Source organism: Megalops cyprinoides, chromosome 4 (genome assembly GCF_013368585.1).
Source record: "Megalops cyprinoides isolate fMegCyp1 chromosome 4, fMegCyp1.pri, whole genome shotgun sequence".
NCBI classification, from domain to species: Eukaryota; Metazoa; Chordata; class Actinopteri; order Elopiformes; family Megalopidae; genus Megalops; species Megalops cyprinoides.
Window position 1 is genome coordinate 29237565 of NC_050586.1, and position 72089 is coordinate 29309653.

Consider the following 72089-nt stretch of genomic DNA (forward strand, 5'->3'; position numbering starts at 1 on the left):
TTGATACCACCCCCTTCACAAACGCACACCCCCACATACGCGCGCTCTCACACAGGAGTAATGAATTACAGCATCACATGGTGATGATGATGATGATGATGGAGAACATGATGAGCATTTTCACTGTAGTTATTTTCAACTTACATATTTTACAACTCCTGCAAAGGCTTCACTGGTGAGTTGTACTTCGAATCTGGAAGTTAAAGAGATGGATTCACACGTTGCTTGGAATGAAAGGCCTCAGGCCTTACAAGATATCCCCCTTGTATGTGCACCATTACACCTTTGAAGTGTATTGATATGGTAGTCCTCAGTTTCACCACTGAAGTTGAAGGCCAAAGCACTTGTCGGTGGGATACGTTTTAAAAGAAATAGGTACAATAAAATCACTGTGCAATAACTGATACAAAACGGAAAATCAATGAAATACCTACTGTAAAAAAATGATGTTTCATTAACTGTAGTTAATGATGAAGCGCCTTCAACTTTGCACCTTTCCGATTGGGAAATAAGCAACCATAATACTTTGTTTGTGATGTCGCGCTACTTCCTGTGTGTCAGAGAGAGAGAAAGAAAGAGAGAGACGGAGACATCGCGTTCTCGTTCTACACATTTTCTTCATCATTACATCTTATGAGTATACCCTTACTCGACGAACGAAAATGTCAAAAGTGCCACGCATTTTACTTCAACTGTTTCTTCTGAGTCTGGCTCAGTGTAAGTGTTTTTTTTAAATATAATATATATATATATATATATTGTACAGCACAGGTTAACATGAATTAATATTGCTACGTTTTCCTGTGTTGGTGACTATATGTGTTTACTTTAATCTATCATCCATTCTTGGCGCCAGAAAAATAAAATTCACAACTTCTTCATATTTAGATATAACTATTTCACGTTGGTTGGTCCATAAGAGGCCGCTTTGCTTTACCTCGCGCGATACTTTCTTATATTACTTTTTGCTCGATTTATGTATCACATGTGTAACTATATATTATGGAACATGACAAAAATAGGTTGATGCATATTTTTAAAGGCCGAATTCCATTGCGGACAAAAGCAATAAAACTTAACATAAACATAAGGTTATTTAAAAATGTAATTGTATAAATTAGTGTTTGTGGTAAAATCTATTGTACATTTCCAGTCTGTTAAATGTTTTCAAGGTCATGTACACTTGCCTTATTTTGTAGCAGCTAAATGACCGATTTATTACATTTAGTTTGATATTCCACACGTGTATTAATACATTACGTTTTTTTTTTTCAACTATTTAGGCTAAGCACAATTAGAAAAATAGTCTTAACCCAACAAGCATGATTTCTTTCTAGACTGTGTGGGCTATATTCGGTGGGCTTTTTGTTAAAGAAAAAGCGCTTCGTGAAAAATAAAAAGGGTGATGATGACATCAGAGAAAAATCGAGTGAATAGAGATAATTATTGAAAGCGGACCTCTCTTAAATTAGGCTAACGGTCGTGGGATCCATTCCCCAATTCAGTTTGATCCAGGAAACGCTGAACGGAGCTTTCGGTCATTGCAATAATTTAAAATAAACAAAGCTAAAACTATTATATTGCTACAGTCCTTCTGATAGCTCTGGCATTTGTAATCATTGGCATTATTACGCAATTCGGCGCATTGACAGTAATTTCGATCCGCAGAGATAAATAAATGATTGGGTTTTTTTTTTTTACTTTTTTGTTTATTTCTTTTTATTCAATGTATTGTCACTCTCTTTTCAGATGCCTTTCAAGAGCCTAAAACGTTTGAGGATGGTATGCCGGTGTCAATCACTTGCGAGTTGGAAAAGCAGTCCCAGGTTCTTTGGTTTCGCGTCACGGAGAGCGGGATGGAGGTCATTGCATCTGTCGGCAGTAAAGGAGAGGTAAAGCATTTGCACAAAGGCATGACGTTCAGAGATGGAGACAAGAAAAGGATGGGTATTACAAACTTTAATAAGACCCAGGACAGCGGGGTTTACGGCTGCACACACATTCAGAGCACTGCAATGACCTTCGGGAAAACCACAACCCTCCAGGGACTACCTGGTAAGTCTTCAGAATCAGTTTATTTGTGGTAGACATAATCGTTTTGAAGTGTCTTATATTACTGCCACAGCTACTAATTATTTCTAGAATGTACTGTGTGTATGTATGACTACATTATTATGTACTACTAGTACTCCTACTACATTACTATGACGGTGACTACTATAAGCAGGAATCAATGACCTAGTAGACCTGCTGCTACTACTGCTACAACTGTTACTACCTTAGAATTATTATTATTGTTGCAGTTGTCATTGTCGTGATTTTGTTTTGAAAAAAAAATGTTTTTGCTTTTGTTTCATATCTCCAGATCCGACCACTAGGCCGGCTCCACCTGTAACAACTCCCATGCCCAACATCACAACAGGAACGCCCTGTACATGCAAAACAGGTGTGTGTGAACCAATTTCTGTGTGTCAGCATGCGGACTGGGCTGTTCTCAACGGACAGCACAGCTTGCTTTATTTTAAGGTGGCTCTGAGTTTAGGATTAGAGGAGGCCAGCTTTAAATTGCCAATGGGATGGCATGTGTTTCCACTTTGGTGTGTTCTTTGCACCTTTGCTGTGCTAATCCACACTATTGTTAACCGGGCTGTATTACAATTAAACATAAGAACAGAAAAGGCTGTAGGATTATCTGGACCCCCCACCCCCCCCCACCCCTGGAGAATTGATTTAAAAACATCTCTTTAGGATGCTGAAATAATCAATGCAAGACCAGTCAAACAAACTAACAGACTGGTTAAAACAACTCTGTAGGTATGTTATTATACTGTAGGAGGAAAGACTTCTACATCAAAACCCTCAATTCTCTCTGCAGTGACCAGGAAAGCTGACTCAGCAGGCAACTGTAATACGGCGATTTGGGCCCCGCTGGCAGGCGGCTGCTTCCTCCTCCTCCTCGTCCTCATCTTCACCATCCGTCACTGCAGCCGTGAGTACTGCCTTCCATCTACCACGCCTGTCTCTGCCCTGCTGCTACACCCAGAGACCCACGCCTTCTTCTCACCTTGCCCCACCTCAGGAGACACAGGTGTACCTGACAGGAGGAGCCGTCACCTGGTTTAGAGGGTGGCTGCTGCCATCCTCGGCCCCGAATGTCACATCGACAGTCCTGGATTTGGACAGCTTTTTTATTAGTAGAGAAGAGCACGGTTCAGCCAAATTGGGCCACCTTTGATGAGTATCCATGGAAACTTTGCTTGTTCCCCACAAACAAGCAGCCATTATCAATACCTCAGTGGTGGTCCATCACGAAGCCCCAATTCCCAATCATGCCCACTGTCTTACAGTCCAATTTTTTCATTGTTTTTAGGAATCCGAACGAGGGGGTGCCCACACCACTACAAAAGAAGGTGAGTTTTTCTCCTGTCCTTGTACGACTAGCTTTATAAGCGCAATGTTAGATGAATTGATGACAATTGTGCCTTTTTGCTAATCGCGCCCCTCCCGGTGCAGGCCTCGGAAGGGTCCCCAGGCCCACAGTGCTGCGCTAGCCAGATACAACTAGACAGCCAACGGCAACGTCATTCCCAAAGACATGCAGAGTGAGTGTGAGTCTATGTGTGTGAGCAGAGAAATACACACATCGTTTAGAATGTTGACACCTACATTATACAATACATTAATAATAATAATAATAATAATAATAATAATAATTTGTTTAGGTCAAGAGAAGACCTTCCCAGATATATTTTTATTTGGACTCCTGGATTGCTGTGAGCATGTTTAGTAGCTAAAACCTGTTATAAGTTCATGACTCCAGTTTACATTTTACACAATAAATTAAATACAAAACATAAATCAAACTATGCTGGAAAAAGATAACAAGATAGCAGATAGCAAGAACATAGCAGCAGCTCTTAGCATTGTGTTGATATTTTTTTTCCTTTTACACCGCAGTGATTTTGTCATTCAGAGGCTTGCAAAAAGGCTTGTGTCATTTCTTGATTGTATTGAATTTCTTTGAGAAGCTATGATGGACTGTATTGCTGTGATGTTAGCAGTGACTTAGGTGTCTAAAAACGGGCCATAGATGTAGTTCAGAAAACTGATTTATTCACTTTGATTTACTGCTAAAAGACAGTGTTAGCACGCAACTCCAGCAACACATTAGTATGACATTTGTATGAATTCATTTTGCACTCTGTAATATAACACATCACATTTTAATTGTGCTATATTATCAGTTATGTTTCATGAACAATAAAGACATTGCCTTCATGTTAGACATTCACTGCGCAGGGACTCTGTAAGGTGGTGTTTCTCCTTGAACTGATGCAAAGTAAAAATGCTAGAAGTAACTCATCACTTGATACAGTTGTGTAAGCTTGATGTCGACATTTATTAGCTCTTTGTAAAACGTGTGTTTAGGCATTTGTCAGGTGTTGTCTGGAGACTTATTTGGAGCAATCAGAGGAAAATTGCTGAATGCAAGAAATGACAGATAAGAGTTTATGTTGCCTGTTTGGAAATGTGAACACTTCATCAAATTACTTTAAAAATATGAATTGCTAAAAATATTCAATTGAATACAGTTTAAACTCACTGCAACTGGAATTAATGTTAACCATTAGGGAGGAATACACCCTGAAATCTTTTGGAAGGTTGCCTCTGAAATCATTGCTTCTAATTTGCTTCAAGTAATACGGATAAAACCGTAGGAAGGGCACTTGAAGTTAAGCGGATAATTACTAAACCAATGAGCTGTTCATTAATGTGGTTATGTAGTTTTTTAAAATGGTGCTGCAGTGCTAGTCATTTTATTTGAGATCTTTTATCTCAACAACAATCAGTTCAGGTTTGTTCATAGAAATACTCAGTGCAGCATAATTGGCAGTCTACATTGTAGCTATTTTCTGCACACAGTGAGGTAACTTTCAAAGTAATGCAAATATTTATGCTGTTGTGTAATAGGTTCTTCCATCCTTCTGGTATGCACTGAAATGTGTATATTCAAGAGAATTTTGAAGTGCTGTTGTGTTAGTAGGGCTTGAATGTGTGTACTGATTTTAAAATTTAAATATGAACTATGTAAGCTGTTATTTTTGTTTTAGCTAGACAACATGTTACACACACACACATACAAACATTTCTGAACAACTTTTCTGAATTCAGTTAAGGCTCTCAGTAATCTGAAAGTAACCTGAAAATTAAAGTGAAAATGGGTTCCATATTGCACTTTTGTTCAAAAAGACTTGTCTCAAATCTCTGTTTTTGCCTTTGAATTTGAAGTAATGAACTTGTATTTACTTTATTTTGGTGTGTACACCTCATAGTACTGATCTCTTAAAATGCCAATTTATTGCAACCTTTTTTCTAGAAAATCTAGAGGTTACTCTACTGAATGTGAAAAAACAAATAGTTTCAAATCAATTAAATGTATATGTATACGTTTTTTAAATGTTACTCGTGGATATTTGTGTTTGTTTAATTCTCAACTATTCTCTCTAGTGGTGCAAACCCGAGCAGCAATGAACTATTTCCTTGGTGAAACGTTTAGTTGCCCTGTATGTACAAACAAACAGACAAACACAATAAAATGATCTTCCTTTTTTATTATTTTTTTTTCTATTTTTATAAAACATTTTGAAATTCATTTGTTTCATAAACACCACCATTACAGCAAACATACCCACAACCATTTGGCAAAACAATGCAATTTCTAAAATGTTTTTTTTTTCCTCACAAAATGTAGATTAGCACTTTTTATCAAAGCACCTGCCTAACCCTCATCTTTCAGCAGTGTCCATATAGAGATTTCTACTGACTAAACTAAGGTGTGTTTTCTAAGGAAAAAAATCTACATACATGAAAAAACAACCTACATACATGAAAGTAACAAAATGCAAGTCATACACACTCATTCCATGACGTATTCCAAACCTAAGATTTTACTAAGACAAAGGAAAAATAACCAATAAATGAAAGCGAATCAAAAAGTACTACAGCACAGCCGAAGGTGAGAGAGACAGAGAAGGCTTGCATGATAAAACACAAGAATCACAACGCTTTTTAAAAAGACACAGATGAAGGGAAGCTCAGACAAAAGAGTTCCATAAGAAGTGAGATTAAAAGCACTGTCAATAATGATGGCGGGAAAAGTAACTAAAAGTTTCATGAGACTTCCCTGTTGCCGACACACACCACACACATATGTGCACACACACACACACACACACACTCATGTCAACACAGCACACACACACACATACACACACACACACACACACGCACTCATACCAACATAGCAGACACACACACACATACACACATACATATGCATGCATGCATGCATACACACACACTGGATCTACCTTTCATCACATTTCCCTTGTCATTTTCTTTTACATTCTGTCATTTTAATGGTAAACCTTAACCACTTTAAAAAACAGTAAACAGTACAATTCATGATGGTGGAATTTTTAACTAATGTCTTGCCTGACCATGACACGCGACTCACCATTAATTTCAAAAAGGAGGATTCCACAAGAGAATTTCATTTTCTATGCATAAAATTGATTCTGGTATTTTGAAGTTTTTTCTGTGACGCGGCTCTTCTTCCGCATCGGGTATTTGAAAATACACAATTAATTGGGTAATGCTTTGCATCATCATTTCCAGAGGATGAGCAGGGATAGCAGGCATGGCCCATAGAATCTGCTGTATATTGTCACAACTCAGTACAAGTCCTATAATCCTAGCTGAGGCCACAAATTCAGGGAGAAACATCACAAAAGTTATTGGTGTGTTAGACCCAGAACCCCTCATTCAAACTTGTAGTATCTTGTACAGACTTTTGTACTAAATGTTAGTTTGTCATGGAACTGTTTAACATTCATCTGTGCTTTTGTGCTGGGCACCGACATCCCATGTTTCGGGTCATGCTGATTGCTCTGAAGCGCTGCTGCTACAGTCCTCAGTAGATATTATTATTACTGCCATCTCCCTTCATATAGCGTATCAGGGGGTTAAGTCAGAACTAGAAGACTAGAAAGAAAGCAGAGGAATTGGGAAAAAAAGCACGGTACACTCTTCCCTCATAGAACACATGTTGAAATATGAACTAAAAAATACAAGAATTGTATCCTTTCACATAAAGTACATATCAAACACTTAAATGCATAAATCATTGCCAGCATACATGACGTTTTGGTGTGGGATATGTTACAAAGGCACAAAGTTGGTGTGTGTGTTTGTTTGTTTGTTTTTTTCAATCTTCAATATGTGTCCTTTCCCGCCATTTAAAAGAAAACCGTTTATCTGCTCAGCTCCCTGGAACTCTGGTCACCCAGTGAGAGACATGAATCAAGTCACCTGCACAGAGACAGAAGGAAAAAAAAAAGGTGACAGATATGGGTATCCAGCAGATTCCCTTTTCCGAGGCAATTTGTTTCACTCACTATCCAATTATGCAGCCTTGTGAAATGAAGGTTTGTCGGCTGTGCCCCACCTGAGTGTCAAACCTGCAGCTCTACAGCACAACTTTACTCTGCAAACACCATGCTGCTCAGTGAGAATGTAACCCATTAACAGGACACTGAGGTCTGATATGAAACACTGTACGGGTCTATAAAAACACCAAAAGGGTGACGCGCAGGCAAAGCTAGACTCGCTCGGTTATGACGCCGCACAGCTCCAATTGGGGGTCTCCGTCTCCACTTCCTGTTGCGCTACTCGTTTGATTCCTTCCTGCCTGTGTGCCCCGGTTTAGATTCTTACCTCTACAATTTAGCTTTGAGCAGGGACCATGTCTGATGCATCTTCCCCCAAGGCCTTCTGCAAAGAAAGACACAAGATCTCACTGGATATGTCAAAGGCTATTTATTTTCTGTAATATAGCTCTCAGATCTACACTTTCTGTCAGAGTAAAGTACAGATAGTAAGATATCTCGATAGTGATTAAACTATCTCTGGATGTGCGCTTTGCATTCAACAGAGACTGAGCACAAAAATAGCAATGGACAATTCATACTGAAGCTAGAAGTAAAAATTTACACTGCCATGCAGCATTTGCACACTGATTTTGTAAAGGCGGTATATATTTCAAAACATCCTGAAAGATTTACACATTATTATTCAAGAAATTGTATACAGATATTATTAGGTCTTGTATCTGCAAATATCAAGATGTTTTTTGTTAACAGAAAGTGACCGCTGCTGAAGACTACAATATATTTTTATTTGAAGTAAAGGATATGTGACACTTGCAATAAAATTTCATCAATGAGAACTTTGTACAAACATATTATTAGGGCTATATGCAATACAAACATTAGCACTTCCATTTGTCTCTTTGAACAAATGCTGTGCAGTAAATACTGAATACTGCATATTGAATATTTATAAATATTGAAGGCAGTTGCGGTTAATGTACCACTGGGACAGCAGCCGAGCCAAAATCACAGGACACAGCTTCGTAGGCAGAGGTGTCATCCATGGCCGTCTGCAGAAACAGGAAGAGGAAGTGGTACGATGACATCTTCAGGGTAAACCCAAGTGTAATACAGACAGTGTACAGTCCCAGAATAACACTGTTCCTCCAGGTGCACTTAGTTTACCTTCTTGAGTTTAACATCTGTCTCGTTCTCATCCTGTGCAGGGAAAAAATGAAAGAAAACAGACATCAATATAAACAAGTGACCAAAAAAAACAACTGGTCCTTCTGAGAGACTTAGTAAAAAGTATAACTTAAACAAGATACTAAAACACTGTCCAATTAGCGTAACAAATGATGACGCATCAGAGGGGTGTCCCAAAGCCGTACCCCGACTATATCTTCGACGAGGAGGGCCGGCTCAATGGCAGTCTGGACATCGGGCACGACTGCAGGGGCGTCAAAATCCCCAGACAGCATGCCGAGAGCTTCCATGGGGGGCTGAGAGAAGGGAGAAGGAGAGAGAGAGAGATGGACAGATGAGGAGAGAGGGAAACAGATAGGAAGTGGGGGGGGGGGGTACTAGGAGATTTTTTTTATGTACCTGTGTAGGGGAGTCTTATCTCAGCATACCTTTTTAGGAGAGCACTCAAGGTGTGTGGTCACTTTACCTGGTTAGCGGGCGCTGTTGGTGTGATGACAGAGGTGTGAACAACAGCAGGGGATGAGAAATCTCCAGACAGGGCATCCAGGGCTGCTGCAGGGTCCATGGGAGGCTAGACGAGGGGGGGGGCAGGATGAAAATATTGGCCCCATTCCATCAATTCACATTGGGCACTCCTCTCAAGAGATAAACTTTTATTACATTGATAATATGATTATTATATTGTCAGATTTCATTGAAAATTCAGAATAATGTATGCTTATAGAGGCACAGCAAGGCATTCAGACTTTGTCAGGTTTGAAAAGATGTGCATAATGAAACTTTTCATCGTTCAGGGCTGTGGAGAGCTAGAACAGCTGCTGTTAGACAGTAAAACGCAGAGAACAGGAGATGCAGGCCCACCTCGTCCTCTTTAGGTGGGGGCAGGTCTGTCCCATTCTCCTCTGTGAATCTGTACTCTGGTGGCAGGGTATCCTCTCTCTCGCCCACTCGCACCCCCTCCTCAGATGTCAGTCCACCCTCCTGCAGGAAATACACACACACACAAACACACACAAATATGCACACACACACACACACAAATACACACATGCACACCAGGAAAGGGTCTATGAGTTGCAAAATGGTTTATAAATAAACAGGCATTTGCCACAAAAGCTCCTTCAAGACTGAGATGTCATCAGTGATGTTAGAATACACAGCTCTATTCATAAGCAAGATAGTGATGAATGAGCTCTGACACACTTCAAGTTGCTATTCCTTCACAAAGAGTATAAATGTGCACATAACTGATTCAGTAAGCTTTCTAAGCATGACAGTGATGAATTTTGTTCACTCAGAGACAGAGCTGAGTGACAGACAGAGAGTGCCGCGGACAGGGCTGGTGTCAGTACCGTGACGATATCTTCAGGGCGGATCTTGGGGGGTTCGGGCTCTGGTTCTGGGGCTCCTAGGGTGTCGCTCAGAGCACTCAGGGCATCCAGTGGCACTGAGGCCTCCTAGGGGGACAGAGAGGGGGGCAGATACTGTCACAAAAGGGGCAGTTCAGCCAGAGCATACCCACTGTACCTGAACACAGGGGTACAGTGTTTTAAACGGAATTAGGGTATGTTATGAGGGAGCAGTACTGCACAGCCCTAGGTTACATGCGGAACCAGAAGGTTGTGGGGTCACTGCTGCAGCAAATAATCATTCATAATAATTCCTAGTGTTATTAACATTATTATTATTGATATTAGTATTTCCCTCTCGTTGATTGTTTTTAATTGTTCATATGGTTTGGCAATACATACCTTGTGTTAGCCATGGTAATTTAAATTATTTCAATCTGAATAAAAACGATATTAATATAAATATCTATGAACAGGGTATTTGTCATTGTTATTATGAAACTGGCCACTAATCTTTAAACAAGCTTCTATGGAGTAAATAAGGTTGTTTGAGCCTGAAGATGCAGATAGCCTGATGTGTTAGCATAGCCTCCTGCATCATCCATGCCAGAGTCCTGCTTCGCCCCCACCCACCTCCTCCATCCTGGTCTTCTTATCTGCTGGTGGATAGGCAGAGCTCAGTGTGGCCTTCAGGGAGAAGTCATTTGCGGAAAGAAGGAGGGAGGAAGGTTGAAACGGAGAAAGAGGGAGAGGAGGAGGGAGAGGGAGATAGACAATGATTGAGTGAATATGACCCCATATGCTTACTGATTCTACTTCCTGCATGAATATGACCAGGCTGATTTACTGAGATCACTTCCAGAAAAGGTTTTAGGTTCTGTACCTGGGTGCAGGGAGCAGTGGAGCTGGTGAATCCAGCAGAGAGAGAGTCCAGAGCACTGTCAGTGCTAAGGGGCTCCTGGGAAGGTTAAAAAGAGACATATTTACTAGTGGGCAGACAGTCTAATGGAGAGACATACAGGCATTGACAAACAGTCAGCTCCCATAATACTCAGTCGCATTTCTGTCCATCACTCAAAGGAGAGAAATAGTCTGTGCACACTGCTATATATTTGGATTAACACACCCAGCCTGATTAATATACTCTCCTCTGACATCCCAATTTTAATGGAATTTAAAATTTTTCATTTATGTGAGCGCCATTGTTTTCTGCTAAGCCTATGAAGAATGAAAAATTCTTCTCACCAGTGAATTGTGTAATTATAAGTGACCACTGGAGGGCGCCATACAATGTCAGATCATCCGAATCATTGAAATGCATGAGTTCTGACAGATGAGAAGTACCAAAGTGCCACCAAAGAGAAGTACCAAAGACTCCACAAAGGAGTAAGTTACATCCCCTTCTCTCTTTGAAAGTACATTTCTCAGTGTTAAAAGGGCTGAAGCTGTCATATGAAGGCACACTGGTGTCTTCAACAGTTCTGAGCTACAGAAATGGGGAGGGAAGGAACTTGTGCTTACGCAGATGGATTGTCCTAAACCTGTTTCTCATGAATAACAAGTTTACTGATATTGCAAAGTTTCACTCACCAGCAGCTAATTCCTTTTTGCATTTGCATCTCGTGCGGGAGCATTATATCTGTGCTTTTCACGTGATCTTTCATGCAGTGCACGTAGACACACAGTCACCAGTAACACGCCATCCTTAATTTTTAATGACTGCATGATTGAAGGAATTATGCTTTTTAATCATGCAAAAAATCAAAAGAAGGTTTAAGATAAGGTTCACAAGAACGTTCATGACACTACAACTACAGACAAGTTTTCTGCCTCCATTGTGTGTGACCAACACTGTTCAGCACAGATATTTAGGGTTTAATCAATTATAGAATGTTTTAGAACATGTGTCTCTGCTTGTGTGTGTGTGTGTGTGTGTGTGTGTGTGTGTGTGTTTGTGAGACAGAGCACATGTATGTCTGCATGTGTGTCTGTGCTTGTGTGTACATGTATGTGTGTGTATGTCTGCAGGCGGGTGTGTGTGTGTGTGTGTGTGTGTGTGTGTGTGTGCGCACGTGGGTGTGTGTGTCTATGCTTGTGTGTCTGACTGTGTGTGCGTATGTGTGCGTTTGTGTGCCTGCACGTGGGCACTTGTTTGTTCAGGCGTGTCCTCCACAGCGCTTGTGTATTTGGGCATGTTCTGTCTGTAACACCATTGTGAGCTGCTGCAGACTGAAAGGAGCCCTTTGGCTGAGTATTAATGCCGCATGGCAGCAGCTGGTGCTGTGCCAGGGCCAGAGTAAACACACGCTGCATGGAGGACCACGGTGATGCAACTACCTGCACCGGCTGTGCAACAAACACGTGCTGAGTAGCAACAGCACACAGGTCACCGTAGAGACCGCAGCTTACGGCGCTCTTACCGTGGGAACCTCCTCTGGCTTCTCTTCCACTTTTCCATCGGGGACATTCTTGTTCTATCCAAATAAACCCCCAACCCCAAAAAACTTCAGTTGAAAAAGACATTCTTTTTTCCCCATTCATCAATGTCAAGAACAAAAGTAAAGCAGTCAGGTATTTCTGACAGCTCTGGCTGCCGAACCTGCACACCCCAGCAGAGATGCAGTCACGCAAGAGAGAGACAGCACAGAGCGGTGCCGCAAAAGGGTCCAACAAAAGCCCCAGCGTGCAGCCTGTTAGACACCGTTAATGATGGAAGACTGACATCTCGTGAACCCTAAAATGGGTGATCCTGTGTTACCAGTGGCTCCTGGGTTCAAAAGATTTTTTTGCTGTGGACAGCACGGTCTTTTGATTGGTTCTTCCCAGTAAGCAACTGATAGCACATGGAAGCTCCACCCATTATAGGGTTCGTGAAGCCTCACCATCCCCTCACTAGATGCCATGGCCTGCTATTATCAGGGCAGCTGTGAAGGGGAGGAAGAAGATGAAGGTGAGGAGGAGAAGGAGGAGGAGACGTGGGGAGCTAAGACTGACCATCTTTTCAAACCTGTATCCTGGAGGAAGGGTGCTGTCTCTCTCCCCACACAACATGGCTTTCTTTGCAGTGAAACTATGCTGGGACATGCAACACACACACACACTTTCCTATCAAACAACACTGTCAACATGCGCTGTTCACATGCCTGAAGAACGCTCGAAGAAACACCATTACACACGTTCAACACGCTCACTCTTTCAGAACTACACACACTAAACCGTGCGGGAATCTCTGCAATTTAGCACGAAAGATTACTTTTTAGACACTCAAAGTACATTAGTGTGATATACAGTTGTTTTAAGGTTCGTTGTTAGGCGGTACATCTATGTGTGGAGGCAATGTTTTCCTTTTTGACTATTTTTGAAAACTGAGTATACCCTTACAATGGCTATAGTTGTATGCTGTGTTTTTTTCCTCAGCTTGGCAGTGCAACAACAGTTATGTTTCCACTGGAGAATCTGTGTAACTTTAAAAAAGTCGATTCAGAATTTTGCACAATTTGTAAACAGCAAAATTAGCCCACCTTACCATTTTTAGTAAGTCAAATATTTGGAAAAACGTTACATAACCAGCCTGCACGCTTATTAAATGTAATGAAAACAATTCACATAAAACATAAACATAAAATTCTGCAATTAATATAAAACCCCATACTGTAAAAAAAACTCAGTTTCTCACACCAAGATGTGAGATTGTTTAAATCACCTAAGTCCACTTTTGTCCCAACAAATCAATTTCTGTGGAAAGTCCTGACTTTGGATGTTGCACAGGAGGAGAGACTATTGTTTTTCACTGTTCTACCACATCTTTGCCACATTTTCTAACAGAATCAGTACTACTTGTTACTTGCTACTAGTGTTACTTGCTATTCTGCACCTATGCACTGTTACACACACATATATACACACACACATACATACACACACACACACATAGGATATGGGTTATGAGGTACCTCCTGGATCATGCTGCCGGTGAAATTTGAGTGTGAAGAAACGGGGGGTTCTGAGGGGGTCAGACTGTTGGCTAGAGCCTCCAGGGGGTCAGCCACATGCTTCTACTCATGCAAGACACCCACAGGGTCAGTGTCACATGCACGTCACTTTAGATTGTTACCAAAATCAGACACAGATAGAGAAAAAAGGAACACTACACATACATATGTTTGACACAGATATGCATAGTTAGTGTGTATAGGTAATGTATGAATTTATGTAGTACACAAACACAGTTGGGCGAGGGGGGGGGGGGGGGGGGTTAGTTTACTAACCGTTGTGACAGCAGTTGAACTCTTGGTGTCTTCTACCTTCACCTGAGAGACACATGGGAGAGAAGCTTTAGCACAAGTCAATTAGACGAATTGAACAGTACTGCTCACAAACACAACAGCTTAATCCACATCTGTAGGAGGACGCTCATAGACACACCTCCTCAAGAAGGAGGCCAGTCCAGCACAGCCACATTAAAATCACACCACTGTGCCACTGGACAGGGCTGCTATTGTGGTGGTTTAGTGGCGACACTGTACACTGGTGTGATTGTTAATACACAGCATTTACTGGGCCCCAGAGCTTGTCGTGCGAGGGACAGCTTTGCTGAAAAATGAGCTCATGCTTCCCTGGTTTAATAAACCTGAGCACTGGGCAGAGCAGGTACAGGGATATAAAAAGCCCTGCTGTGCTTACATCACTGCGGGGTGTTTGTATTACACTTTACTCCCGAGTCTGGGCAGGAGGGGCTCTGCAAGCTGTGGCTGCACCTCATAAAAAACGCAGGAGAGGGAATGACCCCTCAGCACACACACACACATATACACACACACATACACACACAAACACACACATATATATATACACACACACACACACACACACACACACACACACACATAGACACACACAAACACACACACACACATATATACACACACACATACACAAACACACACACACACACGCATGCATGCACACACATGCATGCACACATACACACACACACACACACACACACACACACACACACATGCACACGCACACACACACACATGCACACACGCATGCACACACGCACACATACAAGCACATACGCACACGCACAGAGACACCAAAAAAGTCTCTCTTCACTAGAAACACTAAAATTCTGATCATGTTCTTAGTTTTTGCAGTGTTAGCAGTTTAATTCCTCCACGTACACGCTGTAAAGCTCCTCCTAAAAGAAGTCATAAATATCAACCGACTAGACAAAGAGAACAAAGGACTTTTCACTGCCCAGTCTAAAACTTCCCTGAGAGCAGAGGAGGAGGAGGAGGAGGAGGACACATTTCATTGGTCAAAATGAAACAGATTTTTTTCCCCCACAAGCTTGGACACACTACAATTGTCTAGAGGCAGATTCCATTCCCTTGCTGAGCTCCTGTAGTAGACAGAACTCAGTGTGCTAACCCACGTTTTGCATAAGATACAAATCCTTCACTCACAAAGCCCTCATGGTTCCACAATCTCTCAGCTACCTGCAGGGAATTTTCATGTGGAACAAATACTTAGCACTGCAATGATTTTCCTGACTGCTTCAGCTGCAGCTGCTCCTCTGACTGCTTCAGCTGCAACTGCTGCTCTGACTGCTTCCGCTGCAACTGCTGCTCTGACTGCTTCAGCTGCAAGTGCTGCTCTGACTGCTTCAGCTGCAGCTGCTGCTCTGACTGCTTCAGCTGCAACTGCTGCTCTGACTGCTTCAGCTGCAACTGCTGCTCTGACTGCTTCAGCTGCAAGTGGCTGAAGTTTTGCAAGGGCTGATTTTGCTGCAAGGGCTGATTTTGCATTAAAGTTGTTGCATAAGTTCACAGGAAAAGGAACAAAGACAGGAACAAATTCACAAATAAGCAAGCAAATTGCTCACTTTTTTTACATGTTAAGCTTTCTGATACTGAGAAACCCCCATTCCGTTCATACATAACAGACAAAATGAGTAAAACTGCAGTGGGCGATAAAGACACGTGACCCTTTCCATAGTAAGCCGTATATCATTACTGATGTCACACCTTTAGCAGCCAGCAGCATGTAATCACAGGAATATCATTCTTTAGGCACACTGCGATATATCACCACTGACATGACACTCAGTATAAAGCCAGCGGCATATCACACACATTGCTGATGTTTCATAAGCCAGAGCCTTGTACATCAGATGTAACAGGTTCCAGAAAAAATGCATCCTTTAATAAAGTATGTTCACTGCTTTTAAAACCACACTTGGGCCCTTAACCTGTTCACTGACACCTGTGTCAGCACTGGGTACCTCAATTTTTGCAGGTTTGAAGGTGCACACCTGCACAGCTGGGGTGGGATAGATCTGTTGGGGCTGAGACTGCAGAGAGGAAGAGAGGGAGACAGAGAGGGAGAGAGAGCAAGAGAGAGAGAAAGAGAATGAGAGAGAGAGAGGGAGAGAGAGAGAGAGAGAGAGAGAGAGAGAGAGAGAGAGAGAGAGAGAGAGAGAGAGAGATATAGAGAGAGAGAAAGGTTCCATTACTGGAAGCTCTTTTACAGGTATGTTTCCCCCCACCCATCAGCATTACTGTGGGGAGGGGGAGACACCCCTCCCAGACAGGGAGCACCCTCCCCTCGCCTCCAGACAGGCAGGGAAGCTCAGTTTTTAGTGTTTAGTTACCATATCGGGATGGTACCCTTTAGGCCCTGCTGAAGCAGACTCACACTCAGCCCCCCAGTGGGGACGGTTATGTAACGGGCTGCAGTAACACACAGGGTACAGCCGGGCTGCCATCAGCACACCCCCCAGCCCCAATGACATAACACCCTGTCAGGAGGCACGCCCCTCGGTCGCTCCCCTCCAGCGGCACCGCCCCTCTCACGTGGCCCCTGGAGGCAGAGCACGTGCCAGACCACAGGAAGGGAGGCCCCCTGGGCTTTCCGCGATTGGAGGAGAGCAGAGGCATGGACAGGAAGTGGGCGGGTACAGCCCCACTGCTGACCCCTGCTGGCGTGCTCACCTGATCAGCTTACCTGAGTGCAGAGCGCTGTTGCTCTCTCTGTCTCCTTTAAGTCACAAACTATCACAATGTCACACAGCTTATTTCAGAATTCATTTCTCCTTTCTCTAGCTTCTTAAACCTTTAAAGTCTTAAAATATTCAGTCTTAAACGTTCTCTCACTGCATTGTACTTTCCGTCTTAAAATCATGGTGCTTGACTAGATATTGTATCATAATAATGTTCAGGTAAAACATGCCTTGTGCTGTTGCAGCAGATTTCAGAGATTTTAACAGCTAGACAGTACACACACATATATACAGTATATATGCACACATATAAAAAATGATCGTGTCCCTGTGTGGCAAGTCTCTTTTCCTCTGCCTCACATGTATCTGCTGAATGTAGCGTTTTTCTCTTTTTCTCTTTCTCTCTCTCTATCCAACTTTTGTCCATTAGGTGAACATACAACTGGATTGTTCATGGTATTAAACCAGGCCATGGATACATGAAACACACACACATATAACTGTGTTGACACACCACCAGATACATGCTGTACATGTGTGCTTGAATTCTGTCTGTTGCATGTGCATACTGCAGCAGAGACACAGCTGGACAGAAACAGTGTCAGTCAGAACAGACTAAAACCACAGCAGTCCACACAACAGCCTTATCCCTGTAGAGACCTTTCAAAGAGCGAGATCTCCATTCCCTCTTCCCTGCACAGAAACGCCGCTCTCTCACGGATGTACTGTAATGTTTACACAGTTTTGTACATATTTACTTAGCTGTGGTTTGAAACTAGAAGTATGAGGAGGGACCAGGTCTACTCCCATAATTCCTTCTGTCAGGTCATGTGACCAGGTCTGCAAATGGAGAGGATGAAGAGGGGACTCTCACACAAACAGATACACACACACACACACACACACAAACACACACACAAACTATCCTTCTAAAACAGCCTATAAATGACCACATTAGATTTTTTTGTTTCCAGGCAGGAATCAGAGCAGCGCTTCATCTAAGTGTCACTGCCAAGTGCTGTAACTCTCCGGGTCTCATTTTTCTGCCTCTGTGGTGTGTTGTTGCTGCCAGAGAATGCTCGGAAGTCACAGAATGCCTCTGCTGCCATTGGTGCCGTGATGTTACTTTGGCACCTCATTGCGGGTCGCTGCGGACAGACAACCGACCACCCAAGCCCATCACCGCTGCCTCTGCCAGCCAGCCGGGCAAGCGGCAAACCGCCCGAGGAGAGGTATGCGAGTAGGACAGCGCCCATATGAGGTATTTATAGAGACAAACACTGTGAATGAAAGGGTGACAAAGGGTATTTCCTGGTGGCGTGGATGAAGGATTACATCGCTGAGCCCTGACTCCAAAATTCTGTCTCTGTATGTGAGGTGCCGGTGGCACAGTATAGTGGCTATGGGTCCTAGTCGACAACTCAAAAGTCACAAGTTCATTTGCTGCGTGGGGAATTTTAGCTGTACCCTCGGGAACTATAACTGCTTCAAACAGGCTGTCCCAGCCAAGCCTGTTCCTTCAGTCCTTGCGACAGCTCCAATTGCTAAACAGGTAATCAGCTATCAACGGAGCCAGGCCAGGAGTGTTCCGATAGTGCTCAGACTGAGCAACTATGCAGGGTGGTGGGTGTTGAGAATTGCCTACACAAAAATGCACTAGCATCAGTAATGATGTAGTTGAACGTGTGCCAAATATGGACCCATTACATAACGCACTGTACTATACAGTCAATTACTGATGGGTGGGGCATTGAGATCAATGAGAAGAATGACAGAGCACATTCAAAAATCTAAATGTGCAAGGTAGTGTTACGTGGTATTGCGTGACATTGCACTCTTCTGTTAATCTGCTTGCTGCTTACTGTACACCTGCATAGGTATCTTTGGGCCTTGTGTTCAATTGTTCATGTGTACTATGTATGTGTGAGTGTGTGTATGCATGTTTGCGTGTGTGTGTGTGTGTGTGTGTGTGTATGTGTATGTGTATGAGTGCACATGCCTATGCACGTGTGGCTGTATGCGTGTGTGTGCGTATGTGCACATGTGCATGTCTGCACGTGTGCATGTGTGTGTGTATGTGCGGGTGTCTGCATGCGTGTGAGTATTTTTCCACTGGGGTCCAATTGTTCAGCTGTCTGACAAGAATCCCAGCTCCCTAAGATTTAAAACCCAAGATATCAACATCCTCCCACATCCAGAACTACAACAGTAGTAACATTCAAACCCCTCCCTCATATCCCACAAGGCTATGCACCAAGAAACGGCCTTTTTTTCATGCTTAGGGGCACAACACAGGAGAGATATACGAGGGAGACAGCATATGGTTTTTCACAGAGCCATGTGAATACTTAGAGAGAGGGGGTGAATGAGTAAATGTGTGTGTGTGTGTGTGTGTGTATGTGTGTGTGTGTATGTGTTTGTGAAGGGGCAGTAGAAAGGGGAGAGTGGCTGGACTTTAGCCAACACTGCTAACATGAAGAAAACATGCTGTGGATATAATTATATACTGACCGCCACATGCTGTTCTCAGCAATTTCAGTAACATTGTGAGCATTGGCTACTGTCCAGCCACAAGAGGATTATTCTTTGCCATATATTAAAGTCAGAGGGTTAACCTTAAAAACCAACTACATGATGTCATAACAAATTATGAACAAAAAAAATACAAGCCTGTTGATCTGCCAGTAAGACAGTTCATGGATAAACAAATGACAACACTTCAGAACAAATCTGCTGGCTCTGCTTTTGTCCATATCTTCAGCCAAATCAGTTCTCTCTTTACAACAAATGCATGAGAAAAAAAGAGCTCTCACCTCTGGGTTAGTCAATGAGAGAAAAAATGATCATACTGGAGTTTGTAATTATTAACAGAGCAACCAGGCACATCTAATCAGAGAAAGATCTGGAACTAACTCTGTTTATGGTCACTGTAACCCCAATCATGCACTCTGAAATACCTGTGACTCCCTCCCTCTGAATCCTTCAATGCCACATCATACAAAGAAAAACATTTCCAACAAGAAAAGCCAGTAAAGCAAGCACAGTCAAAATACTGACAATTCTCTTAAGAGCTGGATGGCTAAAGTGGCAGCAGTACCTGCTGCTATCACATGCTTATTTACTGTTTGCCAGGATACAGCGCGCCTACCAAAAAGTGCTTCTGATCTGAGAGAGTAACACACTTCCTGATCCACCGCACAGTCTCTCACAGAGCGCACAGAACAGAGTGTGCCGAGAGAGGGGGGGCGTGTCGGCTGCGGTGGGGGGAATAGAGTCTGCAACCTCAGTCACTGGGCAGCCTTCTCTCTGCCGACAAATCACACCAGATCCCGGGGCTATCCCGGCCACACCCCCTTTCCAGAGGGGCAGAGCGAGCGGAGCAGTCTCTCCGAGCTAACTTTTACCAAATGCCTTTGAGAAGAAGGCATCTGTGATCGTGACATAAGAGAGGCTCTTACAAAATAACCCCACACACACACACAAGCACACACGCACACCACCAACCTTAGCCCCCAGTTTGTTAACATTTGCTAACATGGCTGGTTTTGCTGACTTGGCAACTTTGTAGACAGATTTAGACTTTTTATGGCATTCCTTGTGGTGTTTGCACATTGAAGTTGCTAGGTTTGACTTTTTTTGTTAACAAGTAAAAAAAAAAACCAAATGTTCTATGCTGTGAATTTACATGCTAGACTGCCCAACAATGATTGTGAACGAAGCGATTTGGCAACTTTTTGCTCTGAAAGTTGGAAACACTGTAGGAATCAGAACACAGAAATAGAATGTAGAATGTGGAAACTGAAAATTATGAGAATTACACAGGTAAACATTGCCACACCTCAGTACATCTATGCTAAGCAAATACACAGATTCCACAGTGACAACGTGCTGGCAGGAACTGTTCTGAAATAATTCAGAAGTTCCGGCTCTCCTGCTGTTGAGGTCCAACCCAGTGTGCGTAGGTCTCCAGGCTTTCTCAGGACAAGGCAAGCCTTGTTGGATGAGTGGAGCTACTGAGAGAGCCGTGTGAGTCATGGTGTGCTTTAGCTGCAGTGGTCTCATGCGCCTGTCTGAAGCAGCTGTCGGGAAGGCAACTCAGTGGGTAACAAACTGTTCAGGAGGGGTTTTTTTCTGCTGTAGTTCGATTCATCGTTTGAAGTCTCATGGTGCAAAAAAGGGCTTTGTTTCTGTTCTGTGACAGCAATACAGAGGGTTGACACTGCTTCACGCCATGATAATAACAAAAGATTTAGTGAAGGAAGATTCCCCGCAATCTTTCTGATTCTTTACGCTCTCAAAAATATTCAGTGTCAACGTCACTGTGTACAACAGAGCTGTAGTTCGTAGTGTGGGAGTGTGGGAGTTCGCGTGGTCGAGTGCTCTGGCCGGTAGGCCTGCACAGCAGTGCAATAGGCAGAACACAAGAGCACACATATGCACGACTGCACCAGCACAAATCATCTCTCTAAACGTCTGTTCATTTTGTAGTTTTTGCTCTTCCAAACACCTACAGTGAGCTGTGTAAGACATGGCCAGGAGACCAATGACAGCTCTGTCAGCTGCGGTTGATCGCGGTTGGGGTCACTACAACCCTGCCACTCGCTGGGATACACAAGGAATGAGAGGTCAAATCCGTTTAAAATTCTCCCCTGACACCTCTTGAACAACCACCCGAGAGCTGACAACTGCGTCCCGAGCGGGATATAAAAGGGGGGAAGAAAACAGGACCTCTGAGACCAGGAAAAGAAAGGCTAAACGCAGGGTGTGAAGCCCTTGTGGGCAGTGGGCCTGTCACAGCTATGACTCAAGACACATCAGCAGATAAAGAAGCCTGCTCTGTCTTGAGAAACTCCAGCAGCTGCTGCACTGACTCTACCAGACTGATCTGAGTACAGCCTTTGCTTGACAGACGGCTTTGATCTTTCCGATTACATGCCGTCCCCCTAAAAACCCAGCAGTCACGATGCTAGGATTCAGTTGGGTGCACCATCACGTGGCCAAAACCCTCAGAATTCGAAATACAATCCCAGAGCACATGCATCTATTTAAATGCCTGACATCTATCAGTATCAGTATCACCTGAATCTCATTATTCAAATATATGGGGTTTGTTTGTCACAACACACTACAGGCAAAACCCAGCCAGTCTGCAGATATAACACTGCCCCAATGTCATTGTGTCATCAACTCAACGCTTTCCAAAACTCTCATCCCTAGCCTATTTCCTGTTCAGTCTGACGACAACAAGCAATGCAAAACAGAGACAAGGCTGAACTTTCAGCTGGCCTGCCGCAAAGAGGAAACGACAGACACAGGCCCAAGAGCCAAGGAACAAACTTTTAAAGCAAGAAAAGAAAAACTTTCCCTTGAATTTCTCCCTGAGCCACTGACAGCTTTAGCACCACTGCTCTCTTCTTTTCCTACAACACAACTTTCTCTCGTTCCCTCTCTGTGTCTGTCTGCCTCTTTCTCTGCCCTTTTCCTGTGCACATTCTTGACCCCTTGACACATACACACACAGCCCCCCCACCACCTCCCACCCCCACTCTCCACCCTTTTGCCAAGCTATCTGGATCGCACTGACTTGCCTACAGCTGAGCTCCGCTGCTGCTACAGCGAAAGCAAACCCAGTGCCACTCAGAGGACAACAAAAGGAAAAAAAAAACAGAACATCCTGGGACTGACCCCCCCCCCCACCCCCCCACCCAAGGAGGTCCCACCCCCTGCCTCCTCCCTGAGGCCCCCCCATTCACCTGCTGTTCCACAGTGACATCCTGCAAGGCCTGGTGGTCCTTGGGGCCTCTAAACCAGCTGAAGATCAGCCCCATGGCTGCTGGCTGTCTGCCTCTCTGCCTCTGCGACTCTCACTCTCTCTCCCTCTCTCTGTGTATGCGTGTGTGTGTTTGCGCACGGCGTGTCTGCCGACACTCAGAGCAGCAACGTGCTCCAGCCACAGGGAGGGGAGGAGGAGGAGGTGGAGGAGGGGCCAGGAAGACAGCCACAGAAATAGCCCTGGGGAGGGAGGGCCGAAGACGGGAATAGCAGCTGACATAAACATATCAGGCACACATCACAGGAGCTCGCGCCCCGCTGCCTTTCGGCTTCCTCAGAGCTCCCCTGCGCTACTGCACAGTGAGTGCGCTCAGCTCCCAGGAATGTGTTAGGATGCCCATGGGCACCAACACTCTCAGTGCACACTACCCAGCTCTCTTCATTCGCCTGCTGTATTTAACTTTGTGTTTGCTAACTTGCACCAACAACCAACCAATGGGAAAAAAGGGTTATTTTGATGATGGTTCATGCGAAGAAAAGCAAAATAACCCATGACTGAGGCTTTCCAGTCTTCCTGCCTTCCACTGGTATACTGTATGCACCTCACAGTAATCAAATATTTTGTCTAAATAAAAATAAATACAATGTAAATACTTTGTTAAATCAAGTGTTGGCAATTTAAGAAAACGACGTACAGAGATCATGCATAGAGAGATTATGCATACAACAGAGGACCTTATATAGACATGAACCACAAGTTGGGAAAAAAGTGTCTTCTGCAATGAAGGGAGCAAAAACAGTCCATAAATCATTGACTGCCAGACTGCCAGACTGGCATTTCAACATTTTACCAGGGAGCTGCTATTCAGCTCCGCTATTTCTAACAACGGGTATTAGAGCAGGCAGCCAGGGAGTCATTCGGATAAGCATGCATTCTTGCCTTCATGGGATAAGCGCATTCCTGCCTCCTGACCTGCAGTCTGGCCCAGAGAGCTCTGTGAGCCCCTGGACCCAGTACAGCTTTGGGGGGTATGTGGATTGGTGTGGAGGGAGGGGGGGCAGTGTTTTTTGTTAAACTCCCACCAAACCATCCACACAGATCAAAGGTGGAGGCTCTGCAGAGCACTGATGATAAAAGGGTTAGGGGTTATCTCTACAACATTACTCGCTGTGCTGCCAGCTGTGAGCAAGACTGCAGACCCTGACAGGAGTATAATATTAACTGAGCTATCATATCAGGACTTCACTGTGATTGGTGCCCTAAATCAATCCAGCCTACAATGTGATACATGCATCTATATTGTGAGTCCTATAGTATAATACGGGCTACTGTGTGATAAAGGATAAAGACTATATTATAAATGCTAAAATATAATCAGGGCTACAATATGATGAATGTTACATTATTATACGCACTATAATGCAATCAGGATTACAATGTGATGAATATTACAATAATGTGATTTTTTTTAATATAATCAGGGCTTCCAAGTGTTACATTATAATCAGGGCTACAATTTGATACAGGGTACTACATTATGAGTGCTATGATCTATAGGGCTACAATATCTTACATGGAACTATATAATAAGTGCTATGATGCAATCATGACTACTATGTGCTGAAAGCTGCTATAGTCTAAATGCCATGATACAATCAGTCCCCACACTCTGAGGCCAGAGATCTGCTGTCTCTCGCAGTCTCCTACTCTCATTGTCACAGCCGGAGATTTCAGCTGGGAGCTCACCCGACCTGTCAGACAGGAGGCCCACTTCACTGTCAGCTCTGTACATTCTGACCGCCTCTTTTTCCACCTCCCAAAAACTGACAAAAAAAAAACCCATCCAATAGGCTGGCCACAGGTTCCCCCGGGGTTATATTTAGCCTTGCACATGACTTTCGTGTAAAACCTGCTTCTATTACTGTCAGTGCCTTGTGTTTGTGAAAAAAAAAAATAAAAAAGGCCTATAATCCATAAGAGAAGAATTTGAAGAATATTAATGAAACTATATTGAAAAATCTCCAGGTACATGATCTGTTACTTCTTCTCACATTGCAGCAAAGAAGTTTACAATTAGACGCACTGAATAAGCCCTGGATCCCTGGGCAAACTGCATGGGCTGTGCGGTTGTCGGACTGTAATAATACCCTGTTGTCCATTTTCAACAGAATTGTGAGGTGCAGGCCCCCTTTTTGAAGCCAATAGTGAGCTAGCTAGCAAGTAAAGAAAATGCACGCTATTGCTCTGGGTCCACAGTTCATGGTTCCGTAATGCGAAGTGAATAAATTACACATCTATCATAGTTTAATGCTGGCAGGCAAAACTTTATCTTTGGAAAAGTGCCACTGCTGGACTAAGTTGTGCAAGAGCCTCCCCAGGGACCCCTAGGCCCGGAGTGGGACCAGGGACTACAGTTACACCTCCAGCCACACCCAGCAGACATAAGAGGGGTGGGCGCTGCCAGGCCTGTCCAGTTCTTCAGTGTTCCTGACTGGGAGGCCTGTAACCCAATCCTCATGTAGGAGAGGAGACCCTCTCTATATTTAGATGGCCATCAATCCTATACAGTATCCCTATCATCACCTCACGCACAGAAGCTGAGGGTGGTGCCAAAATGCTGTTATATTCTGATAGTGAGCCAAGACTGGGGATTCCCCCCCCCCCCCCTCCCCTTCTCTCTTTCTCTCTGCCTCTCTCTTTTTTCTCTGTCTCTTCCTCCTCCCCTTTCTGTCTAATTTCTACTATAGTTAAAATAATGTCCTTCCTCTCTCTCCCTCTCTCCCTTATGGAGCTGTGACTGTCTTTACACTCAAAATTCTATCCCCCACCAGCGGAACTTCTCAGAACCTCTCCTGAAGTGGGAGGAAGTGCAGTGCATGTAGTCTCCATGGAGATTAATGGTCTGTCACACTGTGCTCCATGTGTTTCTGAATTCTGATGTAGAGTTTTCCAGAGTTCTACATTCTTTAAATATTAGACATTTATACACACACAGTACCAGTCAAAAGTCTGGACACACCTACTCATAGAAGGGTTTTCCTTTATTTTTACTATTTTCCATATTTTAGAATAGTAGTAAAGACATCAAAACTATGAAATAACACAGATGGAATTATGCAGTGACCAAAAACTGTTAAATAAAAATCTTATATTTTAGATTCTTCAAAGTAGCCAAAAAATATATATATATTTTTTTGGAAAGAAATTCATACATAGGCATACACTTCGCTATTTATGTTTGTCTAAGAAACAAATTTCAAGCATTTATGCATAAATCTTCAGCTCAAAATGTAATTGAATGCATGTTTCCCATTATCTTAATCAAGTGTGTCCAAACCTTTGACTGGTACTGTATATAGTATGGGAGACTACTTGTGGTGACTTTATTTTTATTCCTTTGTTTTATATTTTGGGTCTCTCCCCACCCCTCTTCATCTGCAAACACACAGCTGGGGTTAGTTACTGTTTTCAACAGAACTGCCAGCATTTCTTTCAGTGCTTGACAATGTTACTCTGTAGTATTAATTGTCTTAAGATCACTTTGGAAGTTTATCTTGTGTCTGACTAAATCAGAACAATTCTTTTTGGGGACACTGGGACCTGGAGAGTTCCTACAGCTGGAAACTCTAGCTTGAAATATTTAGCTCTACAGGAAAAACCTCCATTATGAAAACATGTATATAGGATGTTATTTGAATATGAAATATTTGCCAGTATAATTCAAGTTTTTACATAGTTATTCTAAAAGGCACACAGGTAAATTAACCGGAGTAGTTAATTATGTATGCCTTCTGTAACATGTATTCATATTATTACACTGACAATAATCATGTATAATTTTGTTTATATTAACACATTTTAAAAAGCAACCTTCTAACATTTCATTGAACGGTCCTGGTACAACAAGAACTTAACTTTATGTACCACTAGGGGGTGCAATATCTCACAACAAAACAATATTGACAAGGACTAATTGTGTTCAGGTTTTGCAGTTTATTTTTTCATTTCTATTTCCAGTCTGAGAGAAAAAGAAAGAGAAAGAGAGAGAGAGAGAGAGAGAGAGAGAGGGAGACTGCCCTCTCAAAATTTAATACTGTGTTTAAACAAGACCAGCTGAAAGAATGATAATAATAATGTGTCATAGTAATCAAGATGTTAGTAGCATAGTACCAACATCAAAGTCAGAGCTATAATATCTCTATCTATACAAATTGCCCTATACATAATTTACCAAATACTCATCCTAATTTTGGATGGAAAGACAGTTGTCCTGGTTATAGTTTTCACTACTGCCTGAGTAGGTAGTGCCTTTTTACTCATTCAGCAAAGCAACAGAAATTTAATGGGGAGAGGTGATACCTGACACTTCCAGTGGACTTCTTAACAGAGCAGAGAGTGACCATCATTATGTGACCTTTTAAAGGGTATGAGGTTACAGCCATCTGCTGGTTATCAATGCAACCATATATTTTTAAAAAATCCGCTGCATGGCTGGAATACATAGATCAACATTCTTGCTCACTGACTCAGATTACCAACATATATTACCTATATCAGAGTAAGAATGAGAATAAGAATAAGAATGGACCCACTTGCTGAAAGTGGACCCAGATCTCTTTTCCATGAGAAACACACACAGACAAACACATGTGCACACGCACGTGCACACACACACACACACACACACACACACACACACACACACACACACACAAACACACACAGACAAACACACACACACACACACACACACACACACACACACACACACACACACACACACACACACACACACACACACACACACACACACACACACGCACACAGGCATGCACAGAGGAGCCAGGCCTTACCGGAACAAGGGGAGTCACAGTCGCTGGGGCGGGGCTGCCGTTTTGCACCGGAGCCACAGCAGGGGGCGCTGCAGGGGTGCCTCCCTGGGCAGCCTGGGCAGCTGCTGCAGCTTGGGCCGCAGCGGCCTTCTTCTGCGCCTGCTGTAGTACAGAGAGAGCACACACACGCAAACACACACGTGAACACGCTGTGCCACGCCTCAGCCCTCAAAACCCCCCACAGACTTTCCAGACCACCTCTACACCGCTAACGCTCGCAGAGCCGGGGTTATTTCAGCCGGCAGCGCGTTATGTAACATTTCACAGAGGTGCTGTTTGGAGGCGAAATCTAGGCCATTAATCATCCCCAAGTTTCCCTGGCTAAAGAAATCTTTGTCTCTCTGCCTCAGCGGTGCGGCAAGCACTCCGGTGCAAAATGGATGCCAGATGGTGGCCAGAGTTAGGTTAGGTACAGTTAGGTTACAGTAAGTCACCCCTAAATTGCAAAACATTGTGAGATCCAGGAGAGGAATGAAACATGCTGAATAAACCCAATTTGCTTATTCATTCTAATGCAGAGCTAGACTAAAAGCACTCGATGGAGCGAGCCTGTGGACTCCACCTCCCATGTTATGAAAAGCATTGCGTAACATTTGCCTCCAGAGCATGGCTGTGGGGTAAAGTAAAACCGGTGTATGTGTGATGGTAATTATTTGGATCGTGTACATACAGGTGTGCTTAGCGCAGGACTAGGCTCCCACAGCAGGAACACATCATGATTCTCTACTAACCCGTCGGGGCAGAATGAATGTCTGCTATCGAGGTTTAGATAGGTCTTGAATGATTATTTGATCTAGCGTGTCATCTGCGCATGTAACAGCTTGTACCGTCTCACTCTTTCTGTGCCTAACGACTTTGTCTTTACTCTCAGTCTCCGCCCCAAGCCTTATTTGTTCAGTTGGTTGTAAATGAACATGAAGAGAAAGTCTTGCGGAAAGATTTATGGATTTTTACGGAAAGCACAGGGCTTAAAGGCATAAACATTTTTATACAATGTTCATTGGTTAAAGCTAATGTTGATCAGTGTTAATGGATAACAATGACTTTTGAGACAGAGTAACAGAAGTATGTAGAGACTATATGAAGTACAAGTAGAGTACAATCTCCTGACATTTTATAATTTGTGTTCATTTTTTTCACCATGCACTTGTGGTACCTACAGCTGTGTGTAGGTACAACTTCTTCATCAGTGAACCTGGAAGTGAATGGATCTTATGATGGACTCCAAGAGAAGTCAAGGTGCATAGATATTCTTCGTAGCTTTGCCTTACAACTTGCTGAACTCGAGTTTGTGAGCCCATTTCAGGGAATTCATTTACAAAGGTGAAACTCAGCCCTGCTTTGAATTTGGTCTGAAGTAATCTGCACCCATTATCACCAAAAACATCCTGCCAACCAAAACACCTTCTGTCCCAGACGCTATTCATCCATTAAAACACCCTGTCCTGCCTGACAGAAATGCAGCTAATGATAAAAATGACAGATGACAAGATATCTAAAACACCCTCAGAATCCCGACACTAGCATGCTAGAGGAGAAACCTGTTTATGGGTGTGCACCCCCATCTATTCACAGATCACTGAACCCACCCTGATTCTATGAATCAGAGCAGGGGGCATATTTAGACAGATTTACACACACAGGCAGCTCTTCCTCAAGTTGTGGAAAGTATGAAGCTCTGAACAATGTATTACTGTAATGGGTGTTAAGATTATGTGGACAAGGCAATGAGTCAAGGCAACCCTGGCCTACCTACCAATCCCTACCCCAGGCAAAAAAAAAGGCAAGTTTGGCTGTTGTGGGATACCAGTCATTGTTGGCTGGTGACATGGCCAGCTTCACACCTATGCCATGGAATTCAGCCTGCATTTTAGATGAGTGCTTTCGCAACTCAGCCACTCAGGAGGCCCTTAAATAACCCTATTAAAACAACAGAACTCAGATACGGCCATAATTATTACATACTTGCATAAATTACTATACTATAAATCATGTTTTGACCTGTTTAAGCAGTGCCTTTCTAAAAGTCTTTGAGAAAATAATGGGTGTGATGCATACTTTTTGACAGACATTGCAATAAATGCTGCTACCTTCTCAATAATGTATTAGTTAATGATTATTATTGGGATGTTAGTATACAGTGGTACCAATATTAATTGATTATTTCTATTATTACTTATCATTAGCTGGTATGTGGAAAGACATTATGTAATTGCCCCTGTGTATTTGTCTGTCTGTTAACAGTAGGTGAAAAGATTAGAGATGGGGCTGAGTGACTTTTTGGGATGAGGGACAATGATTACATTTTAGGGCAACTGGACATTGATAAACAAGAGGTCTGATTTCACCACAAAAAAAGGGGTCTTTTCTTTTGAAACAGGCACACAAAAAGAAAGTTACAGGAGGCAGATGTAAACAACACGTTTAAGTAAGAGGTCACCCCTCCTGACCAGGCTTTTCAATTGTCCTTTAATATTGTTGCTTTGTATCGAAACAAATTAATTTAACTTTAATGGTCCACTATGTTTGGTAACGTGCAGATTAGCACCAAGCCTGGCAAATTCTTGCCTTCTTTCCTCACACTGCTGTGAGTCGTTTTGGAGCTCAGGCTCTGTGAGGTCATTTTGTGCGATAACCTCTGCTCCACACCTTGGGCCATGAAGGGGAGCAAGGCTGTGAAATATGCACTGTGAAAACAGTGTATAGGCAGCAAGGCCCCCCCGGACAAACGCCCTTCTAACAGGACGCACCAGACTAAACTCCATTATGAGTCTGGTGCCAAATGCCAACAGATCAAGAATAGAGAACATGAAATCCATCACTTCAGCAGAGACCCCAGGTTCATTTCATCCAGCCTCATTGTGTTGTGTTATCTTTTACACTACCATGTTTTAGCTGAGGGGTGTGGACACATTAGTGAATGGCTACCGTGTCCCATGTCTGATAGCCTATTGTGTAACAGAGGTCACTCTACTCTTGATAGCTGAAATGTTTGCTATCTCTGTTACAAGCGCAAATGTTTGCTTTCACATTATAGTCCAGAGGTGCAAAACCTTTTCCTAACCTTTCCTGAATCCCTTACATTTCCATTTATAGTATAAAACGGGCATGGTCACTTTTAGTCTTAATTACAGACAAAATTCTTAGCTTTGATTTCTGTGATGTTAGTCCTCCCAAAGTATGTGCTAGGCATGCATAACTCCACCCTACAATGTATGACCATTATGCTTCCTTAACCCTGCGTAAACACACAGTGCCCCAACCTAAGACTGTACAAAAAGCATTATTCCACACAGACACACACCAAAGGTGTACATTACTCTAACTGTTGGCAGTGTCCATTACTCCACACTAACCTTGTGTAAGCATAAATTACTTCACTCTAAGTCTATACAAGACATGCATTATTCTATCTGAAGGTGCGCATTACTCAACTCTCAACCCTAAACCTGTGCCAGGAACTAAGTACTCCAATTCAAAGTATGCATTACTCTGCAACAACTCTGTACACAGTGCACATTATTATACCCTCACCATAAGCAGCACAGAGCACTCCACCCTAAACCTGTACAGGCATGCATTACATCACCAGCGTATATATTACTCCTCTTGCTATTCATCCAAACCCCAGCCCTGTATCAGAGGCTGTATCAGCCCTGTATCATGTGTAGCATTTTCATTCACAAAAGTGTCCCTCATAACAGGCTTTCCCTTTTGACCATTTAATCCCTTAGCAAAGACATTGTAGTTCTCATACCCTTCTTCTGCATAGATAACAGCGTCCAAGCTGTCACCTTTGCAACAAACACAATGGAATGCAACACCCGAAAAACCAGAAGATTTACAATAACACAACAATGAGGCATTCCAAACATCGCCTGGATTCTGAACCACCTAAAGACTTATGTAAATAATTCTTAAAAATTAACTCTAGCACAGGCATGTGTTGACATTTTTGTCACAACTGGAAATTTGACTGGACAGTTCTCACTTTAATGGACTGGAGAAGCAGTGACACAAGAACCACTGAACCCGCTGAGCAGGTCAAAAAGGGACCACCTCTGGCATGCTTTTCTTGGCCCTTGTCAAAAGCTCAGAGATTTCTGCACTCACAAGTCCTGTTTCAATAAGAGAAAACAGAGCTTGACCATGTAAGGGAATTTTGTCAACTGAGAGAGAGGATACAGCTACATATACAACTCAAAAGGAGAAAGAGCCGAAGCATATGCCTTACATGTCTCTCCTCTTTTCAGATAAATTGTCATCAGAGAAAAATATCCCCCGGGATCTTATTAGAAGCCCTGAATAAGCAGAGCTTCCCATGATGTTGTGTTTATCTGAGGAGAAACGGGTGGGAAAACTGTTGACAGTGATTCGACGGAAACGAGGGCCTTTGTGGGTTTCACAGGGAACAGTCCTAAAACTGTCAAGGCTGTGTAAACATCAATATTCAGATATTCTGGGTCATTCCAATGCTGCAAATATCAACTCAGCTTGGAGAAGAGTTTCTTTAGTTATCCAACTCAGCTGTTTTAATATATGTCATGATGTGGATGTATTACTGTATTGTTTCAGTGACACTGGATATTAACTTCTCATGTGCAGTACTGCAAATTGTGGCGTTTCATAACCGGGTTTACTGCTTCCTACGTCTTGCAGAGGCTATAGCAACACGGGTTTAAGTAAGAAAGTGAAAGCAACGATCACCTTTTTTCTGTTTTTCACCACTGCTAAATCAAACAAATGCTCTCTAATTCTCACGGATAGTAAGAGCAGTAGGTTACTTGGATATGGCAAACCAAACACAACAGCTGCCAAACATTCTTCTGACACGCCCATTTTAAAGCGCTGAGAGCATTTCCAAATGACTTTAATAAGCTTACAGTAAGCCTATTTCTTTATTCTTGTGGTAAGACGAAACTGGTGTTTGGACGACTGCGGCCACAGCGTTATCACAGATATTGGTGCCAACTGCCCAGCTGTACCAAATAAACCTTGGTTAATAGATTTGTTCGAGTCCCGACCTAAGATTAATTGGTTTCCTGCTAAACCTGTCAACATTGCTACTACAACCGAAGACACATCACGGGAAGAAGCATTCCTGACCCCAGGGAAACATACGGAGAGTACATGTCAAAACCATACCGTAGGTGCCACTCTTAATTTACGTTAGTACTTACGAGTCTCGTCCAATAAACTGCGTAAGCCATCGGGAAATCTGCAATTAATTGTATATAAAACTAATAAAAACCAAAAAAAAAAAAGTGCGAAAAACTTCCTTCACGTCCTTTCCTTTCTGCTGCGTTCCCTCGTGCACATGAAAGGTAGAACCACCCTCAGAGGTAGTGACACACCGAAGAAGTTATTATTGCTGGCAAAAACTTCCAGGGCGGATACGGCGATGATGTAAGAAAATAGACAAGACATGTTTGTACTTTGCAGCCCATCCCTTCTCTGTTGTCGCATTTTTCATATCTACTCCGCCTTCCACACAATAAAACATGAGACAACTGTAAACACATGCAAGCATGTTTCAGACCTAACAAAGGATGAGTACGTGCATGCTTTAAGTAATGGGGCACAACCACTCTTGGGGTACACGTCTGACCAAATAATACTCTCCTACAGTGCCGGAGAAAAAAAGTTAGTGCAGATCAAGAAAGATCTGCCAATTATCATAGGCGTGGCTTTCTAACCACATAAAACCATTAATACAAGAGGGATAACGCCCTCACCGTACTAAATTTCTCATTATCTTTGGGTCATGATAACGCCTGCAGTGCTACGGCTGTGACATTGACAATTTATTATTATTATTATTATTATTATTATTATTATTATTATTGTAGCACACGTTAATTTCTGTACTTTTTTGCGCTTACGTACCGATGGTACAATAAAGCTCGATGCAACATTGTAAAACGCTGTGGAAAACATCGCGTTGGAGGAAAAACGGTTCAAATGAAGCTGCGCTAGAAAAACACTTTCGGTCCGAAACTCACCCTCTTCCTCTGGCGGGTGTGCTTTCGTCCCCTCCTGGGCATCGCTGGGCTGGAAAGAGATCGGCTAGGACGACTAGTCTCTCAAGGCTGCTCGCGGGTGAAAGGGGAGATGCGGTGGAGTACCCTGGCCCTTATAACCAGATGTTACAGGTTTCTCTGACAATATGGTTCTATTTAAGGCGCTCGGTACTTTTTTCCCTGCTTCCAAAACCTGTTGGGGGCGGGGGTACGGGGATCTGTACAAGGAATCGGGGGGCGTGCGCTCATGTCCCCCGTGGGCAACCGCTTGCTGATTAACAAGGAGCGGGTCAACACTGCCCGCTTCGTTGTGTTACGTAAGTCAACGGAGTGATATTGGCTGTGCACTGTGTCGCTGCCACCTCCTTTTTCTGCAGCACAAATGTATTACTTCAGTGAGAACACAGTGGTCCGAACCGATGCTGCAGGGAATTCTCCTGGGGATTATGTAACAGTGCGATATGCCTTTTCCTGCAAATTTTAATTCGTTCGTGCTCGTGCCTGTTCTCTCACCAGAAAAGGATTCGTGCTTTTACGGTGAAAACGACTGCCGGTTGTAATGAACCCTCCACATAAAAAATGACAAATTACTTCTTAGAAATTCCTCAACTGCATTAAAAGCGCCGACACTCGTTGAGTTGATTTGTCCGCGTCCGCGTTCCCCTGTAGCTCTCCGCCGTCTAGTCTGGTTTAATTCTTAGCGTTCTCTACTTTGAGCCCACAGAGGGGTTTTATAAATGTTTTCCTAACGAATCACCTGGTCTCCAACGACAGCACACCCTCTCACCCTCACGCTTGGTTTAGAAAAAAGCGATCTTCAACAGTTAAAAGCGGGTGGGAAGGGGTCAGATACTGGGTACGAGTAACCAACTCTTATGTTTAAGTTGTAATGTACTGTATGCCGCATAGGGACGAAGATATTCTGAGAAAATGGTTGCGGCATTAATGAATAAATAAAGACACCATAAGCATAGGCTTTGGCTGAGCTGGTGTCTGTGGGTAGGACTGGGAGATGCAGGATCCTGGAAGATTACCCAGGCCATAGTGAAGAGTGATAGGGACAGTCAAACATTCCTGATCTGAATTACTGGTGGAGTAGGGTGTGGGGGGCCTCTTTGAAAACAAACTGCAGCTCCACCAGCCAATGGCCTTCCTACACCATCAGAGCAACACGCACATGCACATGCACGCACACACACATACACACACACACACACACACACACACACACACACACATCAAAGTATCCTGGAAAACAGTACATACTGATTATTTTCACTGAGCATTGTTGATTTGCTAACAGTTCAACAGCCCCACATTCTTAACCAAACACATTGATGCAGCCTATGTTTTTACTGGGGTAGTTTGGTTGTACTGTAAATACACTGTCTCAGTACTCGTAGATACAACAGTGTCTGGCTTGAACCTGTGACCTTTAGAGTCTAGAGTCCACTGTCCTGCTCATTGGCCTGCATGCTTACTTTTATGCCTGTTACAGAATCCTTCTACGTCCACAATGAACTGTGACATTTTTATCACTTGAAGCTGAGTCACGTGTTTTCTTGTGCACGGTCCAAGGAGAGTGGGTCTGGAGGTTATATAACAGCCAGAAAAAGAACAGTTTAAAAAAAGGAAAAAGAGAGAATCGACTTCCAGTGCTGCATGAACAAAGGGGCATTTTTTTCCCAGAACACACTCAACTTCAAGAAGGATGTTTTTAATCACAGATATGAGCAATTCTCTTCCCCCTGTGTGTATATGTGGGTGTGTACATGTGTGCATGCATAGATGTATGTGTTTGTGTGCACTTGTGTATGAGTGTGTGTGCATGTGCGTGTGTATGTGCATGTGTGTATGTTTGTACAGGCATGCTTGTGTGAGTTTGTTTTTGCATGTATGTATGTATTTGTCATCCATACACAGCATGTGTGTGTTGTATGTGTGGGTGTATTTGTGTATGTACTGTGCGCACATGTGCGTGTGTGTGTGCATATGTGTATAGAATAGATGTGTCTGCAGTGAACCAATCTTTTCAACGGAGGCATCACTGAAAAACTAGTAATATATGCAACAGGTCAGACAGGCTGCACTTTACTGCAGTCCTGAGACTACCATTTGATTCTTATCGGTGTCTGGCTGCTTTCCACTTTGGAAGACAAGTATCTTTGCTAGCTTACTGCATGCAACCAAATACCATATTCCTGCTTTCTACTCTCCTCCTACTCTCCTTTACCATGATTAGATCAGCTCGTTTCCACCATTATAGGTCTCTTTTTCAAGAGGGTGTGGGGCAGGGGTGCACTTGGAGAGTGCCCCAGACCATTAATACTCAGTTTAAATTTTTTTGTACAAATCATTTATTTATGAATTGGGGTTGGATTACCTGAGTTTGTGGGCGCAATTGAGCCAGTGTCTGCCAGAGAAGGGTTTACTGCCATTACCTTGTAAACACGTGTGCCTGCAGCATTGAAGCTTGACGTTCTTAATTCTATAAGACCAGCAGCCCTGTCCTTCCTACACATCAGTACACCTGCTGAATAAATACTAAAGGCAATACTCTTCCACAGTGAACCGTAATAAGATTCAGTAGAATGTGGTGGGTATGTGGCGGGAGAGCTTACTGGAGTCCCATGGAAATTATGACGGTGATGTCGCAGTTATCGTGGAACTGCGACTTCACTACTGCAGCACCGTAAAGTAACCTGAATGGCACTTCATCTAAAAAATGCAAATAACAAGTCTTAACATGACCAGGACCGCGTGTGTGCAAAGACAGGGCGGCTTCAGCAATTGTTGGAAAATGGTATTTTATTTTTAAACAAATTCGACATTTTGAATAGCGACTCGGACCTCGATGTGTAGAGCAAAACAGTCAAACTCGGTACAGGACGGCTTATTAAATATCTCATGGTCATTTCGTGAAACATTAATGTTGATAGTCTGCCGCAAATAAACAGTGGAACTGACAAAATGCCTGCATCACACGGACTCACAAGCCCATGCCAGTTTAATGACTGGCAGTTCTGTCTCATGTGGCTCACACTTATCTGTAAAGACCAGTTTGCATAGGTCATAACTGCCCTTTTAGGAACACCAAGCCGGGGGAGTGTCAGAGTAAACTGATATTCACCGAGAGTCTCCACTCACTGCAGGTATGTTGGATGGAATGCGTGTTCAGCTCGGCTGTCCACGAATCAGCGCCACACCCTAGACAAAAAAAAACCTCAAGATGTGTTTTTTTTTTTTTTTTTTTTTTTGCAGCACGGGTAGTACTCGCAGTTCCCGAGTTCATTTGCTTTCTGAGGTTATTTGCACAATAACATTGCCCCCTGGTGGTTATTTTTTATGTCTTTGGGTGCCGACGGTATCTTTCCTTCTACGATTCTCACCAAAAATACCTACGTGTACCCAATTACATGTGATAACCTCATGTATTTATATCTGATACCTTTCAGTTAAAAGAGTACTGCGATGGAACAAAATATGGACTGTATGAGTCATGGAATACCGTAGCGAAAAAGGCTTTAATGTTGAGCCGTAATATATATTATCTACATTGAAATAAATCAGTAATGCGTGTTACAGTCAGCACAGAGAAAAACTACCCTGTCTGGTGGTTAGGTAAAGGAGCGTGTTATCTAGAAGTTTAAAGGGTCAATTGCCAGGTGGGGTATTGCTGTTCTACCTGTGAGAAAGGTGCTTAGTTTGAAATGATTCAGTAAAACCCTGTATAAAAGGATAATGTTAAGGCATTAAGTAAGTGGCCCACTACCACCCAATCGAGTAGTGACGCCACGTATGGTTATATTGTGGCTAATCCAAAAGTCTAAGGTCTGCAAGAAGGCAAGTTTCCTGTAGGGGTGATGCCCTGGAGGTACCAACAGGTGGCGCCAAAGTGAAATAAATTGTCAAACATCCCATCCTTGTTTATCATGTTGTCTCTTATTCGCTCGTATCTCTGCTTCCATTATTTCTCATAAATGACGCACCAGTAATGCAGAAAAGGCATACGAGTTCTGTCCTATGGAAAAAGCCTTTCCCAGAGGAGGCATAGACCTCCAGCGTGGGATTCAACATGATATCGTTCCTTTCAGTACCATAGTGAGTTGGTTTAACCTCACACCTAAGAAAAGGTCCTCTTTGTTTTGTAGAGAGGAACCATTCATGTTTTGGGAAAAACGCTGCAAGTTAGTGGTACTGCTTAATACATGTGATGATCGGACCTCAGGCTTGGGTTAATGTTTTCTGTAAGTATTGTTGTATACGTGTTAATTACTCTTTTGGTCAAGTGAAACCGGTTATTCTCAAGACCCACAAACCTGAGCAATAAGGCAGGGAACTCCTGATTGTGTTACAATAATAAGAGCATGATCATTTCTTATGTAAAACATGAGTTTGCATTCTGTAAACTGAGCAGTCTTTTAGAGGGCAGCAAGTGGGCAATAATCAGGGTGCTGAGTGAACTGAGCACGTACCTTGAGATTACAGTTTGAACAAAATGGCAGCAGTGAGTTAATGCTTTTAGTTCATTTCTTTACATGTTGGGCATATATATTTTTGTGTGTTTGGGATCGGTTTGCTTTTAATCTATAATTATCCCCTTTTTCATGTCCTTTGTTTAACTTAAGATTAAATAAAGGGCTTTTAAAAGTCTTCTACCTCTCTCTCTCTCTCTCTCTCTCTCTCTCTCTCTCTCTCTCTCTACACTCCTCTTTCCGTTTTTACTCTTTCTACTGCACATGACAAAATTACAGTTGATTATTACACACAGTAAAAACACTCTGAATTAACATTTGTCATTCTCCTGTATATCTCCTCATTGGTGAAACAAAGCAGTTCTTCTTCTCTGTAACTGACATTACTTTTGCTTATCAGATGCCCTTATGCAGAGCAACACACACAGTTTGCGAGGTTTACCTGCTAGATATTGTATTTAAGGTGGCTATCTTAATGAGTTTATACAGGTTAAGTACCTTGCTCAGGGCTACAACACTAGTGGCCCACCTGGCAATCAAACCGAGAAGCTTTGGGTGACGAGCCTGGTTCCTTACCATTATACTGTACCATACTGCTGCTCTCTCTCACTATCTTTATCTGGCAATCAAGGTGCCATCTTGGCAACCTTAAAAGGAGGTTTATGTGAGAGATGCAGAGAGACGAACCCCAGCATCTCCTTGCTGAGAGGGCCATCTGCACGAAGAGAGCAGTGTGAAGGGTGCACAACACCAAAACGGGAAATCATTGTTTTCACACAATGTGTCTCAAGGATGAGTGGGCTATTCATTAGAGGATGCAGAGCAGCCATTCATACCCGCGGCAGCTGGGTCGTGGCTGATTATCACACTCTCATACACGACGCCTCATCACGATGATTACTGATCATTTCAAGTCACAGTCATGCAGGCACACACATAGAGATGAACATACAGAAACACACACATACACATACAGGCAGACATACACTCACAAACACAGAGACGTACACATGCAAACCCACACATATGCACACCAGCATGTACACAGGCGTATACATACACAAACATGCACGTACACAATACACGCACATTGAAATTGACATAGACACAAGCAGGTGCAGACGCACACAGAGACATATACGCACATCCACACAGATATGGACACACACAAAGACACACACGCACACATAAACGCACACACACACACACATGTACATGCATATTTTTTAAAAGATCACACTACCAATGTGAGAGACTAAGGTATAAAGGTTATGTACTGTTTGGAAGCCTCAGATATGGGTCATAGATAGCCACTCTATCTATTAGCTTTCATATTAGCAATTTTAGTGGCTAATCTGCTTGAATCAGAAATAAGTTACATGTACTGTCCAGATCCTGTATCATTTTTCGTAAGAGCTTTGTAATGTAATAGGTGAAGCAAACTTTTATGTTGCTGATGTGCATTTTCACAATAAGTGGAACTATACACATTTTTTTAGGAAAGAATACACTTCATATAGTGAGAACAGAGTGTGATGTTATGCTGTCTTTTTGATTTTATTTTCTCATTTTTATTGTACTCCTTTAGAAAATGAGGCAGCACAACTAGGCCAGTGAAGTGCTGAGGCAGTGAAAAGGAATCCAAAGGACTTCATTCAAAAAGTTTCCTTAATAATAAGTACTATCATTCCACTATCTCCTGTAATAGCTGCTGCTGTTTAACTAATGAAGAATGAATCTCAAAGAAGCAGGTATGTACCATAGAGAAGGAATAAAGTCTGTGTAGGGGCACGTGTCTGGGGCTTTTCTTGTTAGTGGGGTGGATTGAAACACTTGGATTGTGTTCAAATGGTAATGTCAGCCATTCCAGGCAGCCATCAAATGTAATGTCAGCCATTCCAGGCAGTATTCTTATTGGTGAGCCTATATTGAGAATAAATTGATTGATATTGCTTTGTATGAGTTGGTAAGTATTTACTAGGAAGTAGAGGATAAATGGCTGCAGTCCTGAGGGTCAGTCACATTTAGAGAGCCACCCTCATGGGTAACAGCTTTCAGTACTGTAGCCTTCTTCTACCATTTTCACATGAGAAACATAACCATTTTATAAAATAATAGCTAAAGTTGTGGGTGTTGTTTTGAGATATTATTTTTTCCGCTCCATTTCTTTGTCAAAGTTCATTTTGACCCAATTACTCAGTAATGTAGGTGGATTATCTTTACTACCCCCCCCCCCCCCCCCCCCCGCCGCCAAATCTGTGGAACACAGATGTGCACAGAGGAAAAGAGGACCTTCATATGATCCTGCAGGTTCAGCATCTGAGGTCAAACTATTTGGTTGCTATGGTTACTTCCATATCACTGAGGTTCAGGAAAGAGTGACCTTCTGATTCCCCTTTGGCCATTTCAGCACTCGGTTTGCCAAGGTCAGGTGTCTGTGAAACATTGCAGAGAAAACAAGGACCAAATGTAATAAGATTTAAATGAGCCTAGATTCGATTATTTCCAGTTCCATAAGAAGACTAGTGGAAAATTCCTAGACAATCCCTATGTAATTTAACCAAACCTGGACAAACCGGTCCCATCCATGACAATAAAAATCCACTTCCTCTCCATGTCAGCTGTTTAAGGCACCCCTACTCCAGCCCATCTCCTCCCCTTTCTTTTCCCTCATTATAATGTCTCAATAGGGGGTCAACAACCGTGCACAGTGCCCAAGTGCTAACCATTTGTTGGATTTCAAGGGTAATTAAAGTATTGCTATACCTACATCAGTCGCAACCTTTACGTTTTGATTTTATGGGAATTCATATCTATTGAATATTTTATTGCTTTGTATGTCCCCAGAGGGACATTGTTTTGACAGTACAAGAAATAGAACACATAAGATAGTCAACAGGACAATATTAGCAAATAACCACACTTTCATCCAAAAGCAAAACCTGATCATGGCATTCCAAATGTTGATGGAAACTCGACTAAACCTACGTTTAACTGAGACATACTTCCTTACAGCAAGAGTAGAGGTACTTATAACCAGTGCAACTCATTAAGGCAAGAAGCACAGTTACCTAAGATGCTAATTAAATTAGAATGCAGGGGTTGATGGATGCGGAGCTAAAGAAGCAATGCAAATGTCTGTCTCCCTTAAATGCTCACTTCCACAAACTGGAACGAGAGATAAACAAACCAGACCAGAGAATGAGAGTGACAGGAGACGTGCAGATGGAGGCGGGGGCGGGGGCTGTGTCACTTGCATATTTTTTCGGAATTCGTGCACCCCGTCCCCTTGACTCCCTGCCCACGCCAACTGCCAAATATACGCCTTCTCCCAGGAATAGGCAGCTGCTCATCGGGACGGAGCAGAGACGGCTGGGACAGGGGAGCCTTCTGCGAGCGCCGGGAGAGATTCTCACCTCCGTCCCCTGCCTCTCACCCCCCTCCCAAGCTCCATCACACCAAACCGATTTGTGACTTTAACCGCAGAGATGCTCCTGGTCTTCAGCTGGCTCCTCGCTGTCCTCAGTCACAGCCCCCCATCACACCCTGACGCTTTCTCACACCCTTCAGATCTGTGCCTTCCTGTAAATTCTCTCTTTAGAACGGCCCAACGGTTCACGGGTGCTTTTTTAAGATGAGCCACAAATAATTGGTCTCAGTATTTTTATCACTTTCACCAGACTGGGTATCGAGATTGGCTATTTCGATGGGACCATCCTGCAACACTAACCTGCCTTCTGCTAATAACCTTACTTTCCTGATCCTTTTCCTATGATCGTAGTCTCCCCTTCCGGCCTCCTTTCACCGGTTCCTGTTAGGCGGTGAGGTACTGCTGATGTCCTTGCTATTCTCATGCTACTTGAAAGGGGGAAGGAGGCTGAGAAGTAGAAAGCGGATGTACTCCTAGTATTTGGATTTTCTAACAGCTCTTCAGTGAAAACGGGAACAGCATTGGTGGAACAAATACAGGCAAGTACTTCTATTTTTGCGGGCTGGAGTTTTTCACCTCTGACAGCAAATGATGCTGGGCCACCACAGCCAGCCCTGTAGGAGAGGCAGGTCTACGGCAGGCAGGTTTGTCACAGCAGCCCACCAGTGGGCTGCCTGACCACCTCGGATGGAAAAAAATGTTTTGTCAACATTGCTGTTATGACACAGCCGTGCCCACTGAAGCTGAAGTGCTGGAGACATGTATTGGGAGCACAACGTGCAAGCTGATCCAGTCCATCTGAACTAACCGGCGTGACCTGACCCTGAGCCCCCAGACAGGGCAAACTGAGTTTGTTCAGTGGGGCAGGTCTCCTCGTGGAGATACACTTGGTAGTGTAGCATGATGGAGGGAGAAGCATTGGATGGGAAAAGTAACTTTGTTCACCAGCTGCCTGTCTTGTCTGCCTTGTTCAGCCAGACTCTCATACATCTGGTGACAACTGTGTACTTAACTGACCGACTATGCATGGACCCGCCCCTAAAAGCAAGGCCAAGTGTTGCTCCTTATCCATTTGCTCCTTTTGTCAATCAATCAAAATGGATTTGTAATGCTGCATTTTTGTCTACTGTCATTGTCACTAAGCACTGCACAGGTTATGAGGTACAGAGGGAATTGAGAAAACAGACCACCACTGACCCTGGGAAATGTTGATCAAGAAACTCTCCTGGAAAACAGTGGAAGGGATTACAGACAGTGGGAAAGAGTGTGTAATGACAAACATTCTGTGACTGAGGGGAATGCTGTGCAGCGACTGGGCGGGTGAATCACCCACTGCCTTTTATTTGCACGGTTTCATGCATGCATTATCTCAGTACAGAGCACAGTTTGTACTAGGAAAAACAGGAGCACTCTCCTGTACACAGTACTCTCCCCTCCCCTCCAACTACATTAAGGTTGCCGTGACAACAGCATGGCAACCTTTAGGATGTGAGGTCAATGGGCTGGTTGAAGCCTGTCATTATTGATTGACTGACTGGAAAATGTGAGATGGTCATAACAGTACCTTGGACAGATGAATCAGTCCTCTTTGCTGTTCTGCTGCAAGTGTTCAGCCACGTGAACAGGAGCGAGCGTGTGGGGCATTATGGGGTTTCTCAATTTATTTTCCACCATCAAATTCTTGTTGCCGAGAGGGCATGGCATTTAAAGGGCTTTCCTTCTGTCTCCCTCTCTCTCTCTCTCTCTCTCTCCCTCTCTCTATCAGCTGAAGCCAGGTAAGTGTAGCATACTTTCATCGACTGGCCTCTTCGCAGCTCAGCACAGCTGAAACAGGCCTCTCTATGTCCTCTCAAGATGGATCCAGATCAGGTGGAGTGTTTGCTGATGTCATAATGCCCTTGGGCACTTGAGCGTGCTGATTAGCTCCAGCGAGCAAAGGGAGAACCTGACTTCTGTATAGCCCCTGTCAACAACTGAATAACTCATGCACACTGGCCAGGGAAACACTGACTGAGAAGATAATGTTCTTTCACTACTCACAATGGCAAATTGAACACAGCAAGAGGATAAGAGAGAGACTTAGTCTGTGTGTCTATACTGTTTAGTATCTCTTCTCTGATGCTGTTGGTGGTAAATATTGTTTGTTGTTATTATTCCTGTTATTGCTACTACAGTACGCTTTGGCAATGCAAATTATGTGTCTCGCCGTGCTGATAAATCAGCCTGAATTAAATTGAATTGAGAGGGAGAGGGAGAGAGCCAGGAGCTGGATAAGAGTCAGAGAAAGAGGAAGTGGAAGGAAATGAGAGTGTGAGAGAAAGAAAGAGTGATGGAGGGTTAGGGAAAAGAGAGGGATTCAGAGTGTGAGAGAAAGACAGAAGACAGAAAGAGAGGGACCCCTAAAGACCCCTGCCTTTGGCCATTACATCATTGATTAAATTTTATTATTGCCTGTGTCCTAAACAGCTGGGAGGAAGATTTGTGTGGTTTAACAGGCCAGGCCCTAAAGGAAGCAGCTGATCTTATTCCAGTTGCTTTATTTCATTGTTTCCACACGTAGCCCTGACATGGCTGACATGATTCCCTAGCACAACTATTAGTCTCATGAACTGTGTGAGCAGTCTTAAAATCAACAGGCAAAGAGCTTTGTTAAGATTTGTCTTAAAAATAACATGATTGATATTTGTTGTTGTTTTCAGATTTCAGGTAGTTGATCTGGATCAATACAAATGTTGGTCCAAAATGTTTGTTCCTAACAACCTTGGTCTCTTGCTGTAATAGAGGACTGTCCTCCACTGCCCATACACACGGCACATTGCCTCTGCTTCATCAAGGTGAGACACTTGTTGTGGGACATCACTAGGTACATTTACAGTATTTGTTTTCAGAGGAGCTCAAAACCCTCTTTGTTGCATTTCACTTTATCCAGTAACCCATTTAAACAGCTGTATTCTCCATGGAGCCATTTAGCTGAAATATCTCACCCAAGGGCACAACAGCTGTGCCCTGCCTGGGATCCTGACCCATAGTCCTTTGCTTCACAGCTGTAACCCCCCCAACACTCCACTAACACTCCACTTCCGTCAGCTTGAGAGGTGCAGGCAGGGAAACTGAGGAAGCACATTTTGGTCTCAGAACTAAGGCGCTCTGTACTGTACTCTTAATGCAGACTGATGTTTGGAGCCAGGAATCCAGCAATAAGTGGAGAATAATAATAATAATAATAATAATAAGAAGAAGAAGAAGAAGAAGAAGAGTTCAGATATACAAATGAATGATTATTCCTGTTGAGCTTTTTCTGAGTGTGTGAGAGTATGTGTGTGAGTGTGTGTGAGCACATTTGAGTGTGTGTGTGTGTGTGTTTGTATGTGTGTGATGGGGTCAGTGACTCTACCCAACTCCATTTTCCTTGTCACAGGAATCAGATGAATAACCTGTCAACGAGACAGAGAGAGATAAGGAGTGTAAGACTGAGGGAGGGACAGCAAAAGAGAGAAGAAATGACAGAGATGGGTAGCCATGACAACATCACATCCTTGACAGTGTTAGTAGTGGTGAAAGGGGAGAGCAGGGGAAATGGAAATTGAAATGATGGGAGAGAGTGCCACATCATCGTTTCAGAGACAGTAGTTTGAGGTGGCCTTTCACAGCTCCTCTTCATCCCTCTGACAAATGAGTGAAGCCATTCTGCCTTCCCAACACTGGACACCTTGCCTCTCTGTGGTCACTCCTTCACCGGAACATTAAATAGCTTCAGTCTGCATCAATACATTCCGAACAAAATAACATTACATTGTTCTTACTTTCAGGGGTTTTCATTTGTTCCTCAAGTGACGGCCCATCTTGACCCCACCTCCATCCCTACCACAGCCCCCTTAAGATTTTCACACAGTTAAAATACAGGAAAGTGACTTATTTTCAGTGATCAATGTTTCTGCCTTTAAATTTAGTCTCTGACAGAAGACTATCAATCACAGCCAGGGGAGGGGCTTCACATGGCTGGACTTCTGAAGCAGGACAAGCGAATGAGCCGAAATTCTCCCGTCATTTGAAAGATTGTCTATCGAAACTGCACGTACTGTCACAGTCATGAGGCTCCCGGGCCACAGTTTGTATATGATCATTCATTTATGACAGCCATGATCATCACATTACGTGTCCATACCAATGTTGCACAGCACAAGTGGCATTGTGCTGACTGCGCAAGGGTTGAATGTATTCTAGGGTGGACCCTAGCAAAGTAGAATTCACCAAGTGATAGGACAGACATTAAACCAAATTAGGCAATTGCTTAATCAGTATGAAAAATGCCAATGAAGACCATGAATGCAACTAGTTTCTTTTGAACCCAATGAGTAATCTCTGTTTTCTATCAACCTCTTATTTCCTGACTACTTGCTATAACCTTGAACATTCCATCTGCTTTGCATTTGCTCATGACAGTGCTATGCTTTATGAAGGCCTTCTGGTGTTACAATTAATAAATTCAATGTTATTTATTTTGTATAACATATAATTTTATGTATTTTACATGATGTAAATAAATATATAGATATAAATGTAGATTGATAGATAGATTGATTACATCCTCAAAGACATGTCTTATATATATTCTAACTACTGACCTAGAATATTATCCCAGTGAAGATGCTCAATTACAAAAGATGAGCTTGACTGTGTGCCAACTGTGTGCTGATCCTTGTTGATTGTATTTCACGTTTTGTGGATTTGTAATGATCAAGGTGTCTGTGCTATATATCTACAATATGAATGACTTCATAGACAAGCATGTTTACATTTTTGTGTAATCCTCCCATGGAAAGCTGATTACTTCCTGTGACGTCAATACACAGATCATTAAACACATACTTTTTTAAACAGAATGCCCTTTCCTTGTGGAAAATGCACTGTACTCTGTGATAATGTAATGGGTGATGGATAAAGCAAACACTGAGCAGGCCACCATAAAGGAGCAGATTAAATGTGTGTTCTTGACTGTATCAACACACTGGAAATTACCTGGCTCTCACACCTAATAAGGCCCACAGCTGAGAGAAGGAAGCAATCTGAACACTTTGCTGGGAAGTGATATGAACTCAACAGGCGCCATTCAGTGACAACACGATCCACCAGCCACTCAACAGTCAGAGTTGTAGCTCACAAGTGGGTCAAATACATTAAACTAAGAGATGACAGCTCGTTTTTTCAATATTTTGTGAGCTAGTTTAACACACCAGTGCAATTCAAACATGAAAATGGGACTGAGAGCCAGAACTGGGCGTGTCAGCCTCAGCGCTTCTTTGCTAATAAGTTGGGGACTATCCACGTGATTCCTCTCCTGTTTCTTGCTTTCTTTTTTCTCTTTCTTAAACTTCCACTTTCCTTCCACCATCTCCCCTTCTTTTATTTCTCTTTCTCCTTTTCTTCCAGCCCTCTGTGCACAAATGGCTGGGGCCCCAGTTCCAAAGCACACACAGATAACTACAGGTTTCACTTCATACCTGAGCATGTCCAGGAAATGCAACCTTTGTCTCCCTTTGCCTGTAGTGAATCCATTTAAATCCAACCATTGCATTTGTACGTTATAACTGCAGCGAAATGGTTGCTTTTGTTCAATCCCCCTTACCGAACTATTCAAACACAAGTAGACTCATTCCAGTGATTCTCTTTCCAAGGTGTACATATGCTGTGATAGTACATGAAGAGGTTGTGGGGGATTTATTATTTTTACGGAAGGAATTCTCACTGAACTACATGCTGTCCAAAGGTTTCTGAATGCATGAGAAAAAGGAGCATATAGACACAGGAGAGGACTGCATGTCTTGTCATGTGTTACACTCTTTCTCTGTCTCTTTCAAACTTTTTCTTACTACTGCTGAAAAAATACCTCCCTCATCCAGCAATGTAATCCTAGCTATACCGTTCTACACACACACACACACACACAAGCACAACAGACCAACTGAACACGCCAAGCTTCAATGAACATTCCAAGTTCATTTGCACTAGAGAGCCTGGCCACTAAACAGCCTTGGTTTGGAGATGCTGCATAAAGAAAGATGACTAACGTGGCAACATGTCGTGTCGCTATACAGTGCCATCCCATCCAAATATAGAGCTGCCCGTGTTTTGTACTCATATGAGGAAAATAAGCACAGGGTTCTCTGTGGCCAAGAGTGCCTAACAAGTGCACACACCTGGATCTTGCCATTGCCGCTGCTCCATACAGTCCATGCGAACAGGGACAAAACGCAGCGGACGGGTGAGGATGTTGGGTGGGCGGCGTATTTGCATAAGTCTATAAACGGATGCAGCTTCGCTCACAATACACTGCCTTCCGAGATTAACATCAAAAGAGACCCCATTAACGAACTGATTCAGAGTTCTACAGCCAGCGTTTTGCTCAGCCGTTCTGCTCTGCTTTGTATTTAGAGTGTCCTTTTCAAATGGTGTCATGCCTATTCTCAACTCTTCTCTGATTGCCAAAGCACTGTTTCATTATTGACCACATACTGTATGTAAATATTTGTAAAAAGTTTATTTTTGTCCCCTTTTGTTCTGTGCTCTCTTTTTACCACCGCGCTAATTATCGTATGTTGTTCCCTTTTAAAGTTATATTTTCATGTACTTCAAAAGCCGAATTACTGAGTAGCTGAGATTGGACTGATTATTTCTCACTGTGCGCCAAAGCAACGGTCATATACATACATACATATATATATATATATACACACACACACACACACACATATATATATATCTCCAACCCCGGGAAAACGTCATGAGGGCTTGTCGGTAACTCGATCCTTTACGATCCTTTTATTGTATCTTTTTACGGCCATTTGCAGTAGGTGTACCAGCAGTTCCTCACACAAGCACCTTTTCGCGTCATTCCTCAAAAAGCATCAGAAAATTAATAAAGCCACAGGCGCTCGCGCTCGCCTAATTTGCCACAAAGCAAATTCCCCACAATACAGAAACTTACTCTCGGGCTGTTTTGATTACCTTAGCCTAATTAATTTGTTTTTCCTGGACAGTCGATGAGTCTCTCTCCTGTCGAATGCTTTTCACGATGTTGCTGGTTTGTATTTCGACGTCTGCTATACTTTGCCCGGACGCTCCAGGGAGCTGTCCAAATCTGAGGTGCTGAAACACTGGATAGGATAGGATTATTGGAAAAATAATTATTTAATAATCATTATTTGCATGTACCAGCGCCAGGCATAGGATTTTGAAGGACACGTAACATAATATTTAGAAAAAAATTAATAGACAGATATAGGACCGTGCACATTTAACATACTGTGCGTGTATTTTAGAACAATCTCTGTGTGTGTGTTCAATAACGATAACTGGCGCACACTTATACACATATATCCAAACAAACAGAAACACAGATACATTCGGATATAATGCAAAATTACTCTTGGCTAAAAACTGTTTATTTCTTTATTTCGAAGGAGATGCCTGTTTCAGCTACAAATTCATGACTGCTTCCTTCTCTGTAATCAAGAATGAGCGAAGCTCTTAATGATTTGTCCCTCCTCCATCGCCAATATTCTTCCCGTTCTTCCCGCCTGCCTCGAGACTAGAATATTACAGGTAGACTCGAAAGTGACGTCAAAGCCGTTCGTACTCTGACGTGTAAACATTTTTCTTTATTGCCGTGGTTAACTCGGCAGTTTTCCACGTTTACTCATGAAGGCATCTTGGGGGCAAGAGGAGCATTTCTTCTCAGCAGCCACATATTCAGTCAGCAGTTAGACTTAAACAGACATATGACATCTTACAGCCATAAAGAGGAAAAGTGAAGAAGGAGACAAAACACACACTTTTATTTTGTAGTTTCGATATTGTTTCTTTGTGTAGGTGATCCCAGGTGGTTTTCATGCAGACTGTAAATATTTTAATGCATCTGTTTGAATCTGCAATGGAAGCGAGATGTCACCCGTCGGTGATGTGTTCTGCGCTCGTGATCATCTGTGCTGTCCTTTGCGCCGCTGACGCTACTGTCCTCGATTTTGGGGACAGGCAGTACATCAATGAATGGGCGGTGGAGATACCGGGCGGACCTGACGCAGCTAAGGCAATCGCCCGTGAACTGGGCTACGAGCTGGTTAGACAGGTAAGCTGGCAACTGTGCGATAAGTGATCTCTGCTCAAACAACATCCGACAGCGTTGCAGCAGAGTATAAAATCACAACCATAAGGAATGCGATTAGGTTTAACGTTCTTTCCCAATAAATATAAAAGGCTAAATTGCGATGTATGGAAGAAGGAGATCCAACTATCTCTAAAATACCCAAACTGTTCGCCTCTGTTGTAAATGTACGCATGGCTTTGGATGGTACAGGTTTAGTCTCAGCCTGGATGAGAGCTAGTCCTGTTTTTCATCCAGATTGCAGCAATAACTGAAATCGTAAGTGTACTTTTTTAATAGTCTGCATAAGTTAAATATAATGAAACTACTCTTTCTCGAGTGCACAATCAGAATTAGACACGACGAATCTTGTACTATTGGTTCATTTTTACGTATTGAAACTGTCATCTAAACTAGAGGCGAAGGTTCATATTTTTAAACCATGCTTTTTACCGACATCCATTTTTCTGGATTATCATCGGACGCACCTTCTCTATTGCGTCTCATGCAAGATTCACAACTAATCCTTTCCATTTACTGGCCGCTGCTGTAACTTTGTGGCAGTGTTGAGATCTTGCTATGGGGTTAGAAGATTTCGTGTGTTACATGTTTTTTTACGTTAATGGCAGAGTACTGTATGGGAGAGAGAGAGAGTGCGGAATACAGATTGATTTTGATCAAGAATGTAACATTTACGAGGTCAGAAAAGTGAAAGCTTTTGAAATACATGCAGGAGCCTGACAGTTATGAGTCTTATATGTGGCGTTGACATGGCTAATATTGCCAGTTGCCGTGTGTTTGCGCACTATCCGCTCCATTTAAATGTGTATTTTCTCACCTACGCAAGTTAATAACCTAATTCTGTCAAAGCATCTCCATGGAGTGGCTATACATTTCTTCCAACACTTAAGATCTAGCCAAAGCTGAATAATGAACACACATTAGTGGACATAATAGTTTTGCAACAGAAGCAAACACATTAAATTAACAACATATTACGATTTCAAGATATGACAAGCTCATAAATCACGCGATGACCAAAATGCAATGCTTTTAAAAAGTAGCTCATTACCTCACAGCATGTAATCTGTCACGTGACAAAGTATATATGGAAAACGAGTACATTTTTCAATTGAAGTCTGTGTCTGCCATTACAATGGGAATTAAAGAGAGTAATACCTACACTGACATTATTACAGTCCTACTAACGTTGGTTGTGGGCTGTCACGTAACAAAAAGATTACTGTAGGCTATAAGCCGTCTCTAGTTTACAGCTGTTCAGGTTGTCATGAATATCTCCACCAGTATGTACGATTAAAAAAGGTCAATAGAAACGCCCATTAATACTGGCAAGCATCTCCATAGCTTATGACAAGATCTGTAACTTTCAGTCCCGGAATGCCACAACACTGCCTTTTTCTCTGGGTTCGTCCGAACGTTGAAATAACGAGTTCCTTTAGAACCTGTTCATCTGAATTAGTTTAGCCTATTATTTCATCAAATAATGTAATTAGTTTTTTACAGAAAGAAGAAGCACGTCTGTCGTTCCAAGACCAGGGATGCAATCCCTTGCCTGCAGGACGAATCACAGTTTGAGGTTCATTTCAAATTCCTCTCTTCGAGCGCCGTGCGACCCAGTTCGTTTGCTTTAAAGTGATTTCATCCGTTTCCCCAAAGCCCCGGAAACGCGTTTTGATGAGCAGTGCCACGCCCTCGCAAGTAATATTTTCCTGTGATTTCTTGGCGTGCGTGACGGCGTCGCGTTCGTCTGACAGATGTAGGGAAATGGAAAGGTCACAACCTACATATCGTACATTTCTTAAATCCGCTTTAAAATTCCACGGATTACGTCCTTTTTAATTGATAGCATGTGAATGAATCCAGCGCCGGTCTTACGTAACAAGCGAGCTATTATCCATAGTGCAAAAGGATAAGTGAGAGGGTGGCTACGGGGTCAGTATGCATTAAAACAGTATGCAATACGCAGTAGGTTAGACCAACGAATTGTTTGTATACGTATGGAAAGCAATGTAACTGCGTGCTCATATTCACAGGGGACCATTTTGTGCTCAGCCTCTAAACCATTTGTGTAGGTTTGAGGGGTTCCCCTCAATGTTGAGAGAATGTAATATAGCCTATATGATATATATGTGTGTGTGTGTATGTTTTATTTCTCACATATCTACAGATAGGGGCACTGGAGAACCATTACTTACTCAAACACCGTAGTCATCCTAGGCGGACAAGAAGAACTGCTGACCACATCACCAAACAGCTTTCCGAGGATGAAAGGGTATGTCTTCTATGTTTTGAAATGTTTTCCTTCTATCTCCAACCTTCTCTCTAAATGGGCGAAAGTCTATGAAAGCTAACTGACAGGCTGGTTATATGGAACCTTCAATACAGCCAAATGTTGCAAGATGGTCTAATCACATAGGGAGGATAGCCATTTCTTTCCTTATAATTTTGACATAACGGATAAGACCATGTATGGTTTTTTTTCCCTGGTGATAAACGATTTCCATGTTCTTCATTTGATAATGACTCTGAAAATGCCATCTGGGCCTCATCACACCATCTCAGATGGTAGCAGGACAGTTCTTTACAATCAGGGAAAGACGCAAAATGAGAATTCATTTCCTGGAGCCGGCTGACATCCGGACCCGCCACATCACGCACACTAAATATCTTCGCAAGTATTACAGTAATAATAACCATGAATCATAAAGCAGCCGTCACAACTCAGGGAAATTCACGAGGCTTGTTTTGTACACTTGTTGAAATGATTTCTTATTGTCTTTGCATGGCACATGCAGTGCGTAATAGGCTTTCTTCTGTTTCAATGGTGCTGTTAGTGAATGGATCAGCAAACAAACTGACATGTTACGCTCCACAGCCTTGCAAGAATAACAACTATGACGTGGGGTAGCTGATGAACAGATGATGATGGAGAAATGTCTCAAAAGAAGGGATTCTGTTTCATTTCTGAGGAAGACAGGAACAGCTTGTGTCTGAAGTATTAAGCCTGTATTAGCAAGCTGTTCTGTGACAGGACAATGGCAGAGCTATAGCAGTTGACCTCCTGAGGCTATGTGCTTCATGAGCATAGTAATATTTAAAACACTGACACAGTGCAATATACCACCTGTCTGTCTGTCCTCAGTGAAGGTGATTGTCTGTATGTGTGTGCGTGTGTGTGTGCATGTGTGCCAGTGTTTGCTTGTGTGTGTTCAGTACAAGCGTGTGTGTGTATGTAACATGATAGCTCTTTCCTGTTTGTCCGTCAAGGTGTCATGGGCAGAACAGCAGTACGAGAAGCAGCGCGGGAAGAGAGCACCGTTGGGGGCAGAGTGCTCCACCTGCTCGGCAGACAAACTTTTTGATGACCCCATGTGGTCACAGCAGTGGTACCTGGTGAGTTTCCCGTCCATCAACGGCCCACTGGCTGACCCCAAGCACTGCTCAAACGAGAGCGAGGCTTTGTGAACCCCAGAACTAGCTTCTGCTGTTGGTGACTGACTGATCTGATCATAATCATTTGATTTATCAAAGAAGTTAGTGATTGAGAGACTCACTCTTCCATCTGTAGAATGTACCAGTGACAGGCGTGAAGTACAAAACAGACACTAACAGTCTATTTTAAACTCAGAGGAAGTATGAATAGTACCCTGAAAAAAGCTGCCATGATTTTGGAATGTGTTGATGACATCCAGCAAGCTGTACTCTTTACTGTCTTTCTGACATTTAACCTCTCCTTCAGTAATCTGAATCTTAGCTGATAATACCCTTAAAATATTTACATTAACATTGCAATTAAAATTAAAGGAAGACAACACTGTTGACTGGTTAAGACAAACACAAGCTGAATTCCCAGATTTCACATCAGGTGAAAAGTTCAACAAATCGTATTTTTATTCTTTTGAAAAAATAATAACAAATATAGAATTGCAAATGTATACTGGATCACAACTGCTGACAAATGATTTTCCACATACCTTTTCGAAAGCTTTTCAACGTTTCTGCTTCATGACAAAAATATTTCCTCAGTTGGGCACCTAAGTTTGTGTTCTACATTTACAATGACAGGAAGGCATTCATCATTGAAAAGGCTCAGCTGAAGTAGGTTTTTGTCCTTGTTTGCCACAATGAGAATGCAGTATCAGTGCCGTTGCATCATTTCTCTGGCTGAGTTGGTTTGTTTTCTGAGGATTTCAGCCTTGATCGCCAAGGCAACCACATTGATCACAATAGAGATGGGCATATTTGGAGTGTGTCTGTAACAGGGTAATATCTTCTTTTAAAAGGCAGTCTTTTTTGGCAGGACATATGCACTTCATGTGTTTGTATCATAGAAAGCATTGGAACATGACTATGAAATATGAGTGAGAGATGGGAGAAAATTCCAGCTTTAATGTGGCAAGAAACCCATTTGAGTTATTCCGGAGACCGCTGAGTAGGCAATCAGGAGATGAAAAAGCAAAGAACAGCAGTGTCAAAGAGTGTGAAGTGTACTGATTCGCTATAGGAATGTAGTTGTTTCAGTGTGTGTTTGATGGACTGAGTAGAGCTGTAGTGTACAATGTGAGTGGTGCACTGTGTGTGTCAGGGTTTGCATCATCAAAAAGGCAGAGTCAACCTAACTGATGATGTTTGAGCATTTTATCTCAGCTGAAGTATTTATAGAGCGAGAAGGAGGAAAATGATTGGTCTAAGAGCTTCATTGTGCTTCCCTTCCTCTCTGTCCCTTCATCTCCCTCTCTCTGTCTCGCTCACTCTCCCTCCTTCTCCCTCTCTCTCCTTCTCCCGCTCTCCTTCTCACTTTCTCTCTCTCTCTCTCTCTCTCTCTCTCTCTCGCTCACTCTCTCCCTTCTGTGCTCTCTCAAATCAGATCTTTATTGGCATGGTAGTTTAAATCAAGTATAGCCAACGTGTTTACAGTGCACAAAACTCACAAACCGAGTGTACGCTACTGTGTCCCCCCGCTTCCCATTTGTCAGGAGCACATTTTCTCCCTCGACAGTCCTGTCAATGTGATTAGCAGATGTTACCAGGACTAATGGCCATCAGACAGATGTGCCCAACTTTGAGAACCAATCAGAGTAAGTGAGTAAAGACGGCACAGTGCGCTAATTCGGTTAAATCTGCTGGAAGCCTGAAAAACAGACCCAGCAGCTGTGGTCAAACAAAACACTGCCATGCCAACCAGACAGCCAGTCTATTGATGGAACTCCCTGATTGACAGGTAGAAAAACACACAAAAATGAAATCTTATACCAGGTAATGTTGGTTTGGTCAGTCTAAACAAAATAAAGTTAAATATTTCAAATAGTCCTGATCTCTGTTAGTCTATGTGAGAATATTAGTTGCTAGCTGTGTCCTGGTAAAATATTAGTCCTTCTAGCACATTATTCTGATGGAAATGACAGATGCTTTGTCATTAAGAGTATCCCCCTGGAATAAGACTAAACACGCAATGTTTCTCTTATCCTATACAGCTCAAGATTAAGACATATTCTCAGTCATGAAGCAATATTTCTAATAACTCAGATCAGCCATTTATATTTTAAACAATATGTGTCAAATGAGTTACAATGAATGGTTTTCTCAGATTGGTTATTTCTTATACAAGTGTCGTCATCAAGGGGATAAAAGTGAGCTGTGTTCTTCACAACTCCTAACCGTACTAAGCTGTACCATGTGTGTGTGTGTGTTTGCATGTGTGTGTGTGTGTAGGTGTGTCTGTGGGTGTATATGTGTATATGTGTGTACGTGTTTGCGCATGTGTGTATGTGTGTATGTGTGTATGCAATGCACAACATGCATTATTGTGTCATCTCCTTATTTCACAGAGTTTGTTCATCATGGATTACAGTGATACTATTGCAGCTGCAGTTTCATCTCATTTTGACTGGCAGTTCCCATAATGCAATGTTTCAGCAAAATCCAATCCAAACACATTATAAGGCCTCAGTGAGGAAACCAGCAAATAGAATGTTTTGGCTACCAAGCAACCATAGCTTCATGACTTGGGCTAAGGGTTTTTATATTCCCTCTTCATGACTTCATGGGCTGCGTTGGTGTGAGTTGACATTCACCTTTAGAGGGAGAGGGCAAAGAGCACCAGCCACCCTCTGTTTTCCCCAGGGCATAGATACAGAGTATGGCAGGGATAAGTCGGTGCAAGGAGACCTCTCTCTGCAGCTAATGCCTGAGATCAGTACAACAGAGCATCTTAGATTGATTAATTTATTCATTAGTCTCCCAGCTATGAATCATCCAGTCCTCAAGAGGAATAATTTATCGCTTTCTCTTTCTCTCACCCTCTGTTTCTCTCTCCCTTTCTCTCTGTCCATGGCTATCTCTCTCAGTCTCCCTCTTTGTCACTGATTTTCCAATTAAGGCTGGAATTTAAATTCAGTCGCCCACCTCTCACAGAGCTGTGCATGTCAAACTGATTCACTGCTTGTTGCCAGATGGCTCAAGCGATTCTCCTGCTGTGATAAGATTCCAGCATGCCAAAGGTTCCCTACCCACAGAACAATCAGCATTTAAATTCAACCTATTTTTTGTTGACATGTATAAATAACAAAACAGCATAACAATCAAAACAATTTATGAATCATGAGAGTTGCTTCAGCCTCAGTATGATCAACCCTCCAAACTGCTTCTATCTTCAGTGGCTATGGCAACAGACACCCTTTTGTTCACTTCTTCTCTCCTTCTTCCCCCTCCCTTTTTCTTTTCCTTCACCGCTGTTCATTCAAGCAAGACACCAGGACATCCCCCTCCCTCCCAAAACTGGACCTCCACGTCATTCCTGTGTGGAAGAAGGGGATCACCGGGAAGGGTGTGGTCATCACCGTGCTGGATGACGGCCTGGAGTGGAACCACACGGACATTTACCCCAACTATGTAAGAGCATTTCCATGACTGTTTGCATCCAAGTGAACTGTGCAAAAGCCCCTCAGTGTTGTCGAGGCCTGTCAACATAAAAAATCATGTCAGAAAACTTCTACAGTAAGTTGAACTTGCCAGGGGGGCTTTATCCATTACAGTTGTGTCAGTAAATTTCCACAGCAAACTTGATGGAAGCTACCCCAGCTGAATAAGAGCATTCCCATACTGATACCTGCCTGTGGCAAAACTATGCAAGAGTGACAGTGTTAAAAGATATCTATCCTAATGGTGGAATTTGGTGAGAGGGCAACAGGCTGGATCTCTTCAGGTTAGTCAGCCATTACGATGAGGCCAAGCAAGGTAGTTTATTCACCTGGCAATAATCATAATGTAACTGAAGAGTATGGGGTTTTGTTATACAACCAGTATAGTTGTTCTGTTTCCATGTGCAGGTGTTGAACCCCCTGTTTCAGGCACACTGAGATGCCCCTCTAACCTAGAAACAAAATTGCTGTGATGTTGGAAGGGCATCTGTATACAGTGAGGATACACACACGGAGATCCAAGCACGTATCGTCCTCAAGGCTACAAGAGTGACAGACAATGTCAGCACAAACAAAAACAGACCCAGAGTCTCTGCAGTAATTAAAGCTCCTTAATTAAGAGGGCCTTAGCTAATTGAGTGAGCCAAGCAGTGTTGCCAGTTTGGTGGATTTGCGTTCACCTGAAAGCTTTCATTCATATGAGGCCAATCTGCACTGAACTGTCTTAATTAATATGAATTGTATTGAATTGTAATTGTATCAATGTTTTGCCTTAAAAGTCCAATCCGTTATCCTAATACATGTGCTAAAAGAGTATCAGCTAAGAAAAAAATACTACAACTAACAAAATAAGTGTAGCTCTGTGAATTACAAAATAGTAGGTTGTGATAAATTTCTGCTGCCTTTCTTTGTATGTTATGTCATGACTCCTACTATTGATTGCGACACTGATGACTTTGTACTCTGTCTGCTCTTAGCCTAACCTTCTTGTGTGCAGTTCTCTAAGTCACTCTGGATAAGAGTGTCTGCTAAATGATTAAACATAATGTGTATCACTGCCCGACCGTACATATCTCAGAGATAAAAACAAAGTAAAGATTTTTTTTACAATGAATGTGTTATATCTGGGGCACTGACTTCAGAGACTGTGAAACTGTGTTTGAATGAAGTGTTAATGATTATTTCTGACCTCGTTTCTGGCTTGCAGGTGTGAATTTACCAGCAGAATAAAGCAATTGCATAACACCTGCACCTGAATGCATAATCCGTGTCCCTCCTTTCCAGGATCCAGCTGCGAGTTACGACTTCAACGACAACGATCCCGACCCCTTTCCCAGATACGACTCCACCAATGAGAACAAGTAAGACACCATGAGTTGTGTTTGCTCACAGCTGCAAAAAGAACACCATATCTTCTGAAAAGAAAATAAAACAGATAAAAAAAAGTCAAGATACAGTATATCAGTATAGGCTCTGCTGTACAGGCATAACGCAGAGTCTCTCCTGATCTGTACCAAATTTAAGATTACATCTACAACATGTGAGAAGGGGAGCGCAGTGACAGGATGTTGGATGTTGGGTGTGTTGGTCCTGAGCTCCATTGGTCACAGTTACAAATGGACGAAAGATAACATAGACATGGTTCACCTGCCCCCCAGAATCCTGGTGATCCTCCTTTAACAACCATCTGTCACAGAACAAGCAGAGCAGGCATTATGGTGGCCACCCAAACCAAACTGTTGAACAGTAACAAGGATGTATGTACAATGAGACATTGCTGAATGGCAGCTCCAGCATGTGAATTTGGGTTCGATCGGCAGAGCGTCTGTATCGTTGCTGTATCGTCCCTCCCTCACATTTTCTCAGGTGTCTTGTTCTCCAAATGTCTCACTCCCACACTGTGTTTGGTCAGATGACTCACTGATCACCAGTCCTACATGTCACTATTTGTAGCTACCTGAGCATATGCCTAACAATGGTGGTTCTGACATGCACTCACACCTGCACACACCCCACGCACTCGCTGTCTGATCTTTTGTCAGTGTGGTGCTCTTGTGTAAGCGATTGTGTAACTCAGAGTCGGTACACACAGCAACAGAGTGGAAAGGGGTAACTGTGGCTGAGAAATGTGAACAGGGAAAATGCTAAGTGATGTATTTCCAGGAGGTTACCTAGAGTGCATGGCATCAGGGAATAAGTCTTCATTCTTTCCCATTCACTCTCACTCAGACTCCCTCTGAAAATAGTGTGGTCTAGACCACCCTGTGACAATTTGATAGATTGGTTGTGGGCATTATAAGGCTAAATTAGGCAGAATATATACCCTACTTTTAATCACACCCTTCCTGCTCTCATTTCCTGTATTAATCCTTTCTTCTTCATCCATGTAAAACCACTTTTACGGTGTATTGCAACCATTCATAATGCCCACAATCGCAGCTTGTTTAGATTAATGCATTTTAATCGCCCTGGTAACGGTCTGCGCGGGTGTTTTTTTTCCGGCTTACAGACATGAAGACAGGAAGAATGTAGATCGAGATCAAGCTTTGAGCCATGTGTGACTTCACCCACTCAATCTGAACTGGCCCCAGAGTGTGTGACAAGCTGAAACACACATATCTCCGCTCTTGGCTGTATAATGCTTACTGCTGTTTGCCTTACGATTTTATTGCCAATGTCTACAGCTGTTATTTGGTTTTAGACATTTCAGCTGAAGGGCATATGGATACAACATGTGTATACTAACTGGGATTTAAGCATGCATCCCTTGGGTCCAGAGTCCTGTGCTCCAACCAATACACAATCAATAGCCACACCACGCACATCTCTTGTCATGTCTACTGATAATCCTATTGGCTTCTGTGGGGCATTGGTTTAACTGTGTTATAGACTCACCAGTCTTATTGAACAGTTTTGCAGGGGTGGCCCAGATTTACAGAGGTTTTTTTTTTTCTTTCGTGCAATGACTTAAACTTACCTCCCCCTCAGGTACTGACACACACCTCACACTGCACACCTGAGCTCATTGATACACACCTGCAGGTACCTGTGCTGCCATACAGGTGGTGCTGAGCATTCTTCACTCTCCACTCCACTAAGACTGGTCCCTCAGTCTGCTGGTGACTTAAACCTACCATGTATGTGCTTGCAGGCATGGGACACGATGTGCCGGAGAAATCGCCATGCAAGCTAACAACAACAAGTGTGGAGTAGGTGTGGCATACAATGCCAAAGTCGGAGGTAAGGGAGCTCTCCTTAGGCAAAGGGCTTTTTTTCACCATGGCTGCACAGACACACTCATCTGCATGTTGTCTGGATGGCTCCTATCCACCCAGCCCTTGCGACAGGTCATCCATCCATATACTGTAAAGATCGGCAAAGCTGCTCACTGTCAGTGAAAAGGTTCCATTTTGTTGCATGGTTCATGTGGCTTGTCTGCCATTGTGTTTCTGTGTTAAAGTGGGTCAGGGCAACCGAGGCCACTGAGAGACAATCGCTGAATTGTCTGAATTGAATAATTAGGCCGTTAGGAATTAGGACAGCCAAAAATAATTTCAGAACAGATTTGGACATGAGCAGTGAAACCAGAAAAAGTCCACTGAACCAGGACGCACCTGGAATGAAAACTCTGTCTACCATAAACAACACTGCACCTGTCTCTGTGCGTTTCATTATAGGAGGAGATACTGGAGGTCCACTCAGCTGTCATTTTGACAGTGGGAAACTCTGTTTCCCTATGTCTGTCGCTTTATCACTCTCTCAAGGGATTCAAGGGCCTCAAATTAGCTTTACTCACCTAACACCACATTTGTGTGTGTATCATTTCTGTGTCTGTGTCAGTGTCTCCAAAGTATTTAAAGCATGACCATAACAGACTAATTTCCCCCCCCCCCACCCTCTGTCTGTCTTTCGCTTTCCCTGTTCCTCTCAGGAATTCGGATGCTGGATGGGATTGTGACTGACGCCATTGAGGCGAGCTCCATCGGCTTTAACCCCGATCACGTTGACATCTACAGCGCCAGCTGGGGTCCCAATGACGACGGGAAAACAGTGGAAGGTCCCGGGCGCTTGGCGCAGAAGGCCTTTGAGTATGGCATCCAGAAGGTGAGAAGGATCAGAGACACCCCGAAAGTCCGCTCTGGTGTTCTGTGAGCGGGTCACATTTCACTCGCTGCTGGGGTTTGGTCAGGTCCTCAAACTCACCTCCTGGTTCCGGCACATGGTCCAATACACAGTGGTGTTGAGGTTGAGACCCATTGCCCTAATCTTACTATGCCATTTTCTGTTCTGTAAGGCCAGTGTTGTCAGTTGTTCGGTTTACGGTGCGGATACAGAGCTCTGCCCCCGTAATTTTTTTTGTGCCTTATCCCCCATTTCTCCCTGCTCTCCAGGGGCGTGGCGGGAAGGGCTCCATCTTTGTGTGGGCGTCAGGGAACGGGGGTCGGCAGGGGGACAACTGTGACTGTGATGGCTACACGGACAGCATTTACACCATCTCTATCAGCAGTGCCTCCCAGCAGGGGCTGTCCCCCTGGTACGCTGAGAAGTGCTCCTCCACCCTGGCCACCGCCTACAGCAGTGGCGACTACAGTGACCAGCGAATTGTGAGTTGCCGCCACCCTCCCTGCATGACGCTCTGCCACCATCACCCAACACCCCGCCCTGCACCTGTCTGTTTCCCTCTCCCCTTTCGTCTCCTCCCCTCTTTCCTCTTTCCTCTCTCCATTCCCTCATTCTGCTTCTTCCCTGCCAAACACCGGCTCTTGTGCCCTCTCTTCTTTTTCCCTTCTCTTTGTTCTCTTCACTGTCTCTCTGTCTGATTGTGTACTTTTTCCTTCGGCTCAGTACCACCCATTAAGAGTATTGTGACGTCATTTTGTTTCTCAGACCAGTGCAGACCTGCACAACCAATGCACAGAGACACACACTGGTACGTCTGCCTCTGCCCCATTGGCTGCTGGGATTTTCGCCCTGGCCCTGGAGCAGAAGTAAGTTGCTCTTTCGTTTGGATTAACCCGAGCCCACGCATTCGCCCATGCCACATTAGCCAATGCTGTGAATGCCAGCTGCTATCAGTTAAAATGATGGGAGGAGAAACCAAAACGATAATCTTAGTTAGGGGTTTACATAATGTTTTTATTTGTAATTGATGTTGTGCAATATTTAATATAAAAGATAACAAATTTGGTGCATTGCACTAGAATCAGCTAAAGCAAAAAAAATAATATAACAGTAAAAAAGTCACAATGTATACGCAGTGAGTTGCATGCAATAAGAGCAGCAGTAGAGAGCATGCATTTGTGGCTTCTGCTAGGATTTGGTTTGGACACCCAATGTGTGCTTTTAGTTTGAAGAAAGAACAGTAACATAGAGAAAATGTAGGTAAAGTAATAGCATGCTGTTTTATGTGTCAAGAAAACAGAAGTGCCGAAGAGATACGTTTGGACAGTACTTTAATGTCAGAGGATATAGACATAAAAAATTGTCATCTAGATGACATCTGGCACAAAAGCTCATTGACATGTGTCCACACAGCCCTGCCCTTACGTGGCGGGACCTCCAGCATCTGGTGGTATGGACCTCAGAGTTCGACCCCCTGGCCAACAACCCAGGTTGGAAGAAGAACGGCGCTGGGCTCATGGTGAACAGCCGCTTCGGGTTCGGGCTTCTCAACGCCAAGGCCCTGGTGGATCTGGCTGACCCCAAGGTGTGGAAACACGTTCCAGAGAAGAAGCAGTGTGTCGTGAGGGACAGCACCTTCCAGCCCAGGTAAAGGATGGGGGGGTTCACCCATCATGCAGGTGGCTGCAGGTAGATGGGGGAGCTGGCTCTGCCGAGCGAACATTACATTACATTACGTCATCAAAAAGTACTACAAGGGGTCAGTAAATACTGAGTTAAGTGCTAAACTAGTATAGAGTGTTTTTTGGAATAGGATTTGGATAGGATAGAAAATAGGGATAGGTAGAAAGCATATGTAAAACGAGGAGGCGTATGGATTTGACATGCGGTACACAGCACGATGGCAGGACAGGTCAGCAAATAACCATGTGTTTAGGTAGCACTGGTGTGTAGTGGAGCTAGGGATAAAATGTTCACTTACTTTCAGAGGAGGAAAAGAAAGATGAAAGCGTTGGGTGATGCATTATGTGGAACAGTGACTCATAGTGTGCTGCTTTGTGCTGCATCTGTGTGCGAGTACCAGGTTAAGAGGGATGGGGTTAGCGGGTTACCAAGTCAATCCGGTGATTATTTCCAGACTGCGTCTGCTTGAACAAAAGGGTTTTCAGTTTTTATTGTACGGGGTGGAGGGGGTACAGAAATGCTTTCATAATCTGAGCGGTAATCCAGAAAAGCATTAAACAATAAAATATCCCACAATTGCTTCCTGTGAGCACTATAATGCAATATAAGCTTTTATTATTAAAGGCATAATTTCTGTGTGTTGCACTGCTTTTGCTGCAGCATATTCAGATATTCTTCGTATGTATAAATTAATAATTCCAGCCCTGTATTTTTTTAAGTTGCGCCAAATGTTTTTTCAATGCAGTACGGGTGTGTATGAACTTTGTTTTGGCTGTGAGCTGTGAGCGATGTTCTGGTCTAGATCTGAGCAGTTTTGTATTGGATGCATCAGCCATTGACCCCGTCCGTCTCAGAGCCACCTCTTGAGGGTGGAGTGCCCTGCTGGAGGGTTTTCTCTCCTTTCACACGAAACCCATCAGAGGATCCATCATCAGTCCGTCACAGGGAGTGATTTTGAATATCCTGACTGCGTTTATTCATGTATCAATTCATTGGGCCTCTCTCTCAGGGCATTAAAAACAGACAGCGAGATAAGAATTGAGATCCCCACGAGGGCCTGCGCTGGGGACGAGAATGCCATCGTATCCCTGGAGCATGTGCAACTGGAGTCCAGCATCGAGTACACTCGGAGAGGAGACCTGCGTATCACACTCACCTCCCCCTCAGGTACTGACACACACCTCACACTGCACACCTGAGCTCACTGATACACACCTGCAGGTACCTGTGCTGCCATACAGCTGGTGCTGAGCATTCTGCAGCAGTCTGCTGGTGAAAAGTGTGAAATTGCCACTGTATGATGGCAACACTAGATCAGGAAGTCTGGATTTCTTCTCAGAAAGAAATGTTACAATTCTACCACACTCAGGTTCATAGCAGTGATATAGTGGCTTTATTAAGTGTAATGATATGCAAGTGACTGCAGTGCTCTCAGTGTGGCAGTAGTGTTAACACTCACAGGATTACACTCACTGACAGCTGTGTGTGTGACCTTCACACCCCTCCAGGTACCAGCGCTGTGCTGCTGACAGAAAGAGAGAGGGACACGTCCTCCAGCGGCTTCAAGAACTGGAACTTCATGTCCGTGCACACCTGGGGGGAGAACCCCTCTGGCACCTGGACCCTCACCATCACAGACGTGGTGAGTGAAGCTCCGCCTCCCACCAAGGCCCCAGGCCTCCTGCAGACACAGCGACAATCCAGTGAACTGCAGGAGCTGTCTGACACAGAGACAGCATGTTTTCCCTGCAATCATGTCTCTGCTGTCTCTGGCTGTGTGGGAATGTAGGGAATGAGAGGGTTTAGATATCCCTGCGTCTCCCTCACTCTCCTCTCCTTCCTCCATCTGCCGCCGAAGTCTGGACGAACGACAAACGAGGGCCGCATCGTTGACTGGAGGCTGATCCTACACGGCACATCAGAGCGGCCAGAGCACATGAAGACGGAAAGGGTGTACACGCCCTATAACGCTGTGCAAAATGACCGCAGGGGCCTGATGGAGGTACAGGGAAGCATTTTTACACACAGACACATGCATAAACCACACAGACATTCTTACATATACACAAATTTATGCACACACACACATACAAACAAAGACACACACATATGTAGAAACGCACACAGATGCATACACACAAGCAGATGCACAAACACACACACACACCTTTGTCTAGTCAAAAACAGGAAATCAAATTGAAATTGAACTGCAAATAACCATTATTTATATTCAACATCATTATTTCTATATTAGTAAATATTAAACTGGCCACCAGGGTTGTGACCATATCACTTACACATTTTTATGTCTTTATGATGCTAATGGCTTCTGAGTCATCAGTGATGACATCCTAAAAAGCACCTCTGTAACTCTCTCTCATCCTCTGTCTTTAGGAGAACCCTACAGAGCCCCACGTACCTCTGAAAGCCCACCCCTCTCCTGGACCCTCCCCCGGGGGAACCCCCTTCGATGCCCTCATACAGCTCCTCAAAGCAGCCATTGAGAGGCAGCCCTCACCCAGCCAAAGCCAAGCCAGCAGCAGCAGGCCAGAAGCGGAGACTGCCGTCCCATCCCTCGCCTCCCAAAACCTCTACCAGGCCCTGGACCTGCTCAGTAAGCATGAGGGCTTGGAGGGCAGCCAGCCCAGTGACTACAGCGATGTGCTGTACCGCGAGCCCAATGGGCACAGAGACAACACGCTAATCCAGACCCTCCTCACTATGCTCACGAATACCAGCCGGTGATGTGGACAGCAGAGGGCGCCAGAGATCACAGCATCTGAGCGATGGGCAAATGAGAGATGTGGTAGTGAGTCTGAGGGAAGGGCTAGAGATGATGTAATGTAAGCTCTTCCAGTAAAAGTAAAAATACTCTTTTCCTGTTGGCCTGTTTGTTTTTGGCTGTCGTTCAACATGCATTGAAAGACTTAAGCTGCATGAGTAGCCTTATGTACCACTTTCTTTAAGTGAGCATTAGACTTAATATTACCGAAATAGGCCAACAGTGCCTTTTTACAACTCAGTTCATGTCAATGTTCTTTATGGCAAAAAAAGAGGCCAAAAGTAGCTTTCCCCTATAAGACTCTCTCTCCTACTTTGACACATCTGTTTAGAGAATGAAAACAGTGCTGTATGCAGTAGAATTTTCTGCCCCTGTAAGAGACTGAGAGAAAAACAATCCTGTTCTACCCCCTATGTGTCTCTCCTGTGTATCCAGCCACAGAGTTTGTTTCATTTCACACATCATCCCACACAATTATTTAGTGATTATTTTGCACTTTTGTTTTGAATAAGAGCTGTAAATGAATGACTATTTTCTCACAAATTCTAAAAATGCTGCTAGGGCTAAACGGAGAGTTATTCACATAAGAGTTGTTAGTTATATTTAGAATTTTTTAATGATCTTTAAATGTCTCTTAAAGGAGTTATTTCTCATTTAAGATTTTCTAATGTAAATTATCCACAACTTCACAAACTACAAAGAAGTTGCATATCTGTATTTTAAACAACAGAGAAAGTGAATAATGAAAAAATGAAATTACATGTCATGTATAACTTCCTGAACAACACAAATAAGTTTAAATTAAATTTTAATTGCAGTTTTATTTAAACATAGATGTTTTTTTTAGTAATTCATAAAAACAAAATACAGACTTAAAAGAATAAAAACATGTAATCATTTCCCATGTACTTAATGACTGTGTCAATGAAGATGATTTTTTTTTTCTATTAATAAAACATTGTCTTCAACCAGAAAAGTGCAACAGAAGGGAGAACACAATGACTCAATAAATAGAAGTGCAGGTTTCTATGCAATACAGTCTTTGAGGTATCTGCATGATAGTGAATAAACTTTAGGATTTGTCAAGCTTTGAACTCAGAGCTCATTGTTATGTCATGTGCAGGGTGGCCTTCCCTGAAATACTGCATCCTCCATAGCTTGTGGTTCTTATTCAATAATGTGTATCACTTGGTCGTTTGCTGTACAGTATGGCAGCAGGACACACTATGGATCATAGTGTGTTATTATGTACAGATACAAATGGATATTTATTGTAATAGTAAACTGTTTTACATAAAAGAAAGTGGATATTTTGTTCAAATGTGCATGTGCCACTTTATCACACACTGTTACACTGTTAAAGGTGTTGTATAGCCCTGATGTTATTCCCCTCTCTTGGAGTAGGTTCATGGGGAATGTAGTCGATCTTGAATGACCGCCACCCACTTCTCTAATGTCTATACATACATATGTGTGTTAACATGGGTGATTGCAAAAAGCTCTTGGAATGATTATTTTTTTATTTTTATTCGGTAAATGTATATTGTATCTGTTTTGTTGTAATATATATTTATATTCATAAAATATTTAGCTAGCTGAAATGGTTGTTTTTTTCTATTTGATAATTAAAAATTCATATTGACCTCTTGCATCTTTGGATTTCTTTTTGCTTTAGGAACATAGGAGACTGCACAAAGGTAATGTTAAATCAACCTACAAGATGTAACCTTTGGTGTCAAAAAACCTCCACAAAAACATCCTTTGAGGGAGGAATACATAACTTTAACACAGAGGTCAAAAAGAGGTCAAGAAAAGTCCATCCTAGGATATATGACAACAGGAATCCTCGGACCAACATGAAGGCTGAGTTTTTGTCCTCTTGCCCTAGGTACTGTCCCTCATAATGGGTCATGGCAGAGGGTGTCTGGAAAAGGAACTTTACATTTCATCAAGTGTAAATGCATGTACAGTGGTCAGCTTTGTGAATGCATCTCATTAGTAAGCATCCAGGTCTATCAATGTCTGAATCTCATAAGTAACTATCCAACAATATCCAACTGCGTGCCAAAGTGATTGGTATGGACACTCTAGGTCTGCAAAAATAGATGCTAAAGGATGAAAACCGTAAAAAAGAAATAAGAGACAAGAGAAATAGAGAAATAATCCAAACATTTTAATTCCCAAGGTTACATTATCAAAGGTTACAAACTTAGCCTCAATCAAACAAGTGATTTGAAGTTAGAAATTTGTATGAATTGTAACATATCAAAAGAAAAAAAATCAGACACAATTGATATCTAACAAAATGGTCTATGGCCACATTTCTGTGTTTACTTTTGTCCTATTCATAATCAGTTTTTACCAAACCATCATCCATGGCCAACACAACTTTAAAGTTGGCCTCATTGATTTAGAATATTGTTGTGAAATGTGTGCTCTGCATGGTGATTAAATGAAGGAAAGCCTCAGCAAATGTCCAATCAGGGAGCTGCTAAATTAGGTCGAGCTAGAGGGAGGGTGCAGTTATGGGGCACTAAATTTTGGGACGTGCTATAATGCCTTAGCCCAGGTCAACAAATGTCGCATACTTCTGAAATTCTTCAAAGTCGCCCAAAAAACGTTTGTCATCGAGGGTTTTCAGGAAAATGTTTTTGTTTAAATCTTGTCCATTAAATTTTCTTCCATTGAAGCCCCAATATTTGTCAAATGCTACAAAACATTTTCCTTGTATTTTCTCAAACCATTTTTTACATTTTTCTAGAATGACATTAAAGCAGGGTTTACCTCCCACTGCTGAAGGAGTCAGACATGGAGAGTTTTTGGTGAACCAGTATATGCTCCTTTCAGGTTTAAAATCCTCTGTAATGTGATATAAGTGTAGTTCAGTGTGTGTACGTGTTTTATGCTTTCGACCCGGCACTTTCCCATTTATATCTCCGAGATGAGCTTCTGCAACCAATTTCAGTTTTTTTGTCTCATCGGTTGTGTAGATGTAAGAATGCTGACTATTTGACTTTAAGTCCTTGTTGTGTGCAGATCTGTATTGTTTGAGAATGTCTTTTTTCATTTCTACAAAGGTATTTTTAACATTTTGGTCCCTTGTCATTTTATTCTTATTCAATAAGTCCTCCAGAAGTTTTTTAGGATTAATGTTTTCATATTCCGTCAATATATGTCCTGTTAAATCCTGTTCATTTACACCAAGTTTCTCTGCTAAGAACCTATTTCGCTCCATTTCTAGTTCTGTTAGCGGTGTTGTTACCTGCATATTCTGTTGGCCTTCATTCTTTTGGCCTTCATTCTGTTGGCCTTCGTTCTTTTGGCCTTCATTCTTTTGGCCTTCGTTCTGTTGGCCTTCATTCTTTTGGCCTTCCTTCTGTTGGCCTTCATTCTGTCGGCCTTCATTCTGTCGGCCTTCATTCTTTTGGCCTTCCTTCTGTTGGCCTTCATTCTGTCGGCCTTCTGTTGGACTATTCTTACCTGTAGGAATGCACTCAATGTCTGAAGGGGAACGTCTGCACCTTCTCAGCGTTTTACCCTTTGATCGTTTGATGTCATCAAATTCTTTCACCCTCTTCTCTGCCTTAGAGGCAAGCTCATTCCCCATGGCCTTCAGCTTCTTTTGCAGGATTTTGGATCCGGCCTTTATATTCTTGCCAATGTTTACAGAGACCTTTTTGATGGAGAGCTCAGACAGAGTTTTTTGCGGGATTTTGAAGGTTTTTCTCCCTGAAATATTTTTCAGTTGTTTTCGTACTGTCTTCCCCAAGCGATAACTCTTGACAGAGATCTTTTTCACTCCTTTGGCAGTGCTGAAGGAGAGGTGCTTCACTGATTTTACAGTGTTTTTCACTGACTTCAGACTGTTTTTCAGAGCTGTATGAATGGATTTCTTTACGCCCTTTTTCATGACTGTTTTTGCGCTCACCTTCCACACATGGACGTTGACTTTCACAGAGGCCTTTACTGCTTTTCCAAATGCCTTCAGTCCCAGCTTAGCACCCAGTTTAGCTCCTGTTTTGACCCCGTATGCCACAGAAGAGGCTGCACCAGCAGTGAAAGCAACAGCTAAATCTACGGCCACATCAATGGCAGCATTCTGAAGGCTCTCCAAAGCTACTTTATTACAGCCTTTTCCTGCATAAACAGCTGACCGGATGAGGTTGTATATGATAGATATGAAGGGAATGAAACCAATCACCTCAGCTGCTATCTCTTCCCCTTTGTCGTAGCACCGTGAGCATCTGGTAACCAGCTTCATATCATTTTGCACATCTTTGGGGTGCAGCCATGTCCATGACTGTGCATCTCTATCATCAGAGGACTGGAGCACCACTTCCTCTCCAGCTGATGCTAAAACCAGTGTTTTGTCTCTCAGGTGCGATCGAACAAGCTTCCCGTCTTTCTCCCACATCTGGAAGAGCTCATAGCTGTACTTCATCTTCAGTGACACCTGACTGGACTGGACAGTGAGCAGGTCTTTAGCGCTGAGAGCCAGGTAGTCGGAGGCGCTGAGGATGTGGCTTCCCTCCCAGAACCAGAGCTGCTGGCTGACAAGGTCCTCGCTGAATTTGTGCAAAGCCAGGTTTCCATATTCTACCTGTGTGAGCAGATGGCAGGGGTGCTGCTCGTTTTTCACCAGGTACAGCATGATGTTGGTGCGATTGGGCTGGCAGTGGAGGAGGCTATTGTCCTTCAGCCCCTGCTCTCTCAGCACCAGAGTCCAGTGCTGGCTCTGCTTCTCAGCCTTCAGCAACAAGCCCACATTGGGGCCATGGAGGTCTAGCACAGTGTGGGCCCCGAGTGACTGAATATACATGCTATCATTGTCATAGACCTGCTGCCACTTTTGCTGACTCCGCCCACTGTGCTTCTCAGCCAGCTTTACAATGTCCCCACTCAGAGTCTGATCCAAGACTAAGTGGCTGTCCCTGTTGACCAGGTGCTGTCCCTCCCAGTACCACAGCTGGCTGAGCTGGGGGTCCCACGGCCGTACTTTCACAGCCTCTCCTCCTTCAAAGCCTGTCAGCAGCTCGCAAGGTTGCATGCTGTTCCTGATGAAATACAAACACACCAAATCATCTAGATTTTCCAAGCTCTCATCAAAGGCCACCTCTTTCCAGCTCTGAGATTTCAAAGCTTTTGTGGAATTGCAGGTCAGTATCACTTCGGTCTCGGTGCTATAAGAAACATCAAGAGCGCAGTCTGGGTTTTGCTGTGGTGTAATATGGACACTCCCCTTTTTCCACCTCTGGCTGTTGGCAAAGGTGGCTGTATGCCAGAGTGACACTTGCTGCCCATGTTGTAAGGAAAGACCCGTGCCCAGGTTCACTAGGTGTGAGTTTTCCCAGTACCACAGCTGCTGTCCTAGTTTCTCCTCATCAAAGGCTTGGAATTGCAAGGTCTTCTCCTCCTGTTCTGCAGACAGTAGCTCGCATGGTCTGGCCTCGTTCTTCAGGAAGAACAGGGGTGGATCTTTGTGTTGCCCTCCACAAGACAGTAACTCTATACTTTTCTGTGCTTCAGTCATTTCTACAAATATCCACTGCTGAGTAATGATGCTGCTTCTCTTACTGAGTTCTATCTTTCCATTGTCATATGTATTGACATCTAGAACGTCTGAGTCCTCAAACAATGGCCGGATCTGTGATTCATGGCTCATCCACAGCTGGGTGTGGTTCAGCTCAAGGCTGCCTCTCTTCTGTAAAACAACATCAGCAGATGAAGCTTCACTTCTGTCAAGCACCAGACCGCTTTTCACATTGGTGAGCCGGGACCCATCCCAGAACCACAGCTGGTTCTCTAGAAGTTCATCCAGTACAGGGCGTAGGAGTACCGGGCTCCCTTCTGAGAACCCCGTCAAGTACTCACAGGACTGGTGCTGGTTCCTAATGAAATAGAAACAGGCAACTGTTTCTAGGCTGCTCGAATTAGGTTGATGCTCCAGGAGTAGCCAGTGTTGTGCATTCAGGTTGTTGTATTGGGTACAGGATGTATTCAACCCACTTTCCACAGTCAGGACACAGTCTTCCCCTTGCTGGCTTCTCAGAACTTTGCCCTGCATTTTCCATTTTTGCTGTTTTGCAAAAGCATACTGATCCCACAAAACAACCATTAAAGCCCCATGCTCCTTAGGTTGGACATGTAAAGCCAGGTTGGAGCCAGCACTCAAAAGATGATCTCTGTCCCAATACCACAGCTGCATGTGTATGATATCCTCATCAAAATGCTGAAAACGAGGACTTTTTCCTTTAGCTGTTGCTGTCAGAAGCTTGCAGGGCTGGGCAGGGCTCTTGATGAAATACATATTTCGTTCTGGTGTTTTTTCTTCACAATGTGATGTCTCCGAGTTGTTCAAAGCTTCGTCTTCTCTAATAAATATCCACTTTTGAACAGTGTTTGACTGTGGTGGACAAACTTTGACTGCTCCATCATTCTCGGTGTCCAGAGTCAGTGAACAATTGTGAAATTGGATGTATTCATCATCCCTGACCCATGTGTTGTTCTCTTTAAGAATGTTCATTTCCATTAAAGTTGCCTCATTGTTTTGACTGGAGTCCCCAATAACGCCTAAGCCTAGTCCGGTCTTCGCATGCATTAGGAAGTTTCCATCCCAGTACCACAATTGGGTGTCCACCAGCTCCTCCACCATAGGGCGAACAGTTACAGTATAATTGTCAGAGTGCCCTGTAAGAACTTCACAGGGCAAGTGCTGGTTCTGGATGAAGTAAAGACAGATAATATCCTCTGGGTCTTCCATTGCAGTCTCCATGGCAATGACCTTCCACTGCCCCTCTTGTGGCCCAGAGCACTCTAATCCTGGGTGGAGGCCATCTG

The 72089-nt window shown here is 43.2% G+C and overlaps 3 protein-coding genes across 7 annotated transcripts; 2 read left to right on the forward strand and 1 right to left on the reverse strand.

Annotated features, from left to right (window-relative positions):
* The first annotated feature begins 662 nt into the window (after positions 1 to 662).
* LOC118776451 (T-cell surface glycoprotein CD8 alpha chain-like) lies at positions 663 to 3414 on the forward strand. The gene is made up of 5 exons (XM_036526809.1): positions 663 to 717; positions 1750 to 2055; positions 2366 to 2446; positions 2876 to 2989; positions 3371 to 3414. The coding sequence occupies exons 1-5, from the start codon at positions 663 to 665 to the stop codon at positions 3412 to 3414; spliced, it is 600 nt and encodes a 199-aa protein (XP_036382702.1).
* A 3437-nt stretch (positions 3415 to 6851) lies between these two features.
* Positions 6852 to 33989, reverse strand: LOC118777131 (calpastatin-like). 5 transcript variants are annotated; one of them, XM_036527870.1, is made up of 16 exons: positions 33662 to 33989; positions 27621 to 27761; positions 14254 to 14295; positions 13939 to 14040; positions 12980 to 13060; positions 12406 to 12459; positions 10869 to 10943; positions 10619 to 10672; positions 9989 to 10093; positions 9498 to 9617; positions 9103 to 9207; positions 8822 to 8932; positions 8616 to 8648; positions 8432 to 8500; positions 7777 to 7833; positions 6852 to 7371 (listed from the first exon to the last, which is right to left on the reverse strand). In XM_036527870.1, the coding sequence occupies exons 1-15, from the start codon at positions 33701 to 33703 to the stop codon at positions 7786 to 7788; spliced, it is 1182 nt and encodes a 393-aa protein (XP_036383763.1). In that variant the 5' UTR covers positions 33704 to 33989; the 3' UTR covers positions 6852 to 7371; positions 7777 to 7785. The 5 variants fall into 5 exon arrangements, with proteins under 5 accessions (XP_036383763.1, XP_036383765.1, XP_036383766.1 ...); XM_036527872.1 differs by lacking the exon at positions 33662 to 33989 and adding an exon at positions 32840 to 33020; XM_036527873.1 differs by lacking the exons at positions 27621 to 27761; positions 33662 to 33989 and adding an exon at positions 22748 to 22895.
* A 15525-nt stretch (positions 33990 to 49514) lies between these two features.
* On the forward strand, positions 49515 to 65215 carry LOC118776452 (neuroendocrine convertase 1-like). Its single transcript, XM_036526810.1, has 14 exons — positions 49515 to 49709; positions 51913 to 52017; positions 53013 to 53138; positions 56490 to 56636; positions 57950 to 58026; positions 59817 to 59905; positions 60597 to 60769; positions 61057 to 61269; positions 61553 to 61653; positions 62201 to 62434; positions 63480 to 63637; positions 63979 to 64112; positions 64329 to 64472; positions 64865 to 65215. Exons 1-14 carry the CDS (start codon positions 49515 to 49517, stop codon positions 65213 to 65215), a joined length of 2247 nt encoding a protein of 748 aa, XP_036382703.1.
* The last annotated feature ends 6874 nt before the right edge of the window (positions 65216 to 72089 follow it).

Coding starts and splice junctions, on each gene's coding strand:
- LOC118776451 (XM_036526809.1), top strand. CDS start 663: ATGTCAAAAGTGCCACGCATTTTACTTCAACTGTTTCTTCTGAGTCTG. Junction 718..1,749: donor TCTTCTGAGTCTGGCTCAGT/GTAAGTGTTTTT, acceptor CTCTCTTTTCAG/ATGCCTTTCAAGAGCCTAAA. Junction 2,056..2,365: donor AACCCTCCAGGGACTACCTG/GTAAGTCTTCAG, acceptor TCATATCTCCAG/ATCCGACCACTAGGCCGGCT.
- LOC118777131 (XM_036527870.1), bottom strand. CDS start 33,703: ATGCCCAGGAGGGGACGAAAGCACACCCGCCAGAGGAAGAGG. Junction 27,762..33,661: donor ACACCCGCCAGAGGAAGAGG/GTGAGTTTCGGA, acceptor TCTGTACTACAG/CAGGCGCAGAAGAAGGCCGC. Junction 9,208..9,497: donor CCCCACCTAAAGAGGACGAG/GTGGGCCTGCAT, acceptor CCCCTCGTCTAG/CCTCCCATGGACCCTGCAGC.
- LOC118776452 (XM_036526810.1), top strand. CDS start 49,515: ATGGAAGCGAGATGTCACCCGTCGGTGATGTGTTCTGCGCTCGTGATC. Junction 49,710..51,912: donor GCTACGAGCTGGTTAGACAG/GTAAGCTGGCAA, acceptor ACATATCTACAG/ATAGGGGCACTGGAGAACCA. Junction 52,018..53,012: donor AGCTTTCCGAGGATGAAAGG/GTATGTCTTCTA, acceptor TTGTCCGTCAAG/GTGTCATGGGCAGAACAGCA.